Source organism: Gorilla gorilla, chromosome 14 (genome assembly GCF_029281585.2).
Source record: "Gorilla gorilla gorilla isolate KB3781 chromosome 14, NHGRI_mGorGor1-v2.1_pri, whole genome shotgun sequence".
NCBI lineage: Eukaryota > Metazoa > Chordata > Mammalia > Primates > Hominidae > Gorilla > Gorilla gorilla.
The window spans coordinates 29,959,334-30,031,422 of NC_073238.2; the positions used below are offsets into that span (position 1 = coordinate 29,959,334).

General features: G+C 39.8%; 2 protein-coding genes and 1 non-coding gene across 3 annotated transcripts in view; all 3 read left to right on the forward strand.

Annotated features, from left to right (window-relative positions):
• The first annotated feature begins 3,604 nt into the window (after nt 1-3,604).
• On the forward strand, nt 3,605-34,823 carry LOC101140864 (POTE ankyrin domain family member B). Its single transcript, XM_055360616.2, is given in 12 exon segments — nt 3,605-4,440; nt 8,817-8,931; nt 9,091-9,264; nt 12,074-12,180; nt 13,514-13,651; nt 16,159-16,229; nt 21,724-21,794; nt 23,199-23,243; nt 24,285-24,451; nt 32,905-33,028; nt 34,679-34,752; nt 34,754-34,823. Coding segments are annotated over 12 exon segments (1,509 nt in total). The 5' UTR covers nt 3,605-4,030; the 3' UTR covers nt 34,767-34,823.
• LOC129526511 (U6 spliceosomal RNA) lies at nt 14,930-15,036 on the forward strand. Its single transcript, XR_008671171.2, has one exon. It is a non-coding gene; the product is annotated as a U6 spliceosomal RNA (small nuclear RNA).
• A 22,525-nt stretch (nt 34,824-57,348) lies between the features above and the next one.
• The window catches only part of LOC129527232 (coxsackievirus and adenovirus receptor-like), a 16,778-nt gene continuing 2,037 nt past the window's right edge, over nt 57,349-72,089 (forward strand). The window contains 4 exon segments of the mRNA XM_063697140.1: nt 57,349-57,808; nt 70,947-71,665; nt 71,668-71,709; nt 71,712-72,089. The exon segment at nt 71,712-72,089 is cut by the window's right edge and continues 2,037 nt beyond it. Of these exon segments, the coding sequence (XP_063553210.1) occupies nt 71,074-71,665; nt 71,668-71,709; nt 71,712-72,089 (1,012 nt within the window). The 5' untranslated portion in view covers nt 57,349-57,808; nt 70,947-71,073.

Sequence of the window (72,089 nt, forward strand, 5' to 3'; positions counted from 1 at the left end):
ATCTAAATACAGACAAGCCTACCCAGTGTTTGATTATATTCAATGATGTTTAAAAGTAATGGCCTCTCTTTTGTTCTTACTGGGAAAATTATCATTAGCATAGTGCTTCATGCAGGCTCTTATTACTTCTATCTCCCATTGTTATGATTGGCAAAGCACAAAGCCATGCTCAAATTGGAATGCTTGGGCACATTGCAGTATTTATCACAGGGTGGACTGGATACTGAGTTTCTTAATTTATAAATATTTCTTTCCAATGCAAAATTCATGAAGGCTTAATGTTGGGAAATGTCTGAATGGCTATAAATTCCCTTCCTAATTCCCTCCCCTCAATGCATACCCATTTTTTTTGGCTCATTCTTAGAACTGTAGCTGTTCTTGAATCTTTGATGGGTTGAAGCTAATCCACATTCGGATTTTACAATGTCATATAATTGCCAAAATTCTACCCTTCAAAACACTTCTTTCTTTCTTTTTTTTCTCTTACATTTCCTCAAAGAAAATTAGTGAAAAAACAATTTTTTATTTGGTCTGAAACTTTATGGTGGAAATCTGAGGACAGGAAGAAATTTAGGGACTTGTTCATGCACTATTGATTTGGCGAATGCCTGGAATATATTTTTTTCTCTCTGCACAATGCAAAGTAGTTGCACTCACAAAGTATCAATTAGAAAAAGAAATTCTTTCCACATTTCATCAGAGTTTTAAGTGGTTACACTACAATAATCCCCAGCTATTTGGGAAATGGTAAAAAAAAAAAAAAAACTTTGAAGATCAAGCCATCATTATTATTTTCACTACAACCTAAAAATTCAGCCACAATATGTCAAACCAGTTGGGACAGGACTTCCTTCCACTAATTTAGTTTTTACTGCTGGATACCTGATGGGCTACTTACTATATCAGGTGTCTCATAGGGCAAATTGTACCTGGAGATAAAAAAAAGAAGAAAAAAACAGGCTCCACCCCCTAGCAGCAGAATACAGCAGAACATTTAGGTACCCACAGAACATAAACCAAAATGGACTGTATCCTGGATTTTAACAAACATTAAGAATTTTTTAAAAACTGAAAGCCTGTAGAATGTATCCTCCAGCCAAAATGGCATCAAATTAAAAATAAAAAAGTAAAATAACAGCAGAATCTTAAATACTTGAAAAATAAACAGCATACTTTTTTAGTTCTTTTTTTTACATTTTTATTTATTTTAAGTTCTGGGGTAGGTGTGAAGGATGTGCAGGTTTGTTACATAGGTAAATTTGTGCCATGGTGGTTTTCCCTACCTATCAACCCATCACCTCGGTTTAAGCCCAGCATGCATTAGAGATTTTTCCCAATGCTCTCCCTCTCCCTCCCCCATCCATAGGCCCCAGTGTGTGTTGCTTACTTCCGTGTGTCCATGTGTTCTCATTGTTCAGCTCCTACTTATAAGTGAGGACATTAGATGTTTGGCTTTCTGTTTCTGCATCAGTTTCCTGAGGATAATGGCTTCCTATTCCATCCATGTCCCTGCAATGGACATGATCTCCTTCATTTTTATGGCTGCATAGTATTCCATGTTGTATGGGTACTGCATTTTCTTCATCCAGTCTATTACCGATGGGCATTTAGGTTGATTCCATGTCTTTGCTATTGTGAATAGTGCTAAACAGCAGGCACACTTCTAAGGGGAACGTCTCAAGGGAAACAATTAAATATATTAAACTGAATAAAAATAAAAATACAACATATCAAACTTGATTTAACACAGTTGACGTCAGTGCTGAGAGGAAAACGTATTTCACTAAATATATATAATAGAAAAGTAGAAATCTCTCAAATAAAAATTCAAGCTATCACATCAAGAAAGTAGAAAATAGTAGCAAAATAAAATCAAAACAAATATAAGAAAGAATATAATAAGGATAAGAGCAGAAATAAATGAAACAGCCAAAAGAAAACAACAAAGAAAAGCAAAGAAATAAAGCTGGTTCTTTGAAAATATCTATAAAATTGACAAACCTTAACTAATAATGATAAAGAAAAAAGGGATGTCATAAATTACCAATTTCATGAATGAAATGGGCTAACATTAGCAGTAGAACTCAGCAGTGTACACGAAGAATTACACAGCATGTCCCAGTGACGTTTACTCCAGTGACTGCACACCTAGACATTCATCCCACTGAAATAAAAACTTTTTTTCTGCACTTGTAATTGGCTTCCCCTCTGCTTTTGTTGGCAAGAGCAGGTCGGTGTCCCAGGCTTAGAATCCATTTTTCTCTCTCTCCGTCTGTCTCTCTGTCTCCGTCTCTGTCTTTGTCTCTGTCTCTCTCTCTCTCTCTCTCTCTCTCTTTTTTTGACAGAGTCTTGCTTTGTCGCCCAGGTTGCAGTGATGCGATCTCGGCTCACTGCAAGCTCCACCTCCCGGGTTCACGCCATTCTCCTGCCTCCCGAGCAGCTGGGACTACAGGCGCCCACCACCATGCCCGCTAGTATTTTGTATTTTTAGTAGAGATGAGGTTTCACCGTGTTAGCCAGGATGGCCTTTATCTCCTGATCTTATGATCCGCCCGCCTCAGCCTCCCAAAGTGCTGGGATTACAGGCGTGAGCCACAGTGCCTGGCCAGAATGCATTTTTCCTCCCACACCAAAGCACCTGCAGTATGGGTGAAGCAGCCTGGAACCTGGCTGCATAAGCCTGCACAGCAGGAGGGTCCCAGCAGGAGGGTCGAGGTGCCACTGCCTGGGTCCAGCTCACAGGCTGCCAGGGAGGCTCCGATCTGGCTCCCTGGTGCTGGCAGTGTCCTGTTCCCAGGATCTGCACGTGGGGGTGCCTTCCTGCATCTCCCCATCAGTGGTAGGTGCTCCTCCCAGCCCCGTCTTGCAGGCCTGGAGACAGCGGCCTGCACCTCAACCCTACTGCATGCCAGTGAAGCGAAGCACCCCGGGCCAGAAGCCCCACAGCTGTTGGCCCTGGTTTGGACACCAGGCAGGGGGCACCACAGCAGGAGCTAGCAGCCCAGCCCTGATTCTGTGGCCCCGAGTGCCCCGTTCCTGATGGCCCTGTGTTCTGGGTGCGGACCCCCAGGAGGAGCAGGTGTGGAAGGCGCCTCAGGCAGGCCCTGGGCTCCGTGGGCGTCTTGTGCTCGGAGATTTTGAGGCCATTTGCATCCAGCTCCGCCAACCAGAGCTCTAAGCTGCAGCGGCTGCCACCCGCAACAGCGCCACCACTAGTGTCTTGGGGGCTTTCTTCAGAGGAGGCTGTCAGCATCCTCGAGTTCCAGGCGCTCTAGCCCCAGTCCTGCTTCAAGAGGCTTTTTCCCACCACAGGCTTCTCCTCAGTGGCCAGAAAGCTGGGCCAACTCCCATGAACTTTGCCAGTAACGCAAGGCTGTCACTGACATTTGTGGCGCCAAGACTTGCGCACGCGGATTGCACACATCGGTCACTTCCTGCACCACGTGCAATGACACGCGCACGCCTCACGCGCACGCCGCATAACGTCTGAGGCGCGCGCCCCGCACGCGCGCCCCGCACGCGCGCCCCGCACGCGCGCCCCGCACGCGCGCCCCGCACGCGCGCCCCGCACGCGCATAACGGCTTGGCTTACCTGTAACGGGTACGCTTGGCTTCGCGTTCCTCGCTTGGCCTTGCGTTCCTAGCTTGGCTTGGCTGTTAGTCGCTTTGCCTGGTGTTTCTTGCTTGGATTGGCGTTTCCTCCCTCGCATTCCTTTGCTGGGCTTGACCTTTTCTCTGCTGGGTTTGGCATTCCCTTGACTGGGCTGGGTGTTTCCTTGGGAGGGGGGGCTTGGCCTTTCCTGGGGTGGGCGTGGGGTCCCCCTGGTGGGCGTGGGCTTTCCCCGGGTGGGTGTGGGTTTTCCCTGGGTGGGGTGGGCTGGGCTCCCTTGCTGGGGTTGGCAAGTTTTGGCTGGGATTGACCTTTCTCTTCAAACAGATTGGAAACCCGGGGTTTCCTGCTAGTTGGTGAAACTGGTTGGTAGACGCGATCTGTTCGCTACTACCGGCCTCCCCTGGCTGTTAAAAGCAGATGGTGGCTGAGGTTTGTTCAATGCCCACTGCCTCTGCTGTGAAGAAGCCATTTGATCTCAGGAGCAAGATGGGCAAGAGGTGCCACCACCGCTTCCCCTGCTGCAGGGGGAGCGGCAAGAGCAACATGGGCACTTCTGGAGACCACGACGACTCCTTTATGAAGATGCTCAGGAGCAAGATGGGCAAGTGGTGCTGTCACTGCTTCCCCTGCTGCAGGGGGAGCGGCAAGAGCAACGTGGGCACTTGGGGAGACTACGACGACAGCGCCTTCATGGAGCCAAGGTACCACGTCCGTCGAGAAGATCTGGACAAGCTCCACAGAGCTGCCTGGTGGGGTAAAGTCCCCAGAAAGGATCTCATCGTCATGCTCAGGGACACTGACATGAACAAGAGGGACAAGCAAAAGAGGTAACTGGGCCTGGGATGGGAGGAGGCGGGACATGGGGGGATGATGGGGACATACCCTCCTGGCGCAGGGAGGGAGGAGCCAGGCTTTCTCTTCCTCCGCAGGCCCCACACCACCCTGGGTGTGGAAACCTCAGAGAGGTCAGGGCCCAGGTCCCTTTATAAACAGCAACACAAAAACAAAACTTTAGCTGATTTCCAATCCAATTATAATTTCCCTTATAGAACACTAATAGACTGTTTTAAAGTGATTTAACTTAACTCGCAAAATTAAGTCGATGCAGCAGATTATAATGTACACATTTTAAAACAATGTTCTATACATTATAGAAAGGTGTATATTGAGAACTAAGTCCCATAATATATCAACTTCTGGGCTAAATATTTTTCAAATAAAATCCAATATGGATTTTATATCGATGTACCCTATGTAAATACGTTCTTTACTGAGTAACCTTAAAAGGAAACTGAAATGGGAAGTATGGTTCGTATCTTTGAATAGGAAGGTTTGTTTTTCTTAAGATGTGAGCTTTTTCTGTGTTTATCACTTTTACATAAGCCAAATAAAAATAGCAAAGTCTTAGTGTCTTTAAATTGCACATGATGTATTTTATCATTGTGATAAATTGATTTTTTGTAACAGAATGGAAAAAGACTTGCTTTTCCAGATATCAAAATGTGCGTGTGTTATTTCCACAAATTGTTTACTAACAGCTGAGAAGACATAAATGAACAGAACAGAATAGGAAATCCAGAAATACCCAAATATATGTAAGAATTTAGCACTTGATAATGGTGATGTTTCATATTGGTAAAACAAGGTGAATTATTCATAAATTAAATGCATGCTGTTTGGAGAAAACTACCTAGATTTTTATGTCACAAAAATAAGTTCCTGGAGTATAGATTAAAAATTTTAAAGATACAAAAGGAGAAAAGTACCAGAAGAAAACACAAATGCTTATTTATATGTGCAAATATTTATTTTTCTGAGACAGACTCTCACTCCATAGCCCAGGCTGGAGTGCAGTGGTGCAATATCAGCTCACTACAACCTCTGGTTCCTGGTTCAAGTAATTCTCTGCCTCAGCCTACCAAGTAGCTGGGATTACAGGCACCCACCACCATGCCTGGCTAATTTTTTGTGTTCTTAATCAAGACGGGATTTCACCATCTTTGCCAGGCTGGTCTTGAACTCCTGTCCTTGTGATCCACTCACCTCAGCCTCCCAAAGTGCTGAGATTACAGTCATGAGCCACTGAAACCGGCATATATATGCAGATATAATAAAATAAGCTCAATTTAAAATTGGGCAAGGTACTTTTTTGCATGTCTACCAGTGACCTGTGCACATAGGAAAACATAGCATTCCTGCTAAGAGAAGGAATTTAAGTTAGAAGAGGAATGAAAGACTATTTTCTGTTTAAGTTAGAAGAGGAATGAAAGGCCCAGCCATGGTGGCTCATGCCTGTAATCCCAGCACTTTGGGAGGCCAAGACAGGTGGATCATGAGGTCAGGAGTTTGATACTAGCCTGGCCAGCATGGTGAAACCCGTTTCTACTAAAAATACAAAGAATTAGCTGGGCATGGTGGCATGCACCTGTAATCCTAGCTACTCAGGAGGCTGAGGCAGGAGAATTGCTTGAACCAGGGAGACGGAGGTTACAGTGAGCTGAGATTGCACCACTACACTCCAGCCTGCGTGATGGAGTGAGACTCCATCTCAAAAAAAATAAATAAATAAAAATAAATAAATAAATATAAAGGAATGAAATACTGTTTTCTGTCCACAAAGTTTGTGAGGGTGAAGAACAGTGGTACTTATATACTTGCTGAAAGTTTAAGTTGCTGCGACTTTTCAAATAGACACTTTGATGGTAAGAACCACATTTTTAAAATGTGTATGCCTTTTACCCATCTATTCCATTATACTGAAATATCTATATGAAACAGACACAGCTGTTTTTCTTAGTATTGCTTAAAATAGCCATGTATTGAGAAGAACTCATAAAGATTTTATGAACAAATTTCAGTGCATCCATAGGATGGAATAATACGTAACCATTGAAGGTGTCAGTAGATACAGAGATATGTCGGCATGCAAAGATGTACTTTGCTATATCAAGTGAGAAAAAATCAGTTTGTTATACATATACACAAACAGAATCTGCTCTTGTGTTAGCTGGAAATATGTGGAAAATATAATCAAACTTATTTCTGGGGATTTGTAAGTGAAGTTTTTCCCTTTCTCTTATCTGTGATTTCTGCAATGAACATCTGAAAAGTTTTAGTTAAGTTTCATTAGTAATGAAATAATCCTTGGGAAGAGAAGGAATATGCTACTTGCATAGATACAAATAATTTCTCACATTCTATTATTTATTTTTATACCTGTGGATGGCTATCTTCTGTGAACTTTTACCCTCTTCAGAAGTAGAGGGCTTCTGTTTACCTCTTCTGGTAGATTTTATTGTATATACATTTTATTATATATAGATTAACGTGTAAATAGTATGGATTAATTATTTTAGTTTATTTATATATTTATGAAAACTAAAATAGCAAATATAAATGATCGTTACTATCGCAAATGTATTGCTCTACTCAACAGGAGTTTTCTTTTAAAAATATTGAACTTCCAACCCATGTTTATCCATTCTTTCAATCCGTTTAGTCATCAAACATAAGCCAGACACCTATTATATGGCAGGCATATTCTGCTATCTCTCAGGATCCTTCCACCTTTGAAAACTTCATGTTTACCTGCTGCGCCTGAGCAAGCTGAGAGAATCAAAATTGGGGCATTAGGACTTAATCTCAATTGAAGCTTTTCCTCCCTCCTTTCAAACAAAAGCACTTCTGAAGGTGGAAAATAGTAAAAGATAACCCTTAACTGCCCTTTTGAAAATTTATAAGACTTGGGTAAAGACTGTTTTAGCTGTTTTAAGAACTTAAATGTGGTACATAAACAGCATGGAATACTATGTAGCCATAAAAGAAAGAACAAGAGCCTGTCCTTTGCAGGGACATGGATGGTGTTGAAGGCCATTATCCTTAGCAAACTAACATAGGAAGAGAAAACCAAATACTGCATGGTCTCACTTATAGGTGGGAGCTAAATGAGGAGAACACACAGACACCTAGAGGGAAGCAACACACACTGGGGCCTATCAGAGGGTGGAGGGTGGGAGGAAGGAAAGAAGCAGGAAATAGAACTAACGGGTACTAGGCTTAACACCTCGGTAATGAAATAATCTGTACAACCAACCCCCTTGGCACACGTTTACCTATGTTAACCAACCTGCACATCCTGCACCTGTATCCCCGAATGTAAAAGTTGAAAAAAGCTCCACAAATAGTTTCATAAATCCATTTTAAAAAGAGAAAATTTATAACAGTCTTAAATCCTAATATGAATGATTGGAAATATCTGATGTACGTACATTGTATAAATCTAAGTATTGAAAAAAATGAGCCCATGCTATTCATTTGAATTTCAAGTTTTCTTTCGCTTAAAGTTTTTGAAAACCAAAGTAAGAAATAGATTATTTTAGAAAATTGTTTTTGTTTTCACCTCAGCCCTCTTATTCCATAGTTCTTTTAAGAACTAAAATTTATCTAAATGCTAGTCATCTGACTGGAACTGCTCCAGACCTGTTATATTATAACATATTCTACTTAATGTAAGGCACCAGGGATTGTATGATGCCCCATTATGTTATGTCTCACTAAGAAAATTATTTAAATGCTGCCAATTATAATTATAGTAAATCATGAATTATAAGTGGTATTTCAGGGTAAGAAATGTTAAAACGTGCAGACAATGATCATCTTAGACTCAGTAAAATACAGTACAACGCTACCTGTAATCTTTAAAATGTACCTGAAAGTGTAGGTATAATTGTATCGTTTCACTTAATTCAAATGTTGTCTTTAGTGGTATTAGTAAAAATTATAATATCTTACAATTTTTGAGCTGTTATTTGTGTTAGGAACTATTCTATATTTTGTGTAGAGTCTTGTTTAAGCATTACAGTGGTTTCCTCTGAGAAACTGACTATTTTCATTCCCATTTTATTGATGAGGAAATTGAGACACAAAAAGGCTAAGCAACAGCTAGGAAGCGACAGAGCTTCAAGTAGGATTCCAGCCCAAGTTGAATGTCATCCAAGAGCTATGCTGTTTCTATTCAAATAGGCTGCTCTTTCATTAATACAGTGAATAATGAGAGGTGATAAGTAGTGTGCTTTCTTCAAAGGAAAATTGAGTTTGTTTTGAAGGCAGAGTAATAGGCTATTCAGTGTTTGCAACTACATGAATCATTAATGTGGCATTAGCTAGTGCACTACAATTTCCTGAAGTCTTCTCACTCTCATAGGACTGCTCTACATTTGGCCTGTGCCAATGGAAATTCAGAAGTAGTACAACTCCTGCTGGACAGACGATGTCAACTTAATATCCTTGACAAGAAAAAAAGGACAGCTCTGATAAAGGTATGCAGTAGTCAACTATATCAGCGTGAGATGGGTTTGATTTCAATAGATAGCATAAAAATGAGTTTTCTCATTTAAATATAACTAGTTGGTGAAAGCTGTGGAATGTTATTTTGAATTCCTAGGACTTATAATTTGTTTTTGGTCTAATACTGACAGGCCGTACAATGCCAGGAAGATGAATGTGTGTTAATGTTGCTGGAACTTGGCGCTGATCGAAATATTCAAGATGAGTATGGAAATACCGCTCTACACTATGCTGTCTACAATGAAGATAAATTAATGGCCAAAGCACTGCTCTTATATGGTGCTGATATTGAATCAAGAAACAAGGTATAGATCTACCAATTTTATCTTCAAAATACTGAAATGCATTCGTGTTAACATTGACCTGTGTAAGGGCCAGTTTTCCGTATTTGGAAGCCCAAGCATAACCTGAATGAAAATATTTTGAAATGACTTAATTATCTAAGACTTTATTTTAAATATTGTTACTTTTAAAGAAGCATTAGAGGGTACAGTTTTTTCAGTGCACTTGTGGTTAATGCTTTTTTTTAAAAAAACACTGAATTTGTAAAAGGTAATACTTTTTTTTTTCAATTTTTCCATGCCAAGTTTTTTTTTCCCTAACAAATGTAAAATGACAAAATTTGCCCTGGAAATAGGTTTTACATTAAAACTCCAAGAAAACTTAAACATGTTTCAGTGAATAGTAATCCTGCTACTTTGGCAAATTCCTAAAAAAACACTAATAGATATGAGGTGATGTATCTCTCAGTGGCAAGGCTTAAGATATTTCTGATTGCTCATGAGGCAGAAGTGGAAAGGGAAAAATGCAGCAATCAGAAATATCAAGGCCAACTTGGAAATTAGGTAATGGGGGAAAAGACCATGAAGAGGTTTTTTTTTGTTTTTGTTTTTGTGTGTGTGTGTGTGTGTGTGTGTGTGTGTGTGTGTTGTTATTGAGGTTCATTCATTTGTTTCCTTTATATGGTGAGACAGGGTTCTTTTCCACTTTAGAGAATGACAGTTTTCAGTTTGGGAGAGGGAGTTAGTGGGTTGTATACTGCCCAGAGATCAATTTTAGGAGGCCTCTGAGGAACCAGATTGGCAGTGAATATGTGGTAATGTAGTGGGAAACCCTTGAGTAGAAGGAATAACAAGTAATTAACCAACTTAGTATCCTATTCTGGTAGAAATGGCCAATTAGAGTCTCAACTCTGCTTTCAATTCTAGAATGTCTTGATGGGAAGGTGGGAGATAAGGGGCTTATAAGTAACAAGATCAGGTTGGATTTTGAGTTTACTAGACCTTGTTCTACTCTTACCGGGGAAAATTTTGTGTTTTCAGCAAATGAGTCTCTCTCCTACTCTTTCCTCTTTTTGGCCAAATCCTCAAATGATAAAGGGAATTGTTTATGTGATGAGAGATGAGACTGAAATAATTGTCTATTGCACTAGCTTCCAGCTAGAGTTGTGCATTCCAGTTACCTCAGGAAAATTCTTAAATAATCTTCAAGTCTAGGTTTTCCCCTGAAGATTTTGATAGAGTAAGTCTAATAAAGCCTGGATATGTATGTTTAAAAATGTTTCCTTGAAGCCAGGCATGGTGGTGCATGGCTGTAGTCCCAGCTGCTAGGGAGGCTGAGGTGGGAGGATTGCTTGAGCTTAGGAGTTCTAGTCTAGCCTGGTCAACGTAATGAGACCCTGTCTCTAACAACAACAACAACAAATTTCTCAAAATCCGGATACACTCCTGCTTAACCACTGAATACATAAGTGTAATATGTAAATTCTTATATCTCGGAAACTTCAGATATTTCTAGAAGAGTTGGAGTTGGATATGTGCTAATTCCTTTAAATCTTTCCTTTCCAATGACATTAATCTAAATTTTTGTTTGTTTGTTTTTGAGATGGGGTCTCACTCTGTTCTCCAGGCTGGAGTGCAGTGGTGCGGTCACAGATCACCACAGCCTTGACGTCCCTAAGCTCTGGTGGTCCTCCAATCTGTTTTTGTATTTTTTTTTTTTTTTTTTAGTAGAGATGAGGTTTTTGCCATGTTTCTCAGGCTGATCTTGAACTGCTGGGCTCAAGTGAATCACCCACCTCAGGCTCCCAAAATGCTAAGATTACAGGTGTGAGCCACCATTCCTGGCCTAGTCTGACTTATCTCTGTCATTGGGACATTAAAATGAATATTATTGGCACTATCTATCAGCTTACAGAATAATACCTTTTCCTTTCTACCATCAGTTATTCACTGCCATTCAGAAGGTCTTTAGAAATTTGCAGTGAGTAGTCTTCCAATAAGTAGAGGATGGCTCTCTCAGGATTTTGTGTCCCTTTGTTAAATCATTCAAGTGCTTAGGTCAGTAAGTCGTTTTTAAGAGCAGAGTTTTCTCAGAGTTGTAGCAAATTCTAAACCTTTTTTGTCAATTGAAGCTGTACTATGGGCTATCCAGTATGTCTCTTAAGTTTGTAGAGTTTTGGCTTAATCAGGATGGCAGGTTTAAACACTAAAAACCATGGAGTTATTAAGAATACAGATAGGAAATCTCTTAGTTTCAGTAATCCTATGAACTGATTATCTATCTAGTTAACAATCTGGAAAAATTAAATACAAATAGATTTTAAATGAATAAATGTTGGAAAAATTCTTGAAATGGGTAGTGTGAGTATTAATAGCAATATTTATTGCACGTTGGAGCTTGAACTTTGGTAAAACATGTGAAACTAAAGAAATATTTTACATTCAAATTCTTGCTTTATAGACAACAATTTTGTCTTAGGGTTGGATAATATAGAGATAAAAGATACAGCCCCTGCCCTCAAGAAGCTTTTTGTTTAAATGAAAAAAAAAATCATCCAAAAGTGCCATGCCAAATGCTCATTTAGAAACAAAGAGTCTTGGAAACAGTAAATGTTTAAAGTGAGTTTTTGAGATGATCAGATTTAATGTGGTGAGGCAGAGAAGGGATGTTTCCAAGGGAAGGAGTGGCATGTGGGAAAGTACAGAAGAGTGAGAAGGAAGCGACCAAATTTTATTTACTTTCTGTGAGTGTAAGTCCATAAGCTTCCAGTTCAGTTGAGAGATACATAATTTTTTGAATTACATATTGTTTTTGTTTTATATTGTTTTACAGTGTGGCCTCACACCACTTTTGCTTGGCGTACATGAACAAAAACAGCAAGTGGTGAAATTTTTAATCAAGAAAAAAGCTAATTTAAATGCACGTGATAGATATGGAAGGTATGGTTATTTCTTTTAATCTGTGTGTTGTTCTAGATTGATAGCAGTCACTCAAGTCATAAATAATGAATTAATAAGATTAAATTATACTTATTGGGACATAGTGATCAGTCTCAACACAAATCAGTTAGGTAGAAAAGCAGTTATTTGGACTGGGCAACATAAAGAACTGTTTTAGTAGGATTCATCTTCTCTTATTATATTGACTGATGTTATTTGTTGTATGATGTTTTTGGTTACATGATCTTATGTTAGCTAAAGGGATTTCATATTTTATGAAGTTTGAACTTTAACTTTCAGTTTACTTTATGACTCAGTATTGAACTTCTTAACCCTTTCTAGTAGGTTTTAACCTCTGTATCTTATATGCTTTTCCACTAAATATGCTGTATTAAACATAAATAGGAGTTGAAAATCCTTTTATCTTTTCAATGACTCTGCTTTAAGTTGCTTTCTTTGAAGAATATTAATGTTAGCTTATCCCTACATGACAATTAATCGCTATTCCCACATACTGTGGGTTCAACAGCTTTTTTCCTTTTTTATTTCCAGTGTATTTTGATGTTTTTATTTTTAGTTGGTATGGAGAGAGGGAGTGAAGATAGTTTTAAGTGGATACACTTTTCCTTTAATGAAGGCAAGCTGTAGGTGGGTGATAAAGAGAAAAGAGCTAGGCTTTGGATTCACACAAGACTGGGTTTAATTCCTAACTTTCTTACTTGCTACATGTGTGACATTGGGAACGTTATTTACCACCCAATATGTTGTCATATGTGAAAAGTAGGAGAATATATCCTTCAAAGTTGGCTGTGCATAAGCAAGAAAGATGTATGTGGCATTTAATTCAGTGCGTAGCACATGCTTATTGGCATCATTAACTGAAACTCCTGTGACTACTATTCTTACCATTATTATTAATATTACTGCTTTCAGCATGCAGAGAGCTCTTATTTATCTTAGCCCCTAGCTAATTTTCTATTACAGCATATCAGTCTAGGGAAGCTGTGACAAAATCTTCACTTAAATCTTTGTCCACTTCAGATAAGTGGCCCTAGCATTGTTTCTTGCCCATCGAAGGACTTTAAATTAGTAGCTTCTGCTATGCAATACCCCACTGAGATAAGAGGTTTCCTTTTTGTCCCTTCCTTTTAACCTTGGTGGTATTTTACAAAGATGAACTCTTGAGCACCCAAGATGCTTATGTCTTTTAGCGCATGTAAATGTTTGATTCTGCATGGACAGGCAAGATGTTAAATTGGTAAAGTATATCAAATTAGCTTTTAAAATAACTTTATTACAGTTCCTAAAGGAGAAATTATCTCTGTAATTTTAGAACTGCCCTCATACTTGCTGTGTGTTGTGGATCAGCAAGTATAGTCAATCTTCTACTTGAGCAAAATGTTGATGTATCTTCTCAAGATCTATCTGGACAGACGGCCAGAGAGTATGCTGTTTCTAGTCATCATCATGTGTAAGTGTTTACATGAAAAGGCTAGTTAATGCTAAATTGAGGTTTAAAATAATTATAACAATTGCATCTTACATATCAGGTGATATGTCATAGTTTGGTTCAGGTAGTTTTAGAGTGGCAGTGAGTTAGTCCCCTGCATCAGCCAGAAATCAGACAAAAAGCAAGACAAGTTAGAAGTACCAATGGGTGCAGGATTCTTTACCTCAGGACTTTTAAGACCTTTATCCTTAGAGATCCCAATATTTTTCATTTCATCCAAGTATAACACCTATGCATGGGATAAAAAAGAGTATCACATCTTTGATTTTTCTGATTAGTTATTTGGGTCTTGAAATGTCCAGTTTAGCAGAAAGTCTTGTACTGTCTCCTGGGGACTATCTCCTACATACTCCTTGAATTTTTCAAGAACCAAAGGGGTTCACTAAATCAAAGGAAGACAGTCCCTTTTATCAAGTCAGAAGGAGGAGAAAAAAAAGGGCATTCCAATCATTCTGTTGTTTCCATTGTTTCTGTTGCTGCGTTGTTGCCACTCAAACTGGTTCTGCTGCCTGGTAATTGTTGACCTTTGACACCAAGATGCCCTTACTGATTCAGATCCCTCAAGTCTTCATGGGGATTCATACAGTGACTTTGAAGTTACAACATTTTTTAGTTCCCTTACCTATGCTTATATGCTCAGCCATTGTTCCCAAAGCACCAGCACCCTGCTCTGGCCGCTGGGCATCCTGACTTTATCCGCACACAAAGGGAGCAAATTGACCCTTCCTGCTGTATTCAGAACCTAATGTGGAACCCACATCTTAGCCAAGAATTAGCTGAGACCTTCATGGTAAGAGATCCTTTCAGGCCGTTGTTGGTCTTTTCTCTAGCAGATATTAGGTGGGCTTGTTATAAAGGGTCAGAGGGGTTCAAATAATGTGGCAGAAAGAGATCAGTGTTTGTTTTTTCTTCTTTGCTACCAGATCTACACTGTGAGGCACTTTTATATCCTGTGTAGAACCTTAGGCAGTAGAAAGTCCCATATGAGCCTTCCGCAAGCAGTGGCTCCCAGCTGTGGTTGGCCCCTTGAGTGATCTGATTTACATGATAATGAAAATCGTTCAAGCTACTTCCATCTCTAGCTCAAGATTTTAAAATATTTTCAAATTGTACCTCACAGGAAGCCATTGAAGATAATTCTCAGAATCTCAAGTAGGTTAAGTAAGTAGTGATGAGTCATGGACAAGAGCCAAGCCTTGTCCATGACTCATCACAAATCATGTGTAAAAGTAGGGCTTTGTGCCGGCTTTGGCGGCACATATCCTAAAATTGGAACAATACAGAGAAAGTTAGCATGGCTTCTGCATAAGGAGGCAGCACAACTCTTTGAAGCATTCCATATTTTGTGCAGTCACTGGAAGATCATTTCACTATTTGCTGACTAGCTCTAAGGAAACAGTGTAAATCAAAGCAAAATGGGTGCCACCAAAATATCGAAATGTGATTTGTGCTGCAAAAATAGTCATGGAAGATGGTCTGTGAGATGATTTAGAGCTGAATAATGTGTTCAGTGCAAAATATATTATAAGTATGTACGTCAAAAATTAGAGAATGTCAATTTGCAGCTTCTTCATGAAAACTGAAAAAAAATAAAAGTAGAGTTTTGGTCTCCCATGTCAGCTGGAATTGAACATCAATATAAAGCATTATCCTAACAAACATCTGCTGGCTCAGAGTTTGAGTCTGTAGAGAAGGATCATTGCTCCAAGCCAGGTCTTAACATCCATTAGTTTTTCTGCCCTTAGCACAACAAATTGGTCAACTCCGTAATAGTGGACAATCACATTATCTACTTTAATGAGAGATTTATGAAAAAATTTAGTTACAAACTATGACACAGTTGAGATGCCCTGAATTATAAGCCATAAGGAGTAGGACAACTAAGAAGCAAAATTAGGACTTAATAACATTTTCTGAAAACTACAGCATTTGCATATTAGAACCTATGAACAAAATACACATGGGGTTTTATCTGGGATTCCAAGATAATTTTAGTCATAAAGTTTAGGAACAGATTATTCCATTGCTTTACTATTTCTCTGAGCATTTAAAAAATGTTACCTTGTTAAATCTTTATAACAACCTAGTGAAATAAGGCAGCAAAGTCCTCACTTTGTAGAAGAAGACATTGAGCCTAAGAGAAGAAAGTTGTCCAAGAACAAATAGCTGTTCATTATGGAGCTAGGACTTATGCAGAGTTGGGACACTTTCTATTATGTCATGCTAATGCATGCTGATTTACTGGGTCACAGTGCCCTTGATTTATGAGCATTTCACCTAATCTTTTTTCTTCTTTAATTAGAAGCTTAAAGAAAAGTTTGTAGAATGTACTCATAAGTGTATGGGATAATACTGTTAAATTCTGATATTATGATATTGTTTGAAATACTCTAAGAATTTTACATTTGGTAAGTATTTTTATATCAGTATTAAAATAGTAATTTGGTTTCTTACATTTTTATACATAGAATTTGTGAATTACTTTCTGACTATGAAGAAAAACAGATGCTAAAAATCTCTTCTGAAAACAGCAATCCAGGTAAGACTTGTGATAATGAATTACTTTAGGTCAGTTGTCCACAATGTTTTTGGCAGCAGGGACTGGTTTTGTGGAAGACAGTCTTTCCATGGGCTGGGGGAAGGTGGGGATGGTTTCAGGATTATTCAGCCATGTTTCATTTATTGTGCTACTTTATATTATTATTACATTGTAATATATAATGAAATAATTATACAACTTACCATAATGTAGAATCCGTGGAAACTCTGAGCTTATTTTTCTGCAACTAGATGGTCTCATCTGGGGTCAAAGTGAGACAGTGACAGATCATCAGGCATTAGATTCTCATATGAAGCACACAACCTAGATCCCTCAGATGAGCAGTTCACAATAGGGTTCATGCTCCAATGAGTATCTAGTGCTATCACTGATCTGACTGGAGGCAGAGTTCAGGCAGTAATATGAGCCATGGGGTGTGGCTGTAAGTACAGGTGAAGCTTCCCTGGTTTGCCTGCTGCTCACCTCCTCCTGTGTGGTGTGGTTCATAATAGTCCATGGACTGGTACCAGTCTGTGACCTGGGAGTTGTGGACCCCTGCTCTGGGTGGTCCTACCGTAGATAAAAAAATAAAAGTAAGGAATTTTTGATCACAAAAGAACGCCAAAGCACAAGTCATGTTACATATCCTTGTCCCAACAAGGTCTCACTCTTACTGACTTCATTCCTCCTCATTTGAAGTTGGAAGGAGATACATTTACTTTGTTGGAACAAGATGTATTCTCTACCTGATGGTCAATTGTCTTGATAACAGTAATTTTGTTAGAACAAGATTCTCTGCTACCATTTACCAAAAGATTGTCATAATAAATATACAAATTGCCCAACTCTAGGCTCAGCAGATTATAATAAAAGTAGAAAAATGTTTCACATTACCAAAAATACTAGTATGCCACCTGGTTGTGGACACCTAATACATTGTATAATCCAAACTGGATGAGGACACCTTTAATTTAGCCATCTATTTATCAAAAAGCTTCTGTAAGTTAGGTTTTATAAGTTGCAGAAGACAAAAATGGAATAGATGTAGTTTTGATCTTTAAGGTGCTCATAATAGAGGTGTCTCTATTTCATTTCTGTGCTTTTTCAACAGAATTTACAAAGAAAACATTTCTATGTTTTCACTTGTCCACTTAACAAATAACTATCAAATGTCTTTTAGATACTAATCATTTTTCTAATGCTACAGAACACACACAATTAAAAATACAGACAGGAGCTTGTTATTATCATTGTCATTTTTATTATTTTACTACTTTATTCAGTGCTTACTGTGTGCTAGATGCCAACTGGAAGCTTATAATTATGATTTATTATGTATTATGTGCCAGACATACGTGATGAGGAATGAAAGTTTTGAAAAAAAGTAGGTATGATTCAAAGTAAGCATGCAGAGTGAGAAGAATTTTTCTAGGTAAAGAAGCAGAAGAATAATTTTTGGCAGAAGGAACATGCAACAAGTTTGTGTGTTTGCCAGAAGAACATCTAATGAGATTGCCTGTTTGGCAGGAAGAGCAACAAGTGCAAAAGACAAGATGCCGAGTGAACTTTGCAGGGTTTCTGAGCAGTTCACTTTTGCTAGTACCAAAAGTGAGAGACACCAGAGGTTGGGAATGAGGTGAATACTTAGCTAAGGCAAGTTTATGATAGACTTTTTTAATACTATAGAAATGAGTAGGTCTTACCCTGTGGGCCATGGGAAATTTACCAGGTAGAATGCTTTGGACTGTAAATACTAGATGAGCAGTGGCTAAAACAGTAGGAACCAGAGTTGTTTTGGTTGTTCAGTGATATCCTAGGATCCCACTTGTCCCTCTTTCAGCTGTGCTGTTGGCAGTGTTTTCTTCATGTCTCCTTTCATGGTTGGCTAATCCGCAGCAGCTCCAAACATCTTGTTCTCACAACACAACATTTCAAGGGCTGCTTTTCTTCACATGTGTCTTTTAAACAGGGAGAAAACTTAGAAGCATGCAAGGGGCTTCCTGTAACATTTCATTGGCTGGGTCACACCACATGCTCATTCCCAAACCAGGCAATGGGATGGCAAATACGTGATTAGCTTAGAATAAACATTTCTCTTTCTGAGGCTGAGGAGGGGGATTGGGATAATAAATATCCCAATAGACTTGTGTTTCTTCTGCAAGAAAGAATAAGGAATGGCTATTGATAGGAGCCAACAATGTGTGCTGCAGGGGCTCATTGGAGAAATTTGAGCAGGGGAGTTACAAGATTAAATTTGAATATTAAGGCATATTCTGCTTATGGTGTAAAATGGGTTAGCAAGCTTTTTCTGTAAAGGACCAGGTGGGAAATATTTTAGACTATGTGGTCTCTGTCATATCTACTTAACCAGGCTGTTGTCTGTTGTTGTAGTGTGAAAGCCACCATGATTATATGTAAGCAAACAGGCATGACTGAGCTCCTATAAAACTTTATTTACAAAGCCAAAAGGCAGATTGGATTTGGCCTGTGGCCTATAGTTTGCTGGGATTGATGGAAGATAACCATGTAAAGAAACCAGGAGACAAAGGAAGCTTTTGCAGTAGTCAGCTATAGTTTCCATGTCACACATCCTTGGACTAGTATCAATGTATTCTAAGGTTTTCACCTGCCCGTGGCAAAATAAAGTTTGGAATCTCAGTTACTCATTTTAATGTGTTGGCCTTTTTTTGGTGTTATGCTTTTTTCATTTGTTTTGCTTAATTTTTTTCATGTAAGAAATAACATTAGTAGTTGGAAGGGTTGTTTGTAATAAAAGCCATTTTGTAAATGTTTATGTTCTCAGTGGCAGTGGTAATATAAAGCAGAGGAAGAAGAGAGGTATAGTCAATATGATTTAGTGATAATTGAATGAGAAAGGTTTGGGGGACAGAGAGAAATGTCAGATAATTTACAGGTTTCCACGTTGTACACTAGTATTTAACCTGGACATGAGGAAGGAGTAGGAAATTTTCTCCGTGACCTGTGTGAGTCACAGCTTCCAGAAAAGAAAGAGAGCAAGGAGCATATTAAGGAAGCACAGCAAAGTCAGTCCTAGAGTGCCCTGCTTGACTTCATGTCATAGTTCTGACTTCTAAAAAATCATTTTCTGCAAAATGTGCTTTGTGTTTTTCCCCTCTTGCAGCCTGCAGCCAAACAGAATCCCTTTAGCAGGGCATTTTTGTGTTTTTCCTTTAAACAAAGCAACATATAACTAACAAAAAAGAAGAGAAAGAGTGTTTTTTGTATAGGCTAGCATTTAACTTAAACTTGAGAGCGAGTACTAGGATTATACTTAGAATTTATGGACTGGGTAGGAAGACTAGATAGAAATCTAAAGATTGCTGACTCAAACACAGTGTGATTTTTTTTGCTTTATTGTCACAGCTCTGAATTCACAACTATTAGTTATATTCATATACACTATAACTTTATAAAGCACCTTCCCAAATATTAAGTGATTTATTATAATTTCTATGACTTATTATAGAATTGACTTTCCAAGCGTTCATTAGAATTATTGAGAATTTGCTACATAGTATCATCTCAGCTGTGTCCACATGAGCTAGCTGTCACCTTGTCTTAATGAATAATGACTCACTAGGAATATTGGTTTTGGCATTAAAATGATCTACATCTAAATACAGATAGGACCAGGACCATTCTTGAACGTTAATGTCTAAGCATCTTAAAAGTACACATAAGGCTTTCATAATCTGACTTCTGCCCTACTCTACATCTTTAGCCCTTTTCCCTGTGTGCCCTTTCTCTGGCATTACTGAGTGGCTCTTCATGCCCTACTCACTCCTCCTTCTATTGCAGTCAAATAGTTTCACTCTTTCAGGCCTCGCTCCTGCTCTTGCTGCTGTGTGGCATGCTGTCACCCTTTCTTGCCCTCTACCACTTTTAATCTAGCTAGCCTCAATATTTAAGTCTCTGCTTGGGCAGGTGTTCTAGAAAAGCCATCCCTGACAGGCTTTATTTTCATTCTTTTTAAACCCTAACACCTAGCATGTATGTAGCAGGACTCAATAAGAAATTTCTGAGTAAAATAAAGACTGTTTTTACAAAGATGATGTGCAAGACTGTCCTCTGCAGTCTTGGAGTAGAGGGGACAGACCTGTGGAGGAATAATGTACAGTTCAGGTGGTAAAGATGCAGTAGAAAAATCAGTGAGGTCCTAAGGCTACCTCAAGGAAGGAGTTACCTGTTTATCTGGGGAAAGATCTGCAGAATCAAGGAAGACTTCCCATAGCATTGTTTTAAAAGATGAAAATAAGGCTGGGTGTGGTGGCTCACACCTGTAATTGCAGCATTTTGGGAGGCTGGAGCAGGTGGATCACAAGGTCAAAAGATCAGGACCATCCTGGCCAATGGTGAAACCCCATATCTACTAAAAATACAAAAATTAGCTGGGCATGATGGTGTGTGCCTGTAATCCCAGCTTCTCAGGAGAATGAGACAGGAGAATCATTTGAACCAGGGAGTCAGAGGTTGCAGTGAGGTGAGATTGTGCCACCGCACTCCAGCCTGGTGACAGAGCAAGACTCTGGCTCAAACAAAAAAACAAAAAAAAAAAGAAAAATGAATATAAATTTGTCATAATAGTGGATGGAAACATTTTAGATGTTAAGAAGACATTGTACACTAACAAAGGTGTCAGTAGTAATTTTGTAAATCATTTGTAAGGTACTATTTTTGCAGAAAACAGGAGGCAGGAGAGACCCAGTGGGTCAAACAAGAGGATTTTATTTAGGTGCACACCAGCTCAGAGGATTTGCATCAAAAACCTGAGCCCTGAACAAAGACAGGGCTTGGCTTATATAGGCAAACTTACAGAAGCAGAACAAAGGCAGTTAATCATATAGTGACAGTTTTGCAACCACTGCATAGCTTGTGACCTTGCAGCTGCATTGAAGGAAAACAAGAATTTGCAAAATATATGCATTTGTAAAAATAGCTATGAATAAATGCTGAGGGGGAGGGGGGAGATGGTAAAGGAATTTGTTTTCTTAACTTTTCTCTGGGATGTCTGGAGCCCATACCTGTGGGCTCTGGCTTCTCAGACAGGGTCACCACAACCTTTCCTGGGCCCTGCCTGATACTGTCCTTACAGTCAGAGTAGCTAAGTGCAGGAAAACTTGTTTCTCTTTAAAACTAAATTTTCTTTTCTTTACATTTACTGCTTCACTATTAGGAAGTGAACAACATACTGAGTTACCTTATATGTTTCTACTGTATTTTAAAGTTGTGTTTCTAGTGGTTTTGTTCATTTATGTGGGGTGGATGAATTTGTGAGTGAATCACATCAGGTGTCTCCACAAGTGGTTTGTTGAAGTTTTGGAGAATTATTTCCTAAGTAACTATTTCATGAAAGACTAAACACTCAATTTATGAAATAAAATAAAATGTTGTCTTCAATCTATTTTTATAAAGGCAATAGTTTTTAACTGTTCTAAGTGGTTCATCTTAACTGAATATATGGATTTCTCAACAGAACAAGACTTAAAGCTGACATCAGAGGAAGAGTCACAAAGGCTTAAAGTCAGTGAAAATAGCCAGCCAGAGGCATGGAAAATTTTAAATTTAAATTTTTGATTTAATGTTGTTTTCTTTGCTTTAACAATATTAGATAGTCCAAATGAAATTACCTTTCAGACTAGGTTTTAAGAATCAATAGATTCTTTTTTTAAGAATTTTTTAATAAGATTCTTAAAATTTATTTTAATAAATTCAGCAATCTCATTAAAAGAAGAATCAATAAATTCTAATTTAACATTTGATATTTAGCTTAAAAACATAACCACTATAAAATTTAAAATACTCTTATTTTACAGTATTCTTATTTAAAATATTCTTATCTGCCTTTTTGATTAGCTTATAGCTAATCTTTCCTTTTGGAATAGAGGCAAAAACATATTCCAGACCTTTGTTTGTTCTTTTATTTTTACAACACCCTAACATGATAAAGTAACATCAATTATTCGATTATATTATTAAGCAATAGAACTATGAACAATGTAACACTGAAGGTCCCTGAGCTGGATTCATGGTTAAAGAATAATCACGGCCAGTGATTGAAAATCTGCAGTTTTATATTGTCAGTCACTGATACCAAGGTTAAAGACATATTCTGCCTTGTGGTCTCTCACTGACTTCAGCATTTCTGTTCAGGGAGGGAACCAGGTCATAAAAGAAACCCAACTGCCTATTACAAGAATCATATCTTGCAGAATGGGACATTTGGTGTTAGTGCACAAACACAATAACCTTCTACCTTATTTTAGTTGCAGAAAATCAGTACAGATTATTAAAAAATTTTATCCATTGTAATTAGTACACCTTACAATATATTAGAACTGGAATTAAGCAGATCATCTAGATACATAACACTATCATATTACAGCATATAATTTCAATTAAAATTTAAGAATTTGCATTTCTTTCTGTTTGGTGTTGATTTCAGCTCCTAAAAGTTTGAAGCATGCCTACAATCCAATTAGGAATCTTTTAAAAAAGCACTTCAGTGCACTATAGGGGCTCACTAGTTAGGGTTTCATGAGATATACTCTTTTCAAGTGAGGAAGCCTTTGGAACACTACAAATCATCTGCTAATTCATTTTTGGTAGATTTAACACATAACAAATTAAGTTTAGTTCAAACAAATGGTAACAAAGTTAAGTTTGCTGGTTCATGTTTTTATTCTCCCTTTGTCTGAGGTGAATTATTTTTCACATGTTACTCAGAAGCCAATGATGTGGCAGTAGCTAAACATAGATTAAAAAGTTAATTCTTAATTTTAATTATTTATTTATTTAATTATTTTAACAGTTAAATTTTATTTTATTTTCTAATTTTTCATGTCCATACTTCATTACTTAAGAATAAAATTATTTTAACATGCATTCCAAAAGAGGAGACATACATGGAAATACAACAAGCAAATTAACCTTCTATTTTTGCATCTGCAGAAAATGTCTCAAGAACCAGAAATAAATAAGGACTGTGATAGAGAGGTATACCTTTATGTTCAAATGTTTCTGTTGAATTAGATTTTTATGTTATGCTGTTTAACAAAGTGTAGTAAGTGTAGGCATACATGATCCTATCATGTAAGTAGCATAAATCACCAGTGAAAAATTTAATATTTAACTCAGAAAGAATTCTGTACATTTGAGTTTTCAAGAGATACAAACCCTAGAGAGATTCTTTCATCATTATGGAACAATCCTGAGTGGTGCCATAAAATGCTAGGTAATGCCACCTTAGGAGCTTTGGACCAATCATTTTATCTTTCTTGGTTTTAGTCTGATTATCACTAGATAATGTGGCTAAAGAAGATAATTACTTATTCTTTGTAACTTCCAGCTGGAAAATTGTATAGCTATTGAATGTGAAATTTGGGGAGCATTTAATTTTCTGGAATTCCACGCTTGCACCTCAGCAGTTTCACTCTGCTCCTTGTGTTGTGGCAAACTTTGGTTTTCATGTTTCAGTGAGCACCATCATGTTTTTGATATCCAGGAACCAAACGAAAAAAGAACGATCAAAGGCAGTGGGGGAGGAGAATATCTTAGTGCAGAAAAGGGCCATCTTCCTTTCTATTCCTGAAGCCCCACAGTGTATCATCCTCTACATCTGAGTGTTTAATGTAAAATCTAGGTGGTAAAGACAGAAGACACATTTTGTGTCTATGTCGTTTTATTTTTGTGTTCCCACGAGTCAAATGGGGTAAATTCATATATAAGATTCTGAAGAGTTTTTGGGAATAAAAGCACAAAATGAAGGAGGGCCCTTTTTTAATTTTGGAAAATTGTTTTATTCAGTCAAACAGCAATCAAGCAAACTTTACAAAAATTTCAATGATATACTAATGACATGATAATTACATCTTAAAATTATACGGTAATAGTTCTGTATATATGATCAAATTTAAGTGTGAGATATTTTTAATGACTAAAATAATGGCAAACTGAGTCAATTGATAAAATCAATTAAAAAGGTTCTTTTTATTCGATAAAGTGATAACCATCCTTAATATCAAACTTCCACTCAAGGTTGAAGAAGAAATAAAGAAGCATGGAAGTAATCCTGTGGGATTACCAGAAAACCTGACTAATGGTGCCAGTGCTGGCAATGGTGATGATGGATTAATTCCACAAAGGAAGAGCAGAACACCTGAAAATCAGCAATTTCCTGACACTGAAAATGAAGAGTATCACAGGTAAGCCTATGACAGCATTTAATAGGAGATAACTATATGCTGTCAAACAAATCCTAATTTGGGCTAATATTCATCATGAACAAATTTTATACTTTTACTAGAATATTCAGCCTTGCCTGTTAATCAGAAAAATGAAAATCAGTAAACAATGAGTTACCATTTTTTGCAGTCATTAATTTATTTGAAAAATAACCAGCATTGGCAAATGTGAGGGAAAAGGCATTTTTTCTTTTCTTTTTAATGAACTTTTATTTTAGCTTCAGAAGTTCATGTGCAGGTTTATTATATAGGTAAACTGTATCATGGAGGTTTGGAAGATTATTTCATCAGCCACATAATAAGCAAAATACTCGAGAGGTAGTTTTTTGGTCGTCTCCCTTCTGCCACACTCCACCCTCAAGTAGACCCTGGTGTCTGTTATTCTCCTCTTTGTGTCCATGAGTTCTCATTGTTTAGTTCCCAGTAATGAGTAAGAATATGTGGCATTTGATTTTCTGTTCCTGCATTAGTTTGCTTAGGATAATGGCCTCCAGCTCCATGTGTGTTGCTGCAAAGGAAATGGTCTCATTGAAAAAGACATTTCATACACTGTTGGTAAATACATTTTGAACATTAATTTAGTAGCATATTCACACACACATATATATAAGATAGTAAGGATATATAGGTATGTTAAGGATATTTGTATAGATTTGTCACATATATACTTATGTGTAAGGAAATTTCTTACAGCATTATTATATCAAAAAGATGGATCCTTATCAATAGGAATTTATCATTATCAAAAGTAAATCCTTACCAATAGGAAATAGCTCAATTTTCATACCCAGAAAATAATACAGTATGCAACCATTTTTTACAAATGAGGTTAGATCTAGAGTATACTGATTATTTTGCAATTAAAATGTATTTAAAGCATTTAGTTTGGTAACACATCTTAAGATAATTTTGTTAGAATTCTTGTAATATCTGCTGTGTTGCAAATGGAAGCTACACGCTACATTGACACTGTACCTTGTTAGCAACAAGATTGCTAGTTATTAAATTTTTGTTGTCAGTGCCTGAGTGCCGAAATATTGGACCTTCAATCTGAATATTGCCAAGGGATTGTACATGGGGATCTATATTTAATATAAACATATATTTAATATAAACATTTGAGTATATTGGGTAAAACTTTTATTAAAATATATCAAAGTATCTTTCATCTGCTAAACCAGGAGCTGGCCAGCTTTTTCTGCAAAGAGCCATTTAGTAAATATTTTAGGCTTTGTGGACTATATATATTTATTTTTTTTTGAGACAGGGTCTCTGTTGCCCAGGCTGGAGTGCAATTGTGTGATCACAGCTCACTGCAGCCTTGACTTTCTGGGCTCTAGTAATCCTCCCACCTCAGCCTTTCTACTGGCTGGGACCCCAAGTGTGCAACATCACACCCAGCTAATTGACTCTATGGACTGTAAAGTGAATAAGCATGGCTGTGTTCCAAGATTCTTTACTTACAAAAACAGGCAGTGGGCTGGATTTGGCCCACAGGTGCTAATTTGCTGACCGGTGTGCTAAAAGGAAGGTGCTGCTAATGCAGTAACACTTATTTGTAAAAGTGCCCTGCATGTGTGATATTATCTTTCCTTTGAGAAAAGGATATATTTCAGTATTCACCTCACCATATTTTTCCACAGTGATGTCATACAATTTTTAAAATTTGATTTGTAAAATAAGATTATTTTCTGCATTTCTGCCACTTTATTCCTGTTAATAGAATTCAGTATTTTATGGTGATAATTACTTTGTATATTTGATGAGTATCAACTGTTCTAGAATTGGCTGATTTTTATCAAGCAAGAAATACTCTCCTTGAAGCTTTTAGTTTTTCTTGGTCTTTATGTATAAGCATGAACAAAATAATAATCAGCTTCTGTAATCTAGAAATGGTCAAGGCAACTTTTAGTTCTATAGTTTTAAGAATTGAACACCTTGGTCTGGCATTTTTAATGCCAAATGTGTATAATTTTTATAAGCTTTAAAATATGTAATTGTTATATAAAATTTGAAAACTACACCTGTTATGTAAAATTTGAAACTATTTGTCTATTACTTTTCCATGACTGTGGAAGAAAATTACAACATTCTCAGCCATGACTCCTAAGTATGATGTCCTTAAAAGAACTGTCTACACTCATGAACTCAAATTTTCTTTTCCTTCACTCTTGATCTCATGCCAGTAAGTCTTCAATCTCAGCAGTCCTCCAACGTTTTTCCTCAAGATTATCACTAATTGTTTTCTGTGATAAATCTAGGCACTTTTCTTCCACCTCATTTTATTTAATCTGTCAGCAATATTTGAGGCAATGGAGGGCATCTCGTCCCTAACGGCGTCTTCACTTGGCTTTCAGGACCTCACTGCCTCAGGCTTTTCCTCCTGCCTTTCTAGTCCATTCATCATGTTCTGTTTTGCTTGCTCCTCCTCATCTTTCTCCTTTTGGACATTGTTGTTTCCCAGGGCTCACTCCTCAATCTTCTTTCTTGTGACTTTTTCTTTTTCTTTTTTGGAGACAGAGTTTCGCTCTGTCACCCAGGCTGGAGTTCAGTGGTGTGATCTCGGTTCACTACAGCCTCTGCCTCCTGGGTTCAAGCAATTCTCCTGCTTCAGCCTCCTGAGTAGCTGGCATTACAGGTGCATGCCACCATGCCCAGCTGATTTTTGTATTTTTAGTAGACACAGCGTTTCCCCATGTTGGCCAGCCTGGTCTCAAACTCCTGACCTCAGGTGATCTGTCTGCCTTGGCCTCACAAAGTGTTGGGATTACAGGTGTGAGCCACTGCACCTGGCCCCTCATGACTTTTTCTACTGTGTATATGCTAGTGATTTCCAAATGTATGTCTCCAGCTCAAATCTCTCTCCTTAATTCCAGATTTCTATATCAGCCTGCCTACTTGACATCTCTCTTTGGTTAGTTATTGGGTATCACACACTTGTCAGATCCAAAATTGGGCTACTGATGTCCTTCCTGAAATCTACACCTCATATAGTCTTTCCTACTTTGGTTAAGGGCAACTCTTCCTGTTGCTCTGCCAAAAATCTCGGTGTCATTCTTGACTCATCTCTCTCTCTCTCTCTGACACCTCACATCTAATCTCTCAGTAAATCTTGTCAGGTCTACCTGAAGAATATGTCCAGAAGCCAGTCATATCTCATACATCTGAGCCACCCTCATCTGCAGTCTAGATGAGTGTCATAGACTGGGAATTGATAGTCCTGGTTTTTAAAAACTTCCCTTTTCATCAATTCTTAACTCAGTGGATGTATTTAAAACATAAGTCAAATTGTGTCATTCCTCTGCCCCAGCCCTTCTTATTATCTCCATTTCACTCGGAGTACGTGTCAAAGTTCCTCCTAATTATCTCCCTTGCTCTGCTTCAGCCACACTGAATTCTTGCCATGCCTTATCTACCCCTAGTGCTTAAAGATGCCAGGCACACCTCTGTGATTCGCAGTTCCCTGTGTCTGGAATGCTTTCTCCCCAGATATCCTCCTAGCTTTCTCTTTCCATTCCTTCAGTTCTTTATTTAAAACCCCCTTTCTAAGAAGAAGAGGAAAAAGGGTAAAAAGAAACACATTAAGGAACAACCACTTTCTGAGGAAGAACGGTGTGCTACCCAGACGCGTCATGCTTAAGGTTCAATTGGGTGCCTACCAGGGATGCTCTCTAACGTAACGAAGGGAAGGTTCAGTGAAACAAAGTGATTTATCATCTCTAACTTCAAACCCATTTGTATCTTGACATCAACGCTGTTAACCTTATGTCATCATTTCATAGAGACTTTGATATACAAATAAAAGGATTTTTGTATTAGAAAAAAAAAATCCCCTTTCTCAGCAGGGACTTTTCTGACCATCCCAACTTTCCCACCACCCTCCCCATCAAACACATAAACATTTCATTTTCCTGCTTTAGTTTTTCTCCTGTAACATCCTGTATATTTGGCCTTATCTGTCTGTTGTTATTGTGTGTTTTTCTCACTCTCATGAATAGGGTTTTTATTTTTCACTACCATATCCTCACTGCCTAGAAAAAGGCCTAGCATTTTGGATGAAGCTACCTAATAAATACTTATTAAATGAGTGAATGGAGTTTATCCTGCATATATTGTTTGATTAATTCTCACTTTAAAAATGTTTGACATGGTTCATTCTAACAGCTTTGCCCGGTAACTACGTGCATTTTTAAAATTGTTTTGGCTTTTTATAATAAGCTACATTCTTTATATTAATTTTTTTATTTAGAGAGAAAAGCCCAATATTGTGGTTATTCACTATTTATTCTTTTACTAGTAATCATAATTGTAGTTATGGCAAACTGAGTCAGAGGAATTGCAAAGTTTACTGGTATTTTATTTTATTTTGAGATGGAGTCTCGCTGTATCCCCCAGGCTGGAGTTCAGTGGTATGATCTCAGTTCACTGCAACCTCCACCTTCTGGTTCATGCACTTCTCCTCCCTCAGCCTCCCAAGGAGCTGGGATTACGGGGGCATGCCACCACGCCCGGCTAATATTTGTATTTTTAATAAAGATGGGGTTTCATCCCGTTGGTCAGGCTGGTCTCGAACTCTGTACCTCAGGTGATCCACCCACTTCAGCCTTTCAAAGTGCTGGGATTACAGGCATGAGCCACTGCGCCTGGCCACTAGTATTTTATTTAAAAAAAAATTACGGTGGCACATTTAATGGACTTACAAATTCTTTTCAAGGGATTATGAACCTTTGGTATTTGAAATAAAGAGACAGAGTTGGAATTTTTTGCTTCCTATTGTAAGAGGAATACTGGTCAGGCACTGTCTATTCTGATGGAGCAGGTGCTGCTGCGTGGCTGTATTTCAGAAGCAAGCTGCTCACATTGATATTGGTTGGTGAACAAGAGCAGTGGTCATTGATTGACTAGATTTCAAACTGGCTTTGGGTGGCTTCTTGTTACCATTGGTACAAGTCATTTCTTTCATAAGTTAGAGTCAACTTTAACCGAAAATTTTCTGTATAAAAGTTGCCTTCAATTAACTATGTTCAAAATGAAACTATTTTATATTCCAGAATTGTAGACTTCATTTTAAAATTTTGGTCAAGATGAATTGGTTAATAATAGCTCTCAGGAATATCTGTTTTCTTTTTTTAAAAATACATATTTCTCTGTATAATTTATTCCTTAAAATTAATTATTTTCTTTCTGTTTTTGGTATTTTTAGAAGCTTTTGCTCAAGTCCTAACATAATCTCCAGTAGGAGATTTTAGTCTCTTTGTCAGTTCATGTATGTATATGGTAGTGATACTCTACTCTCTTTTTAAATTCCTTTTCTTGTTCACTTTCTTCTCAGTACAATAACGGTGATATTCTCACACATCTTTACCTCATTTAAAAGTAATTACAGTTTGCTGCTGGCAAATTCAGCTTTTTATATTTTGACTAAATACTAGGCTAAAAGTGAAGAAAATTTACCATGTCATTTTATTTTCAAACAAAATCATTACTAATAAAAATTGCTATTTTTGAAATATAAATAATGACATTTTGATATTTTAAAAGTAAGGATACACCCCCCCCTCAATAGTTTGGCTTTGTGTTTCCACCCAAATCTCATGTCAAATTGTAATTCCCAGGTGTTGAGAGAAAGACCAGCTGGGAGGTAGTGGATCATGGGGTCGGTTTCCTCCATGCTGTTCTCGTGATAGTGAGTTCTCACAAGAGCAGATAATTCTATAATGGGCTCTTTCCCTTTCACTTCTCTCTCTCCTGCCACCTTTTGAAGAAGTTGCCTGCTTCCCCTTTACCTTCTGCCATGATTGTAAGTTTCCTGAGGCCTTCCCAGCCACGTGTAACTGTGAATCAATTAAGCCTCTTTCCTTTATGAATTACCCAGTCTCAGGTATACATACATACATACATATATATATATATAATTTTCTTTATTCCACTCATCAGTTGGTGGACACTGGCTGATAACATATCTTTGCATATGTGAATTGTGCTGTAGTAAATGTATGTATATAGGTGTCTTTTTGAGAGTATGATTTCTTTTATTTTGGGTAGGTATCCAGAAATGAAAATGCTGGATAGAATGGTAAGATCTACTTTAACAGAACTCTCCATAATGTTTTCCATAGATTTGTACTAATTGCTATCCCCACCAGCAGTGTATAACTCTTCTTTTTTCACCACATCCACACCAGCATCTGCTGTTTTTTTTATTTTAGTAGTGACCATTCTGGCTGAAGTGAGGTGATATCTCACTGTTGTTTTATTGTACATTTCCCTGATGATTAGTAATATTTAGCATGTTTTTATATTCTTGTTCACCATTTGTACATCTTCTTTTGAGAAATGTCTATTCATGTCATGTGCCCACTTTTTAATGGAATTATTTGTATTTTTCCTGCTGATTTGTTTGAGTTTCTGGTAGGTTATGGACATTAACCCTTTGTTAGATTCATAATTTGCCCATATTTTCCCCATTGTATAGGTTGTTGGCTCACTTTGATGATTATTTCTTTTGCTGTGCTGAAGCTTTTTAGTTTAATTAGGTCTTTATTTATTTATTTATTTATTTTTATTTTTGTCGCTTTTGCTTTCAGGGTCCTCATCATAAATTATTTGCCTAGGCTAATGTCTTCAGGTCTTAGGTTTAGGCCATTAATCCATCTTGAATTAATTTTTTTACATGGTGAGAGATAGAGATCCAATTTTATTCTTCTATATGTGACTATCTTTTTTTCCCAGCACCATTTGTTGAATAACGTGTACTTTCTCCAGTGTATGTTTTTGTATCCTTTCTCAGAGATCATTTGGTTGTAAGTGGCCTTTTTTCTGAGTTGTCTATTCTGTTCCATTGATGTGTGTGTCTACTTTTATACCACTACCATGATGTTTGTTACTGTGGCCTTAGAGTATCATTTGAAGTCAGGTAATGTGATGCCAACATGTTTGTTCCTTTTGCTTGGTATATCTGTTGCTATTCAGGCTCTTTTGTGGTTCTACATGAATGACAGCTTTTTAAAATAACTCTGTGAAGAATGACATTGGTACTTTGGTAGAAACTGTATTGACTCTGTAGACTACTTTGGGCACTATGGCATTTTCACAATATCAATGCTTTCAGTCCAGGAACATAGAATGTATGTTCATTTATTTGTATCATCTGTGATTTTCTTCAGTGGCGTTTTCCAGTTATCCTCTGATAGATCACTCACCTCCTTCATTAAGTATATTCCTAGGTATTTTACTATTTTGCAGCCATTGTAAAAAGGATTGGATTCTTGATATGACTCTCAGCTTGGTTGTAGTTGGTGTATAGTGGTACTATTCATTGGTATTTGTATATTTTGTAACCTCTGAGACTTTACTAAATTCACTTATCAAATCTAGGAGTGTTTTGTAGGAGTCTGTAGGGTTTTCTAGGCATAAGATCATATCATTGGTGAAGAGAGAGTTTGACTTTCTCTTTTCCAATTTGGATGCCCTTTATTTCTCTTGCCCAATTGCTCTGCCTAGGGCTTCCCAGTTTTCTTCTTAATATGCATGAAATAAAAGTAAAATTGAAAGCAATTAATGATCAGTTTATTTCACATCTCTCTCTCATACACAGATAAAATTAATTCAAAGTTCTATGTTAAAAACACAATATTAGACCCTGTCTTGTTCCAAAGGGAATTTCTAAGTCGTCTATAAATTACAGAGGAATCAAGAATATAAGTGGAAACTGTTTCCAAAAAATAAACATAAAAAGTTTGGGTTAACACAGGGGTTTCCAATCCCCAGGCCACAGACCAGTACCAGTCCCTGGCCTGTTAGGACCTGGGCCACACAGCAAGAGGTTAGTGGTAGGTGAGCAAGTGAAGCTTCATCTGTTTACAGCCACTCTCTGTCACGTTACCACCTGAGCTCCTCCTCCTGTCAGATCAGCGGTGACATTAGATTGTCATAAGAGTGTGACTTGAACCCTATTGCAAGCTGCTCATGCATGGGATCTAGGTTGTTCACTCCTTATGAGAATCTAATGCTTTATGATCTGTCACCATCTCCTGTGACCCCTAGATGAGACCATCTAGTTGCAGGAAAATAAGCTGAGGGCTCCCACTGATTCTGCATGATGGTGAGTTATATAATTATTTCATTATATATTAGTAATAATAGAAATGAAGTGCACAATGTATGTAATGTGCTTGAATCATCCTGGAACCATCCCCCACCTCAGGTCCATGGAAAAATTATCTTCCACAAAACTAGTCCCTGGTGCCAACATGACTGGGAGAGCAGGGTTAACAGATGTGAGACCCCTTTGCCTTGTCTTGGATTAATGTGCAGATATACATTGTGTGAATGACATCTGATGGTGCCATCTTGCCCTGTAGATCATTTTAGGGACACCTCCAGTATTTCATGAAAATTAAAATTTCTTCTAGTGACGAACAAAATGATACCCAGAAACAACTTTCTGAAGAACAGAACACTGGAATATCACAAGATGAGATTCTGACTAATAAACAAAAGCAGATAGAAGTGGCTGAAAAGGAAATGAATTCTGAGGTATTTTCTTTAGTCATTATCAAATGTTTTCATATGTGTATATATTTTTAAAAAGCTTTATTTTGGAAGGTATAAAGGATTTTTAAATCATATACACACACACACACACACACACACACACACCCTGTATATCCTTGGTCATATATCTATATATGTACACATAGGGTAAAGCCATGTTCTTAATTCAACTGCATTTGCCTGCAACAGTCGAGTAGTGACCTTCACAATGGCCTCAATCCAAAGGAAAAGCATTTGATATTTTTCATAAGAATTGATTATCTTTCCAATATCAAAAATAAGTTTTGCTACTAACAACAGATTTGCTAGTTTTGGGACATTAGTTCTTTTTAAAATATTAATAGAGAAGTCAGTTTGTTATTTTCACTAATAGGAAGGTAGGAAATGTACAGCTGGGTCAGAGGCCACATTGTGGATGTCATTATCCTTGCTTTTGAGGAGAGGAACAGTTTGCTCCAAGTAGTTTCTCATTTCAATGCAAAGAGCTTTGAAAACAATGACATGCCATGATACACATTTAGTGATAATTTATTGATAAGTATTTTGTTCCCAGATGAATAGTTCAGTATGTTTCCCATATTTCACACTTACTACTATAATGTTTCAAACATTATGAAGAGGAAAGAAAAGTTATTGCAATGGCAAATAATCTCATGATTTCTAAGAAAAGCCTTGTAAGTTATATCTTATTTACCATTTGTATTTTGAAATAAAAGGCTTCTTTTGTATTTATATATTTACACCACAGAAGCAACTGATTTTGTGGAGGATCACTAGCAGTAGCATCAGAAGACCTGGCAAAAATCTTGCACGTTGCATATATACGTGTGTGTGTGTGTGTGTGTGTGTGTATTCTAGATGGAGTCTTGCACTGTCACCCACGCTGGAGTGCAATGGCACAAACTCAGTTCACTGCAACCTCTGCCTCCCAGGCTCACACGATTCTCCTGCCTCAGCCTCCTGAAGTGCTGGGATTACAGGTGTGAGCCACCGGTCCTGGCTGCATATATTTTTTGACCTCTCCTTTTAAGAATCGTGATCTTAAATGAGTTGAGTGTTGTATGTAGAAGTGCAATGCTTAGATGCCGGTGTGTACATTGTAGAAGGGTACAATGCTTAGATTTAACAGTTATGAATAAATGTAATTCTTATAACTGACTGTAAAAATATTAGGAAAGCAGTATATTGATAAAACATTCCTCAGAAAAAGGAACTTAAAGAACTTTGAGGAATTGCTTCTGTCCTAATATATGCATAGCTAAGGCTCTTATGATGGTGTGGTTTGTAGGTTAGATATCAGAGTGTAAACCCAATTTAAAAAATGTAGCCAAATGTATTAATCTTCTATTTTATGCCTCTGGGTTTTTTGTAATTCAGAGAAAGGCTTTTCCAATTCTGAAATTCTTAAAAATCCTCTAGTGATTTATTTTTCATGGTCTTTAGATAAATATTTCAACTTTTTGGAATTTACACTCTTTTAGATTTGAAGTTTTGTCCAACTTTTTTCCAGTTAAATATCCACTATGGGAATTATTTCATTATACAAATATAAATGTCATTCTTCAATTTTAGAAGAAATCATGATATGTCATTCTATTGAGTGGTAACTAAAAGTTCCCTTTGTTTACTTAGCTTTCTCTTAGTCATAAGAAAGAAGAAGATCTCTTGCGTGAAAACAGCATGTTGCGGGAAGAAATTGCCATGCTAAGACTGGAACTAGATGAAACAAAACATCAGAACCAGCTAAGGGAAAATAAAATTTTGGAGGAAATTGAAAGTGTAAAAGAAAAGATTGATACACTTCTTCTTTTTATTTTTTTTATTTTTTTATTTTTTATTTTTTTTTGAGACGGAGTCTCGCTCTGTCGCCCAGGCTGGAGTGCAGTGGCGCGATCTCGGCTCACTGCAAGCTCCGCCTCCTGGGTTCGCGCCATTCTCCTGCCTCAGCCTCCTGGGTAGCTGGGACTACAGGCGCCCGCCACCACGCCCGGCTAATTTTTAGTATTTTTAGTAGAGACGGGGTTTCACTGTGTTAGCCAGGATGGTCTCGATCTCCTGACCTCGTGATCCACCCGCCTCGGCCTCCCAAAGTGCTGGGATTACAGGCGTGAGCCACCGCGCCCGGCCAGATTGATAAACTTCTAAAGGCTATACAACTGAATGAAGAAGCATTAACGAAAACCAGTATTTAAGTACAGTGGACAGCTTAGGATTTTGACAACTGAGAATGCTCAGTTCTGAACTGGAGAATGTAAGACACAGCTAGGAAACACTGGAAATGGAAATTCAATCATGTCATTGTAGACTGACTACTGCTCTACATGATTGTGATCAAAGTCAGATAGCTGAAAGGGACTTCTTTCCAGAGAACAAACATCAACAGGTTTATTTACAGGAGAAAATGAATTCTCATATATCTCACCTAAAAGATAACAGTGAGATTCTTTCTGAACAACTCTAACGCTGACAGTAAAATTAACAACCTAAAAATTAAGCTCCATCACACAGGATAAATTCTGAGAGAAAAGATGAGGCAGGCCACCATCTTTCCTGTTTGGGCAACTTAGTCATTCCAGTATGCGGGCTTTGGAGAGTACAAACTCACCAGGGGCAGAAGAGATCCTGTGGCATAGCACAGCTGCTTTACCAAATCATGGCCAGAATGCTTCTGTAAGCAGGCCCCTGATCCTGTTCCTCATCACTGGACAGGATCTCCCACCTGAGGTGTCCAGCTACACCCACCAGTGTTCCCTGGCCAATGGAGATTTGAAACCTTCCTGGGACAGAGTTCCCAGAGAGAGGGGTGGGCCATGACCTTTGTTGTTTGGGCAACTAACCCTTCTGGCCTGTGGGCTTTGGAGAGCCCAAGCTGACCAGGGGTGGAAGTGGTTCCTCAGCACAGAACAGCCACCCTGCGAAAACGTGGCCAGACTCTTGTTTAAGCCAGTCCCCAACCACATTTCTAATCACTGGGTGGGGCCTTTCAACCAGGGTCTCCAGCCACCTTCACTGCTGTTCTCTGGCTGACAGAGGTTTCTGGCCTCCCTGAGTCAGAGCTCCCAGGGGGAGGACCAGACTGTCATCTTTGCTGTTTGGATGACTCAGCCAGTTCAGTCTTAGAGTTTCAGAGTGTCTGAGGAGACCAGGGGCTGAAGTGAACCCCCAGCACAGCATAGCCACTCTACAAAAACATGGCCAGACTTCTTTTTTAAACAAGTCCCTATTCCTGTTCCCTCCTTACTAGGCAAGACTTCTCAACTTGCTTCCAGTCACATCCTACAGGTGTGTTCAGATTGGCAACAGGTTCATACCTCAGAGGTACAGAGCTTCCAGAGGAAAGGGCAGGCTATCGTCTTTGCTTTTTCACAGGCTTCACTGCTGATATCTTCAGCCACTGGAAAATACGAGGCAATTGGCGACTGGAGTGGACCCCCAGCATACCACGGCAGCCCCACAGAAAAGTGGCCAGACTGTTATGTAGGTGCCCATTTCCATATCTCCTTGATGGGCAGGTCTTCCTGGCCTGGGTCTCCAGCCAGCCCCCCACTTGAGCTTTCAAGCCAGTAGCAACTAGCAACTCCCTGGACAGAGCTTTCAGGAGCAACAGAAATACTCTCTGCCACTGCCTCTGCAGTGGAACTGCCCTTGCTACCCTCAGAATATCAAGGGAGCAAAGACCCTAAGTGCCATATTGACACCTCCAACAAGCTGCAGTTGACACAAGGAACAAGTCAGTCCATCTTCCACGGGTACAACACACCCCTTACTGCTCATCACCAGACAAGGAACCCTGGCTTGGGCCCGCAGCACAGACCCTCCATCCTGGGGTGATTACATTAAGTAACTGCTGACTTACACCTCTCTGGGGTGGAGCCCCCAGGAGACAAGGAAAGTGGTGGAGCAGCAAGTCAGCTGATGTGGAGCCCGGAGGGCAGGGACATCTATGTCTCGAGGCTCCACTTGGTCTTATGAGACACTTTATCCCAGCACTTAAGGAGTGCTGAGGTCAGACCAGCCCCATCTCACGTGCAAGATTGCCCAGCACAGATCAGGTCTAAGAGTTCTCTTCCTAAAAAAGGGGACTTGCTTAAAAAAGAAGTCTGGCCACGTTTGTATAGAGCAGTTGTGCTGTGCTGAGGATTCACTTTTGAGAGAGTTCTCCTCTGAGACCTGATCTCTGCTGGGCAGTCTTGCACATGAGATGGGGCTGGTCTGACCTCAGCACCCCTTAGTCTGCTTGCCTCTCCCAGGACCCCAGCCAGGCCACACCTGCTTAGAGGGCACTTTCGGGTGCCCACAGCATAGCTTCTGTACAAGCGGACCGTGGCTGATCAGTGGAGAGCTGCAGCAAGGTGACCTCTACAGCCACGTACTAGCCTGCACATTACCTCTCCATACTGCAGCCCTTTATATGGAAACTTCCTACATCGCTTTGCTGTGTGTGTTTACACAGGTGGATTTTGTTGTACTTGCCCTAACAGCATATGGGAATGCAGCACACACCCCAACCCACACCAACTGCCACTGAAGATGAAGCCATGGTGCGCACAGAACCAAAAACCCCACCCCTGCTAGCATCTCACCCTTGAGGTAATGCTGTGCAGAGGAAAAGGGACCTTCTTATACCCTGAGTGACCACTGTTGCTTGGGGGGGATCAGAGAAGGCACCTTCACTGGCCAGCCACCCACCCCAAACCAGCACTACCTCCAGTGCAACAGCACACACAGTCAGCAGGGGCCCCCTGGCCCACACCCCAGCTGTTTTGCCTCCACCACTAGGTGAATGCCCACAGGGAGGCAGGGACTTTTGCATCTGCTAGCATTCTGCCACACCTGCCGCACTTTGGTCCCCTCAGTGCGGTGGACTCCAAACCTCGAGGAGCCAGAGAACAAAGTTGTGGCCCAATACAAGTTCCCCGGAGTTAAAGCACACAGTCCAAGAATTGGGAGCTGCATGTTGGCCCCTTAAAATCCTCCAAAAACAAAACCTGTTGGCTGAATCTACCTTACACCACAATCAAATCCTCAAGGTCATCAGATATAATAAAGGAAAAATATCCTGTCCAAAGGTCAGCAACCTCAAAGATTGAAGGTGGATAAGCCCATAAAGATGAGAAAAAGACTCTGTGCAAGAACACTGAAAACTCAAAAATTCAGCATGCTTTCTTTTCTCCAAATGACTGCATCAACTCTCCAGCAAGTGTTCAGAACTGGGCTGAGGCTGAGATGTCTGAAATGATACAAGCGGAGTTCAGGATATGGGTAGGAACAAAGTTCCCTGAGTGAAAGAAGTATGTTGTAATCCAATACAAGGAAGCTAAAAATCATTGTAAAACATTGCAGGAACTAACAGACAAAATAGCGAGTATGAAGACCTGACAGAGCTGTAAATCACACTAGAAGAATTTTCATAATGCAGTCACATGGTGATTGTGTGTGATTGCATTATGAAAATTATTGTAGTATGTGTGGGCACCTGAGAGTGCCCTGTAAGCAGGTGTGGCCAGGCTGGGGTCCTGGGAGAGGCAAGCAGACTAGGGAGGGCTGAGGTCAGACCAGCCCCATCTCATGTGCAAGACCATCTAACAGAATAGACCAAGAAGAGGAAAGAATCCCAGAGCTTGAAAACTGGCTTTCTGAAATAAAACAGGCAAACAAGAATGGGGGAAAAAAGAATGAAAGGGAATGAACAAAACATCTGAGAAATATGGGATTATATAAACGACCAAATCTATGACTGATTAATGTACCTGAAAGAGATGAGGAGAATGGAACCAACTTGGAAAACACATTTCAGAGTATCATTCATGAGAATGTCCCCAACCTAGACAGACAGGCCAACATTCAACTTCAGGAAATCCAGAGAACCTCAGTAAGATATGCCATGAGAAGATCATCCCCAAGACACATAATCATCAGATTCTCTGAGGTCAAAATAAAAGAAAAAATGTTAAAGGCAGCTAGGGAGAAAGGCAACATCACCTGCAAAGGGAATTCCATCAGACTTAGCAGACCTCTCAACTGAAACTGTACAAGCCAGAAAAGATATTCAACATCTTAAAGAAAAGAAATTTCAACCCAGAATTTCATGTCCAGCAAAATTAAGCATCATAAGTGAAGGAGAAACAAGATCCTTTTCAGATAAGCAAATGCTGAGGGAATTCATTATCACCAGACCTACCTTACAAGAGCTCCTGAAGGAAGCACTAAATATGGAAAGAAAAGACCACCACCAACCACTACAAAAACACACTGAAGTACACAGACAAGTGATGCTAAAAACCAACCACATACATAAGTCTGCAAAAAAGCCAGCTGACAGCATGACGACAGGATCAAATCCACACATACCATTACTAACCTTAAATGGAAATGGGCTAAATGCTCCAATTGAAAGACACGGGGCAAGCTGGATAAAGAACCAAGACCCATTGGAGTATGCCGTCTTCAAGAAACCCATCTCATATGCAGTGCCCTACATAGGCTCAAAATAAAGGAATGGAGAAAAATATTTCAAGGAAATGGAAAATAGAAAAAAGCAGGTGTTGCACTCCTAGTTTCTGACAAAACAGACTATACCAATAAAGATTGAAAAAAAAAAAAGACAGAGGGCTGGGCGCGGTGGTTCACGCCTGTAATCCCAGCACTTTCGGAGGCTGAGACGGATGGATCACAAGGTCAGGAGATCGAGACCATCCTGGCTAACACGGTGAAACACCGTCTCTACGAAAAATACAAAAAATTAGCTGGGCATGGTGGCGGGTGCCTGTAGTCCCAGCTACTTGGGAGGCTGAGGCAGGAGAATGGTGTGAACCTGGGAAGTGGAGCTTGCAGTGAGCCAAGATCGTGCCGCTGCGCTGCAGCCCAGGCAAGACAGTGAGACTCCGTCTCAGAAAAAAAAAAGAGAAGGAGATTGCAAAGGTGGTCCTGACCTTTGATAAATCTCATTATTGCTTGATACTAACCTGGGCTATCTTTATTGCCCAAACCAATAGGATAATGTGCTGAGGTTAGGGAGCTTCTACCCTGCAGAGAATCCCTGATCTCCGAAAATTTGGTTGAGATCTAAGGTTGATTTTGCTATACAACTCCTTTTCTGAAGTTTTACTTATTTCCAACAAGGCAAGTTTTCCTGCTTCCATGATGATGGAGAGCAGGCACCTCCTTTCTTGAGTTTCAGCTTGCTTCTGACAGGGAAGGTGAGTGTAAGTTTTTTCCAGCTTCTAAGATAGCAGAGAACAATCACCAGCCTGAGACTTATTTCCAGGTAAGTAGCTGAATTAGAGTTTTGTCTTAAAATTTTTCCTTAATGACTAAAATTTAAGATTACTCACCAGCTGCTTTTAATTTCTCGTTACCATTAGAACACTCAGTAATCATATGAATTGTGCATTTGTTTGTTTGCTTAACTCTTTTTGTTTGTTTATGTTTGGGGTTTTGTTGTTGTTGTTTCACTTTTCTCCCATCTCTTCCTGACTTGGTGAAATCCAAAGAATGCTCCAAATTGTGGGGAACAAGGCTTCTGAATTGGCTAAAACTCATGTGGCTGCAAAAAAAAAAAAAAAAAAAAAAAAAAAAAAAATTCCAGTTAGCAGAAATGACTTTTTTTAACTTTTTTTTTTTTTATTTTTTACATAAGTGGTTGCATCTTTTGCTAGCCAAGGCCAAACTGAGGGAGTAGTGGTGGTGACCCAAAGTTAAGATTCTGCCCTGTTCACTACAGAAACCTGAGTTTGGTTCCTAAGTCTAGTTCTTTCTGTTTGATATTTGTGTTACTTTTAAAATATCAGCAGTTTGTCCCAGCTATGATGTGGTAGTAAAAGATTCAGAAGTATTTTCTTTACAAGTTCTATGTTGAAAAGCTTAATTAAAAGCAAATTTCTTTTTTTTAAATTATACTTTAAGTTCTGGGGTACATGTGCAGAACATGCACGTTTGTTACATACGTATACACATGCTATGGTGGCTTGCTGCATGCACCAACCCATGATCTAATGCCATCCCTTTTCTAGCCTCCCACCCTGACAGGCCCTTGTGTGTGATGTTTCCCTTCCTGTGTCCATGTGTTCTCATTGTTCAGGTCCTACTTATGAGTGAGATCATGTGGTGTTTGGTTTTCTGTTCTTGTGTTAGTTTGCTGAGAATGACAGTTTCCAGCTTCATCCATGTCCCTGCAAAGGATATGAACTCATCCTTTTTTATGACTGCATAGTATTCCATGGTGTATATATGCCACATTTTCTTTATCCAGTCTATCGTTGGTGGGCATTTGGGTTGGTTCCAAATCTTTCCTGTTGTGAACACTGCCGCAATAAGCATACGTGTGCATGTGTCTTTATATTGGAATGATTTATATTTTTTTGAGTATATACACTGTAATGGGATTGCTGGGTCAAATGGTATTTCTAGTTGTAGATCCTTGAGGAATCATCACACTGTCTTCCACGATGGTTGAACTGATTTATATAGTCCCACCAACAGTGTAAAAGCATTCCTATTTCTCCACATCCTCTCCAGCTTCTGTTGTTTCCTGATTTTTTAATGATGGCCATTCCAAGTGGCGTAAGATTGTATCTCATTATGGTTTTGAATTCCATTTCTCTAATGACCAGTGCTTTGCTTCACATGTTCATTGGCTGCATAAATGTCTCCTTTGGGAAGTGTCTGTTCATATCCTTTGCCCACTTTTTGATGGGGTTGTTTGTTTTTTTCTTGTAAATTTGTTTAAATTTTTATAGATTCTGCATATTAGCGCTTTGTCAGATGAATAGATTGCAACAATTTTCTCCCATTCTGAGGGTTGCCTGTTCACTCTGATGATAGTTTCTTTTGCTGTGCAGACACTCTTTAGTTTAATTAGATCCCATTTGTCAATTTTGGCTTTTGTTGCCATCACTTTTGGTGTTCTAGTGATGAAGTCTTCGCCTATGCCTATGTCCTGAATGGTATTGCCTAACACAAGGACATTTCTGTGCCTGAATGCCATATCTCCCAAAGTAATTTATAGAATCAGTGCTATCTCCATCAAGCTACCACTGATTTTCTTCCCACAATTAGAAACACTACTTTAAATTTCATATGGAGCCAAAAAAGAGCTCACGTAGCCAAGACAATCTAAGCAAAAAGAACAAAGCTGGAGGCATCACAGTACCTGACTTCAAACTATTCTACAAGGCTACAGTAACCAAAACAGCATGGTACTGGTACCAAACCAGCTATATAGACAAATGGAACAGAACAGAGGCCTCAGAAATGACACCACACATCTAAAACCATCTGATCTTTGACAAACCTGACAAAAACAAGCAATGGGGAAAGGATTCCTTATTCAATAAATGGTGTTAGGAAAACTGGCTAGCCATATGCAGAAAACTGAAACTGGGCCACTTCCTTAAACTTTATACAAAAATTAACTTATGATGGATTGAAGAGTTAAACTTAAGACCTAAAACCATAAAAAACCTAGAAGAAAACCTAGGCCACCGAACTCAGGAGAAAAGTACTTGTAGTGAAATGCATGGTACAAACACACATTCCCTGCTTCCTTAAGTGGGTGAGGTTGGTGGCTGGTCCACCTGCTCCAGGTGGATCCTTGCAGAGGTGGCTGCTTGCTCTTTGAGCCAGCTTGGCCTTGCTTGGCATTCACAAGCCTCAGTGCAACAACTGTGCTACAAATGGAGCCACACAGAAAATGACCAGCAGGCTCAGGAGCAGGGTGTACACTGCCTTTGGGGCTCCAGTCCATGCCTCAGGGCTCATATGGCACTGTGGGCTTCTTGGTTGCCAAGAGGCAGATCACAGGCCATCTTGTGGAGGACTTTATGTTCAAGTGCAGAAAGCAGCCAGGATTACAACCTAGGGGACTCAGCCTTTTGTGACCCTGGCCAGACTTAGAATTTGGCCCCAGGCATGACACGCTCACTCAGAGTAGTGTGTCAGTACCTGGGGCCTGTGCATGCCAGGCAAAGCCAAGCTGGCTCAAAGAGCAACCAGCCACCTCTGCAAGGGTGTGCCTAGAGCAGTTGGACCAGCCATCAATCTCACCCCCTCAACGAAGCTGGGATGGCCAGGTTCCCACAGCCTGAGTGGCTGCCACCTGATGGCTGATGGAGCAGAGGCCTGAGGAAAAGCAGATGGCACTGGGGCCCTACCTTTAGGGTAGAAGAACTGAGGTACCATGTCCGGCAGCAAGTGATGTTGGTGGCTGGTCCACCGGCTCCTGGCACATGCTTGCAGAGGTGGCTGGTTGCTCTTTGAGCCAGCTTGGCCTTGCCTGGCATACACAAGCCTCAGTGCAACATCTGTGCTAGGTATGGAGTCACAGAGAGGAAATGAGCAGCAGGCTCAGGAGCAGGGTGTGTGCTGCCTTTGGGGCTCCAGTCCATGCCTCAGGGCTCGTGTGGCACTGCGGGCTTCTTCGTTGCCAAGAGGCAGACCACAGGCCATCCTGAGGAGGACTTGATATTCAAGTGCAGAAAGCAGGCAGGATTACCACCCAGGGAACTCTGCCCTGGACAGAGATAAAATTTGGGCCAAAGCAGAAAAGCTCACTCAGAGCAGCATGTCAGTAGCTGGGGCCTGTGTATGCCGGGCAAGGCCAAGCTGGCTCAAAGAGCAACCAGCCACCTCTGCAAGGGTGCACCTGGAGCAGGTGGAGCAGCCACCAACCTCACCCACTCAAGGAAGAAGGTATGGCCAGGTTCCCACAGCCTGCATGGCTGCATCCTGATGGCGGATAGAGCAGAGGCCTGAGGAAAAGCAGATGGCACTGGGGCTCTACCTGTTGGGTAGAAGAAGTGATGTACACCGACCGGCTGTGAGTGAGGTTGGTGGCTGGTCCACCTGCTCCTGGCACACCCTTGCAGAGGTGGCTGGTTGCTCTTTGAGCCAGCTTGGCCTTACCCAGCATGCACAAGCCTCAGTGCAACAGCTGTGCTACAAATGGAGCCACACAGAGAAAACAGAGCAGCAGGCTCAGGAGCAGGATGTGTGCTGCGTTTGGGGCTCCAGTCAATGCCTCAGGGCTAGTATGGCTCTGTGGGCTTCTTGGTTGCAAAGAGGCAGACCACAGGCCATCTTGAGGAGGACTTTATGTTCAAGTGCAGAAAGCAGCCGGGATTACCACCCAGGGGACTCTGCCTTCTGTGGCCCTGACCGGACTTAGAATTTGGCCTAACTCAGGACAAGCACACTCAGAGCAGCGTGTCAGTAGCTGAAGCTTGTGCATGAAAGGCGTGGCCAAGCTGTCTCAAAGAGCAACCAGCCACCTCTGCAAGGGTGCTCCAGGAGCAGGTGGAGCAGCCAGCAACCTCAGCTACTTGAGGGAAGCAGGGATGGCCAGATTCCCACAGCCTAAGTGGCTGCCTCCTGATGGCTGATGGAGTAGAGGCCTGAGGAAAAGCAGATGGCACTGGGGCTCTACCTCTAGGGTAGAAGAACTGATGTACCCCGACTGGCTGCGAGTGAGGTTGGTGGCTGGTCCACCTGCTCCTGGCACACCCTTGCAGAGGTGGCTGGTTGCTCTTTGAGCCAGCTTGGCCTTGCCCAGCATGCACAAGCCTCAGTACAACAATGGTCCCACAAATGGAGCCATATAGAGGAAATGAGCAACAGGCTCAGGAGCAGGGTGTGCACTGCCTTTGGGGCTCCAGTCCATGCCTCAGGGCTCATTTGGCACTGTGGGCTTCTTGATTGCAAAGAGGCAAACCACAGGACATCTTCAGGAGGATTTTATGTTCAAGCGCAGAAAACAGCCAGGATTATCACCCAGGGGACTCTGCCTTCTGTGGCCCTGACCGGATTTAGAATTTCGCCTAACGCAGGACAAGCTCACTCGGAGCAGCATGTCAGTAGCTGGAGGTTGTGCATGAAAGACAAGGCCAAGCTGGCTCAAAGAGCAAGCAGCCACCTCTGCAAGGGTGTGCCTGTAGCAGGTGGAGCAGCCACCAACATCACCCACTCAAGGAAGCAGGGATGGCCAGATTCCAACAACCTGAGTGGCTGCCTCCTGATGGCTGATGGAGCAGAGGCCTGAGGAAGAGCAGATGGCACTGGGACCCTACATCTAGGGTAGAAGAAGTGATGTACTCTGGCAGCGAGTGAGGTTGGTGGCTGGTCCACTTGCTCCTGGCACACCCTTGCAGAGGTGGCTGGTTACTCTTTGAGCCAGCTTGGCCTTGCCCGGCATGCACAAGCCTCAGTGCGACAACTGTGCTACATATGGAGCCACATAGAGGAAATGAGCAGCAGGCTCAGGAGCAGGGTGTGCGCTGCCTTTGGGGCTCCAGTCCATGCCTCAGGGCTCGTGTGGCACTGCGGGGTTCTTCGTTGCCAAGATGCAGACCACAGGCCATCTTGAGGAGGACTTTATGTTCAAATGCAGAAAGCAGCCAGTATTACCACCCAGGGGCTCTGCCTTCTGTGGCCCTGGCCAGACCTAGAATTTGGCCCCAGGCACGACAAGCTCACTCGGAGCAGTGTGTCAGTAGCTGGGGCCTGTGCATGCCAGGCAAGGCCAAGCTGGCTCAAAGAGCAACCAGCCACCTCTGCAAGGGTGCACCTGGAGCAGGTGGAGCAGCCACCAACCTCACCCACTCAAGGAAGAAGGTATGGCCAGGTTCCCACAGCCTGCATGGCTGCATCCTGATGGCGGATGGAGCAGAGGCCTGAGGAAAAGCAGATGGCACTGGGGCTCTACCTGTTGGGTAGAAGAAGTGATGTACACCGACCGGCTGTGAGTGAGGTTGGTGGCTGGTCCACCTGCTCCTGGCACACCCTTGCAGAGGTGGCTGGTTGCTCTTTGAGCCAGCTTGGCCTTACCCAGCATGCACAAGCCTCAGTACAACAGCTGTGCTACAAATGGAGCCACACAGAGAAAACAGAGCAGCAGGCTCAGGAGCAGGGTGTGTGCTGCGTTTCGGGCTCCAGTCAATGCCTCAGGGCTAGTATGGCTCTGTGGGCTTCTTGGTTGCAAAGAGGCAGACCACAGGCCATCTTGAGGAGGACTTTATGTTCAAGTGCAGAAAGCAGCCAGGATTACCACCCAGGGGACTCTGCCTTCTGTGGCCCTGACCGGACTTAGAATTTGGCCTAATGCAGGACAAGCTCACTCAGAGCAGCGTATCAGTAGCTGGAGCCTGTGCATGCCAGGCAAGGCCAAGCTGTCTCAAAGAGCAACCAGCCACCTCTGCAGGGGTGTGCCTGGAGCAGATGTAGCAGCCATCAAACTGACCCACACAAGGAAGCACAGATGGCCAGGTTCCAACAGTCTGAGTGGCTGCCACCTGGAGACTGATGGAGCAGAGGCCTGAGGAAAAGAAGATGGCACTGGGGCCTAACCTCTATGGAAGAAGAACTGATGTGCCCCAACCGGCAGCGAGTGAGTTTAGTGTCTGCTCCACCGGCTCCTGGCACACCCTTGCGGAGGTGGCTGGTTCCTCTTTGAGCCAGCTTGGCTTTGTTCGGCATGCACAAGCCTCAGTGCAACAACTGTGCTACAAATGGAGCCACAGAGAGGAAATGAGCAGCAGGATCAGGAGCACGGTGTGCACTGCCCTTGGGGCTCCAGTCCATGCCTCAGGGCTCATAGGGCACTGCGGGCTTCTTCATTGCCAAGAGGCAGACCACAGGTCATCTTGAGGAGGGCTTTGTGTTCAAATGCAGAAAGCAGCCAGCATTACCACCCAGGGGACTCTGCCTTCTGTGGACCTGACCAGACTTAGAATTTGGGCCAAGGCAGGACAAGCTCACTCAGAGGAGCATGTCAGTAGCTGGGGCCTGTGCATGCCAGGCAAGGCCAAGCTGGCTCAAAGAGCAACCAGCCACCTTTGCAGGGGTGCACCGAGAGCAGGTGGAGCAGCCACCAACCTCGGCTACTCAAGGAAGCAAGGATAGGCAGGTTCCCACAGCCTGTGTGGCTGTCTCCTCATGGCTGATGGAGCAGAGGCCTCAGGAAAAGCAGATGGCACTGGGGCCCTACCTCTAGGGTAGAAGAACTGATGTGCCGTGTCTGGCAGGCAGCGAGTGAGGTTGGTGGCTGGTCTACTTGCTCCTGGCACACCCTTGCAGAAGTGGCTGGTTGCTCTTTGAGCCAGCTTGTCCTTGCCCAGCATACACAAGCCTCAGTACAACAACTGTGCTACAAATGGAGCCACACAGAGGAAATGAGCAGGAGGCTCAGGAGCAGGGTGTTCACTGCCTTTGGGGCTCTAGTCCATGCCTCTGAGCTTATATGGCACTGCAGGCTTGTTGGTTGCAAAGAGGCAGACCACAGGCCGTCTTGAGGAGGACTTTATGTTCAAGTGCAGAAAAAAGGATTACCACCCAGGGGACTCACCCTTCTGTGGCCTTGGCCAGACTTAGAATTTGGCCCCAGGCAGGACAAGCTCACTCAGAGCAGCATGTCAGTAGCTGGGGCCTGTGCATGCCAGGCAAGGCCAAGCTGGCTCAAAGAGCAAGCAGCCACCTCTGCAAGCATGCTCCTGATGCAGTTGGACCAGCCTTTAACCTCACCCACTCAGAAGCATGGATGGCCAGGTTCCAACAGCCTGAATGGCTACCACCTGATGGCTGATGGAGCAGAGTCCTGAGGAAAAGCAGATGGCACTGCTTTGTAATGCCCTTCTTTGTCTCTTTTGATCTTTTCCATTTAAAGTCTGTTTTATCAGAGACTAGGATTGCAACCCCTGCTTTTTTTTTTTTTTTTTTTTTTGCTTTTCATTTGCTTGGTAAATATTCCTCTATCCCTTTATTTTGAGCCTGTGTGTGTCTTTGCATGTGAGATGGGTCTCCTGAACACAGCACACCAATGGGTCTTGAGTCTTTTTCCAACTTGCCAGTCTGTGTCTTTTTACTGGGGCATTTAGCCCAGTTACATTTAAGGTTAATATTGTTACATGTGAAATTTATCTTGTCATGATGTTGTTAGCTGTTTATTTTTTCCATTAGTTAATGCAGTTTCTTTATAGTGTCGATGGTCGTTACAATTTGGTATGTTTTTGCAGTGGCTCATACTGTTTGTCCCTTTCCATGTTTAGTGCTTCCTTCAGGAGCTCTTGAAAGGCAAGAATGTGGATTTATTTCTTGTAAGGCAAATACGTGGATTTATATCTGGGTGCTGTATTCTATGGCCTCTACCCCAAGAGTCATTACTTTTAAAAATGCAATTCAAATTAGCATAAAACATTTACAGCCTAGGGAAAGGCTTATGACATTAGAATCCTTATTTATAGGATTATTTTGTGTTTCTTTGAGATATGGTCTCTGTCTGTCATCCAGGCAGAAGTGGAGTGGCTTGGTCATAATTCACTGCAGCCCTGAACTCTGAGTCCAAGCCATCCTTGTGCCTTAGTCTCCCAACTAGTTGGATCTACAAGCATAAGTCACCATGCCTGGCTAATTAAAAAAAAAAAAAATTTTTGTCGAGATTATGTTATCACTATGTTGCTCTGGCTGGTTTCAAATTCCTGGCCTCAAGTAATCTTTCTGCCACAGCCTCCTATAGTGCTGGGATTACAGGCATGAGCCACCATGCCTAGCATAGAGTATTACATTATTTTCAAAGTCTTATTCTAAGAGCCATTTATTGACTTTGGCCTAAATAACTCAATATTATATCTCTGAAACATTTTTTGACAAATTTTGGGGCATGATGATGAGAGAAAGGAGTTTGAAACTTTCTAATAAGAGTTAACGTAGAGCCATTTAAGGAGGAACAGACACAAATTATCAGAAAAATAAAAGAAAGATCAAGTGCAAAAGTTCTGTGGCAAAGATGATGATAGTAAAGAATATATCTGACTTATGGTGGCTTTTACTTTGTTCTTGAATTTCTGAGTAATTTAAGGGTTAACATTTAAAGAATCTACATTATAGATAACATTTTATTGCAAGTAAATGTATTTCAAAATTTGTTATTGGTTTTGTATGAGATTATTCTCAGCCTACTTCATTTTCAAGCTATATTATTTTATTAATGTAGTTTAATGATCTTACAGCAGAGCTGGAAGCTGTATCTTCAAAACATGTCTGTTTGACTCAAAACAATCAAGGTATTCAACAGGAGTTGTTATGTATGAAAAATACAACAGGGATGTAAAAAACTAGAGGAGGCTAAAAAGATGTTGGAAGAAGTAATATTAAATCTTAAAAAACGTATGGAAAGTACACATTGGTGAAGACACATTGGTGAAGTACAAAAATATAAATTGGATCTAGAAGAAAGGGCAATGCAGGCAATGGAAAAATTAGTACAAATCCCTTTACAGGTTAGTTTGTAAAATCAGGTAAGTTTATTTATAATGTGCTTTCATTTATTTCACTGCAAATTATATTTTGGAGATATATATATATATGGATATATATATATAAATATATATATATCGTGTTTCCTCTGCCTCTCTTATAGTAATTTGCCTTGTAGAGTTCTAGCAAAGAGGTGGCATCTGTTTTTACTTTTATATGTTTAAATTTCCATCATTATAACAAAATCGATTTTTTACAGTAATGATTCTCAGTGTGGAGTCATTTAATTATTAAGACCCATTGACATGAGATTACATCCTCTGCCTATAAAAATCCTGGAAGAAAACCTAGGAAATATTCATCTGGACATTGCACTTGGCAATGAATTTATGGGTAAGTCCTCAAAAGCAATTGCCAGAAAAATGAAAATTGACAAGTATGATTTAATTAAACTAAAGAGCTTCTTCTGCACAGCATGAGAAACTCTCAAGGGATTGAACAGACAGCCTACAGAATGGAAGAAAATATTCACACACTATGCATACAGCAAAGGCCTATTATCCAGAAGCCATAAGAGACTTACGCACATCAATGAGCAAAAAATAAATAACCCCATTAAAAAATGGGCAAAGAACGTGAACAGACAGTTTTCAGAAGAACACATATGTGGCCAGCAAGCATATTAACACATGCATACCATCACTAATCATCAGAGAAATGCAAAGCAAAACATCAGTGAAATACCATCTCACACCAGTTAGAATGACTTCTGTTAAAAAGGAAAAATTATAAAAATATTTAAACATTTAATACTAAAATGTCATTTAGATTGAGATAAATTAATTTGTCATTATCATTAATTCTCAAAACATGGATATTTAAGAATAACCTTACTTCACATGTAATAACACAACAACTACCTTAAAAACTAAAAGCTGGGGCCTGGCACGGTGTCTCAAGTCTGTAATCCCAGCACTTTGGGAAGCTGAGGTGGGCCGATCATGAGGCCAGGAGTTTGAGACAAGCCTGGCCAACATGGTGAAACCCCGTCTCTACTAAAAATACAAAAATTAGCTGGGCATGGTGGTGGGCTCCTGTAATCCCAGCTACTCAGGAGGCTGAGGCAGGAGAATCATTGGAACCTGGGAGGCGGAGGTGGTTGCAGTGAGCTGAGATCACACCATTGCACTGCAGCCTGGGCAACAGGGCAAGACTCCATCTCAAAAAAAAAAAAAATAAATAAAATTAAATGAATAAAAACAAAAGCTGGAAGTTCTATGAAAACATTAATGCACATACCATTTTAAAAAAATGTTCATGGTTTCTCTAGAGATTTCAATACCTATTCTAGCTTATTACAGTAACCTATAATTTGTACTATACCAACTATGGTATAAAAACCTTAAAATGTATATTTCTGTTTCCTCTCTCCTTTATACTATTTATGTCATGCATTATAGTCTCAAATATTATGAATTCCATAATATAAAGTTACTCTTTTTTAAAAAAATTAGACAATCAATTATCTTTAGAGCAATGTAAAATAATTGGGTTATATATCCTTATATGTTCTCTGGCATTATTTATTTATTTGTTGTAGTTTCAACTTTCACCTGCTTCCGTATTCCTTTTGCCTCAAGAAATGATTTTGACATTTATTTTAGTGCATACCTGTTAGCAAGGGACTCTTCCAGTGTTAATCTGCAAATGTCATTTAATTGTTATTTTTGCTGTATTACAGTTAATGGATATAAGATTGGGGGTTGACTTTTCTTCAGTTATTTAAGAATTTTGTATCATTTGTTTCTGACTTGTAGAGTTACTGACAAGCAGTTCATTATAATGTTTGTTTCTGTTTATCTCTCTACACAGTGTTCCTATTTTTTCTGTGACTGAATTCAAGATTTATGCTAATCATTGGTTTTCAGCAGTTTGACTAGTGTGATTATTCTAGCGTTCTTTAAATTTTGTATTAATCTTTCTTGGATATTTTGAGGTTATTTGGTCGCCTTAGTCATCTTTTTCAAATTTGTCTTCTCTCACATTCTGTTTTTACTCTCCTTCTGTAATTCCAATTAATTGTATTTTAGTTAATTTCATATTACCAGAGAATTCTTGGATTGACTGGAGTATTTTATTTGCTTGGTTTATTGGTTTATTTGGTTTTTCTCTTTCCTCCCTTTGTGCTACCATTCAAATGATTTGTATTGACCTAGTATAAAATTTACTGCTTCTTTCTTTAACTCTGATGACCAGTCTGCTAATCAGCTTGCTGATGTAATTCTTCATCTCTGTTCTCATGCTTTCACTTATTTCTAGATTTTGCCTTATACTGTTCCCATCTTTGCTGAAATTCCTCATTTTTCCATACATGTTGTCTTTTTTAACTAGATCCTTTAACATTTTGATCATTATTATTTTAAATTACTTGCATTTAGTTCCAACATCTGAATTATCTCTGAATTTGATTCTGTTGACTTTTTATCCTTTGAAAATATTATAACTCGTAACTCAAATTTCTAACTTGCTTTTATGTGTCTCCCAATTTCTAAAAAATGCAAATCATCTGATGTAGAAAAACAGTAGATCATGAGATAATTATTTATGTCGAGATTGTTTTATATTTCTGTTTCATTTTTATGTCATGCTATTAGCGTGGGCAGGAACAAAGGTTGCTTTTTGCTGCGGTGTCTGAAACATTCAGTGACCAATGTAACTCAGATTTCTCCAGCAGTAGGCTGCTATATGATGTGCCTTGTGTGGGGCCTTAGACTCTGGAGAGCATATGCCAATGATCCTGTTCCACAGTTAGCTTTCGGTAGTCCTTACAACCTATGTTATAGAGAGGGTCTCTCTCCACTTTCTTGTTCCTCTCTAACTGTAGAACATCATTTTGCGTGTGTGTGTGTGTGTGTGTGTGTGTGTGTGTGTGTGACTAGGCAAAAAATTCAGGTTGGGGACAGAGGGATGATTCATGTTATTTTTGAGCCAGTTTCATCATTGGACACTCAGAGGAGGGGTATTTTTAGCACTTCTTGACTCTTATTCTAGTGGGAGTCAAACTGTCACTTACCTGTGTTGTTTTTTGCAGAAGAAATAATACCTTACCCTCCTCCCACCTCAGCAGTAGAAAACCTCTGATTTATATCATTGCAAGTTTTCAACCCCACAATAAGAACAAACTCTTTTATTTCTCCTTCCATAGGAACAATGTACCTTTGTCTGTGGTCACTGGATGGAGACTTTCCAAACCTTAACCACAGTAGCACTACTCTGCATTAGTGCAAAATCCTGGGCCCCAAAACAATCCTTGTTCCTCTCCTGATGGAGGAGTATTTTTCTTGCATCCCTCTCCCAGAAGCAGTGATCCTTTGCCTGGTGTCAGGTGGGGTAGGGTAGGGTATGAGAGGTTTCTTAACCTTCTCTGAAAGCTGATGTGTTTTGCTTCTTCTTATCTCCCAGAAACAGTAGACTTTTGCATGGTTTCATGGACCCAGATGCTTTTTTGCCACAGCAAATTAAGGGTTTTGATTCTTAGGAGAGAAGCAAATGTTCATGTAGTCAATTTTTTTCTTATTTATTTTTTGCTTTGTTTTCTTATTTCAGTAATGGTGAATTCAATATGGTCATTATTTTCCACTTACACTGCTTGCAACTCTAATATTTTGTTTTTGTTAGTCCCCCTTTGACAGTTCAGCACTAAATCAAATGCAGATAATCATCAGTTGTGTGAATAAAGTGTTTCTAATTGAGAACAAAATTGTTGATATAGACACAAATTTGGATATTATTCTACTTAGCACAATATGTCGCTGGTTCAAAATGTAAAAACCTCTTTAGGCTGAACAAAGAATGGTTCTTGGAACTATTGTCCCTTTTTGACAAATAAAATAAAACCCAATGCTTTTTATCTCATGGATAGATTATTAAAATAACTACATACCTGATCTTCATTTTATGTTGTCTCTCTTCAAGATATTCCTTCCAAACTACTTTGACTGATTAGTCTCTTGAATTATGTTAGACTCTGTATTTTCTCCACAAGCTCATCAGGGTAAATCCTGCCTTTACATTTTTTATAAAAATTCTCTTTTTTTTTCAAATCTTAGTTGAGCTGAAAGATTTCCACCAAATGTCTCCTATGCCACAAAGCCTTATTTTACTTATCTCCCCTGTCCTCCTTGCTCAAGCTCATTTAGGAATATTTTAATTAAAACATTCATGCAATACTGTTTTTTAAAAAATCTGAACATATAGTATTTTCAATCTGAATACAAAATAGTGCTTTAATTTGAAAACAAGTTTTAGAAACAAATGTTTCTAGAAGGAGAATCAACAGTGTCATAAATATCATAATCCAATTTTCCTGTTTGTACTAAAACATTAGCAAATTTTTATTGGGAAATTGCCATCTGCCTGAAAGTATAATGCTTTTGATGCACATTATATCATAAAAACTAGGTATTATTATTAGTAGTATCTTAAGAGTATAAATACCGAGTCTTAGATAAGTTAAGCAATGTGCCCAAATAGCATAGGGAAAGCTGGAATTCTGAAATTCTGACTATGCTCTGTGTAGGTTAGGAGAATCAAGGCTTGTCAAATGTAACTGTTAAGTCATTGTGGGGATACGGAGGCCTCTGATTGCTAGGGTCAATACACTTAAGCAGATCATGTCACTACTTAGTTAAATCTATTTCATTAAAGCAAAATTCCATAAAGATTATTGGCAGCAAAACTATTAATTTTCCTTCCTTCCTTTCTTTTTCTTTCTTTCTTTCTTTCTTTCTTTCTTTCTTTCTTTCTTTCTTTCTTTCTTTCTCTTTCTTTCTTTCCTTCCTTTCTTTCTTTCTTTCTCTTTCTTTCTTTCTTATCTGTCTTTCTTTCTTTCTTTCTTTGAGACAGGGTCTCATTCTGTTGCCCAAGCTGGAGTGCAGTGGCACAATCATGGCTCACTGCAGCCCCAGCTTCCCCAGCCTCCGGTGATCCTCCCACCTCATCCTCCTGAGTAGCTGGGACTACAGGCAGGCAAGCCACTACGCCTGGCTAAATTTTTTTTTTTTTTTGGAAAGATTGGGTTTCACCATGTTGCCGAGCCTGGTCTGCAACTACTGAGCTCAAGCAATCCACCTGCCTTTGCCTCCCAAAGTATTGGGATTCTAGGTGTAAGCCACATGCCTGGCCAAAAATATTATTTAACAAGTTCAATTTAACTGTTAGATTTTGGACAATGAGGGATAGAATTTTCTACATCATAAATCATCTTGTGTTCTTTATTTAAAGTAATATGTAAGGATTTCAATTCAATTCAAATATATTTATTAGGAAATTAAATGTGTTTTTCAGGATTCCAAACTTTTGTTGAAGACATAAATGTTAAATGATGTCACTAATTTTAATTAGATTAACAGAAAGGTATTCTGGTGTTTAATAACAGTGACAGAATGGGCTATTAATTTTATTTTCTTTCCCTTTCTCCCTTTCCCCTTTTTAAAATATTTTACTTTTTAGGCTCTTTGGAATCCTGTAGATAGAGTTTTGGAGAATTAGACAAAACACTCACAGAAACTGCCAACCCTTGGATGAAATATGTTGTTACTGTGCTTTGGGATTAAAATAAGTAACTACAGTTTATAGAACTTCTATACTGATACACAGACACTAAAAAGGGAAAGGGTTTGGATGAGAAGCTCTGCTATGCAACCAGGAATCTCAGCCACTCATTTCTGTCTGAGCTGCAGGAGTTCCCTGTAAAGACAGGTTATGGAGTCTGTAGCTTCAGGAAAGATACTTAAAACCCCTCAGAGTTTCTCCATTTTTCCCAGAGTTTCCCCAAAAAAGTTATGACATTTTATAAGAATGCTTCACTTGTGAAAAACTAATATCAAAGTTTTCTTGTAATTTATATTTAAGGATAAATCTTTATTCCATGTTTAATTTATTTAGCTTACCCTGTAGCTAATATTTCATGCTGAACACACTTTAAATGCTGTAAATGTAGGTAATATAATTTATGGATCATTAATGCCTCTTTAGTAGTTTAGAGAAAATGTCAAAAGAAATGGCCGCAGAATAAGCTGCGTGATTTGTAAAATTCTATGTCATTGACTCAAGTTTGTATGTCATCTCAAAATATATAGACATCTCAGAAAATATATTTGAAATAGCAAATTCCTGTTAGAAAAGAATAGTACTTAACTAGATAAGAATAACAAGTCACCATTATTTGAATTGTCTCCTATTAATTTTTGTTGTGTTGTGTTACTCATGTTTTACTTATGGGGGATATACATAACTCCTGCTGTTTTCAGAATTATTGTATGCCATCAGTATGAGAATGCAATTTAAGTTTCCTTGATGCTTTCTCACACCTCTATTACTAGAAATAAGAATACGGTAATATTGGCAAAGAAAATTGACCAGTTCAATAAAATTTTTTAGTAAATCTGATTGAAAATAAACATTGCTAATGGTTTTCTTACATCAATATTGTTATGTCTTAGACTACCTTATCTGAAATTAAGGCTTTGAAATTCTAATTATGTGCAAATGTGTAAAATATCATCACCTAACGCTACATAATATATTCTATTTCTATACTGTGGTGGCAGGTTTATAATTCTGGAAAGATATACACAACATAAAATTTACCTTTTTAATCACTTTAAGTGCACAGTTTTGTGGCATTAAGTATATTTGCACTATTGTGCAACAGTCACCACCATAGACCTCCAAAACTTGTCTTCTTCTCCAACTAAAATGCTTTACTCATTGAACACCAACTTCCCATTCCTCTCCCTCTCCTTCCCCCCAGCAATCACCATTCTACTTTCTGTCTCTACAACTTTCACTAAGTAACTCATAGAAGGGGCATGATAGAGTGTTTGAATTTTTCTGACTGGCTTATTTCACTTAGCATGTCTTCAAGTTTCATCTACTTTGTAGCATGTGTGAGAATATATTTTAAGGCTGAATATTATTATGTTGCCGTATATACCACATTTTGTTTAACCACTCATCCATCAATATTCACATGGGCTGCTCCCTCCCTTTGATTATTGTGAATAATATTGCCAATGGACATGCTGCACAAACATCTGTTTGGTCCCTCCGCTCATTTATTTTGGATATGGAATTGTATTTTAATACAGAGGAGAAATTACACAGCTTTTTAAAAGTGTCCAGATAAAAAGGAGCACAACATCAGTAAAATATTAGAAAGTAGATTAGGGGGAAAAACAGGGAAGGAATTGAACCAAAAGTCAATAAGCTGCATAAGAGAGTTTCAAGAGGAGGAAAAAATTGACAATATTAACATAGAATTAAAGAGCGATAGGTCGATATTTAGAAAATTGTCGCATGTACTCATGTCGCCTGTGAACTGATATTTACATGATTTTATTATTCCAGGTTTCCAAAAGTAAGTGCAATAGGAGAGTTTCATGATGCTAAATAAACTGAAACATGCTATATATTTTGATATATTGTCCTTGAGAGGAGGCTGAGTGGTAATTAGTGCAATTTTAAATTATGATATGATAATGCAATCTGCCAAACTGACAAACAGTATATATACAATATGTATACATTTCTCGCAAAATTCAGTTTTATCATACAATTAAATTATGATTTAAAACTACCTGCCAATTAATGGAGGAAAAAATAAAACATTTGCATTAATATGACCATAATTTTGATACTATTGTAAATATCAAAATATGTACTTAGAGATAAACCAGCAAAAAAGAGAAACATTTGAAAACTACAAAACTACAAAATATTGCTAAAATGAGACCTAAATAAATAGAATTTATGAGTCATAAATCTCAATATTGTGAAGATGTCTACTCTTCCCACATTGATCTATAACAATTCCAATCAAATCACAGCTGGATTTCTTATTTTAGAAATTGAGAAACTAAAATTCTGAAATGTACATTGATGGGTAGAGGACCTAGAATGGCAAATTACTTTGAAAGGAAACAGTTACTTTGAAACCAGGTGCTGCTGGAGAATCAACAGCACCTGGATTCAGGACTTATAACGTTACAGTAATACTTAATGTAGTACAAATATAGATATACACATGTATATCAGCTATCAGCTAATTTTTGATAAAGTTCTTAGACCATTCATGGACATAACATTTTCAACAAATGCTTCTGAAACAATTAGATATCCCAGTATAGATTTGTGTGTATGTGTGAAGCTCAATACTTCACACCAGAGAGGTATGAGTGTGCATTACAAAAGAGAACTGGGAAGCTTTGAGAGTATTGGATATGCTCATTGTCCCCTTCATGGTGATTGTTTAATGGGCACATGTACATATCAAATTCATCTCATTTACACTTTAAATATTGGAAGTGTGTTTTATGTTCGTTAGACATGAATAAAGCTGCAAAATGTTATCAAAATATTCACTTACTATGCTTTTATTCATTTTCCTCTCTCTATAAACCTTCAGATAGAAAATGCAGTTGAAAGATATTTCATAAAGGAAGAAAAGTATGAATACAGGTGAGAGATATTACTGAGATTTTTTTTCAGTGCAATCCTGGTCTTTTCTGACTAGCAATATTTTTATGTGCAGAAGTAGTAGAAAAGATAAATATTTTGTACAGTAGAAAAACACATTATTTCTGTGCCATGGAAGAGAGAACTGACAAAGATGACAGCTTCTGGCTATGTTGGATACTAACCAGTACTGTAAGTACCCAGCGATCTGGCATTAACATTGGCTGTAAAGCTCCTTTAATGTTCCTTGCAAGGATTTGAACCTATTTACTGGAACCCTCATCGCTTATTGAGTTGAAAAACATTGTTGATATGTGTTTATCTTATATTTGCAGTAGAGTCATAATTTTACTTTTTAGAAAATTATACATTAAACAAAAAAAGACACATGAAATTGTATATTGTTTAATGTTTCAACTGTGATATCACTCCATATGCATATTTAAATTCCTATTTGATAAAGGATAGGAAATACAGAAAGAATTCTTGTGATAATAGAGAACACAGAATTGTTGAAAGGTGTTGAAGCTGAGCTGGAGAGAGTCACCAAGGCTGGCGCCAAAGCTGGCAAGGTCGGAGGGTTTCCTGCCTGGGCGACACAGCTTGAGCTCGCCCTGCGTCACGAGTGGTGGAAACTGCAGACCCAGATGGGCCCCAAGGCCTCTGCCTCAGCCTTCCGCCCGCTAGGAGCTGCGCTGAGGTCCCAGATAGGCGACCCTGGCGGGGCGCCCCTGAGCGAAGGCGGCCCATGTGCGGGATAGCAGCAGAAGACCAGGGTCCAGGGACCCACCTCCCACCGCGGGAACCTTGAGCCTCCCCTGGCACCCCTAGCTTGCTCCGCCTGGCCTGCTCCGCTGGCCTCCGGAGCCTGGCGTGTATCCTGGTCATGGGGACGCCCACCAGGTGCCCGGGAGTCCCCATCGGCCACAGCCTGCGGCTCCGCCGGCCCTCAAGCCCGGTGCGGGGACTCCAGCCCCGCCGCCTCTGCTCCCGCCAGGCCAGGACCTGTCCTCCTTCTGGGCGCCCGGCAGTAGGGGTGATACACATGGCCCGCTTCCCTGCACAGCCTTTCGCCGCACATCCCCTCTCGCCCCTCCACCCCGGGCCAGGACCTTCCTGGCCACACAGAACCCACCTTCCTTCCCGCTGCAGAGCTGCTCCGCTTCCCCCACCCACAGGGAAAAACGGCCGATCTCCAACCGAACAGAAATGTGTGTGTGACTCCTCTGGTTGGATACTGCCAGTCCCCACATTTTCTTCCGGGAGTTTTCTTGGCAGATTGTGCCCAATGTTTGATGTTTCACCAGCGATGAGGCTGAAAAGTGACAGCAATAGAGAAACACATCAGGCTTTCCGCGACAAAGATGATCTTCCCTTCTTCAAAACTCAGCAATCTCCACGGCACACAAAGGACTTAGGACAAGATGACCGAGCTGGAGTGCTCACCCCAAAATGCAGGCCCGGAGTGGGTCACCTCCTTAGGGCAGGCCCAGGCTTGTTCTGGCTGCCCGGGCGCCTTTCTCCTCACTCCCACCCAATGCAGGGGACCCCACAAACTCGGCTGTTGGGGCTCCCTGCGCCTCCCTCCACAGAAGCCACCTCCTGCCCTCCAAGCTGGGGGTCTCCTGGGGCGTCCTGGGTTGAGAGGGAAAGACGCCAGCTCCGCAAGCCGGGAAGGGAACACCGCCACATTGTTACACGGACACACCACCACACTCTCACATGTACAGACACACGGAGACATTACCACACGGACACACCTTCACATGGACACACTGGCACATTCACATGGACGGACACACAGACATACGGAGAAATCACCACACGGACACACCACCACACTATCACAGGGACACACAGACACGGAGACATCACCACATGGACACACCACCACACTATCACAGGGACACACAGACACACGGAGACATCACCACATGGACACACCACCACACTATCACAGGGACACACACAAAAGACATCACTACACTCACATGGACACACCATCACACGAACACACAAACCCACTGCCACATGGACACTGCCACACACAGACACACCGCCACACTGTCACATGGACACACCTCCACACTGTCAGACACCACCACACAGACACTGCCATGTGGACACAAGGACACACAGACACTGTCACATGGATACACAAACTGTCACACGGAGACATCACCATGCAGATACATGAACACACCACCACATGGACATAGCACCACACAGACACTCTGCCACACGGACACCACCACACAGACACACCACCACGCTGCCACACAGAGACACCACCACATCGTTGCCACACTTTCATGTGTCAGCTGGCGGTGTGGGCCCCACAACTCTTGGCTCTAATAGAGAAATTAGTTACGCATATAGTGAAGGCAAATTTTTTTTTTTCTGAGGCGTAGTCTCGCTCTGTCCCCCAGGCTTGACTGCAGTGGTGCAATCTCGGCTCACTGTAAGCTCCGCCTGCCGGGTTCACGCCACTCTCCCGCCTCAGCCTCCCGAGTAGCTGGGACTACAGGAGCCCGCCACCAAGCCCGGCCACCTTTTGGGTGTTTTTAGTACAGACGGGGTTTCACCTTGCTAGCCAGGATGGTCTCGATCTCCTGACCTCGTGATCTGCCCGCCTTGGCCTCCCAAAGTGCGGGGACTACAGGCGTGAGCCACCGCGCCTGGCCAAGAATTTCTTTCCATCTACTGTGTCATTGCTTTGGCAGTGGAAATGCGCGTGGCCTCTACAGTGGGTCCCAAGGTCAGGAAGGCCTGTAAGGTGGAGGGCAAGGTCTCTCTTTCCAGGCTGGAATGGAGGAAGATGCGGTGACCAAGGGGCTGCATGTCCTTCTCGCAGCAGGACCTTTATCCTCCTGAGCCGCGAAATGTCCCTCAGGGGTGTCTAAAGCGCTGGGTTGGGCCCTTATAGGCCTTAGGAGCTTTGGCCCATTAGTGGTCAGTAAAACGCAGAGGTGAACACCATAGAACCACAGGTTCAGGAGAATTTTGTAAAAGCCCTGAGGATGCCCTTTTTTGTTCTCCCACTGCAAAATTGTTTTAAAAAGGAAAAAATCCAGCAATGTCCGGGGAAAGTCAATACTGAGTGTCAGCGCGGGATGCTGCCGCTGATACGATCCCAGCGTCCTGGCCGAAAGTGGCCTCCTCGGAGACCGCATCTCCGCGCACCATGGCAGCAAACGCCAGCGGTTTGTGGGCGAATGGTGTCCCTGTGGCCATCCCCGCTCCTGAGTGAGGAAGGACAGACAGGAGCGGGGACTTCTAGGTGTTCCTGGTGTCAGCCAGCTTGACGCCGTTGTTCCTCCTGGACGTCTGGGATTTGGAGAAGCACCTGGTTCCTGTTGGAGGCCGTAGGCCTCTTGGTCCACACTTACCAGGCAGCGGCGCCAGCCTAGTTCTCAGCCCCGCCCCCGATGGGCACTGCCTTCCATCAGGCCAAAGACTTTCCTCCAAACTGCCCTTCTTGGGGCGGGGAAGCAGCATCCTGGGCCTCCCCTGGGGCCTGTGGCGCTGGCAGCAGCTCCACGTTGAGGTCGTCTGCAGCCTGCACCGCGGAGCGCTGGAGGTCCCTGAACCCGGCGTGGGGAGGCCAATCCGCAGGTGCCTGGTGCCCGGTGCCAGCCGCAGTCTCAAAAGCGCCTGGAGGTGACATCCAGGAGCACCACCGCGCCACCCGCAGGGAGACCCACAGCGAGGCGCGCCCCCTAAAGCGGCCAAGGAAGAAGCAGAAGGACAGGAAGGCACCCAGAGCTTGGGGTGATCTCACGCCATGCGCCCCAAGTTCCTGGTCTCCGGGAGGTTTTTTTTAAATTTCTTCCATATTATCATTTTTATTATTAACTTCTCAAGATGGATTAAAGACTTAAATGTTAGACCTAAAACCATAAAAACCCTAGAAGAAAACCTAGGCAATACCATTCAGGACATAGGCATGGGCAAGGACTTCATGTCTAAATCACCAAAAACAATGGCAACAAAAGCCAAAATTGACAAAGGGGATCTAACTAAACTAAAGAGCTTCTGCACAGCAAAAGAAACTGCCATCAGAGTGAACAGGCAACTTACAGAACGGCAGAAAAATTTTGCAATCTACCCATCTGACAAAGGGCTAATATCCAGAATCTACAAAGAACTTAAACAAATATACAAGAAAAAATCAAACAATCCCATCAAAAAGTGGGCGAAGGATATGAACAGACACTTCTCAAAAGAAGACATTTATGCAGCCAACAGACACATGAAAAAATATTAATCATCACTGGCCATCAGAGAAATGCAAATCAAAACCACAACCCTGGAGGTCTTGCCAAAGACGATGTGGGCTTTCTGGGCAATGTCCAGCCTGAGCTGGAGCTTCTGGGACGCGGTCAAGTGGTCCTTTGGAGATTCCACGGCTTCGGATCCCTACTGCAGGATGCTCCACTGTGTCTGCCAGCCTCTGGCGTTTTGCTGAGGGGTAACGTCGGAATGTATAGAAATAAGAACACTGGGATGGCCCAGTCGTGCCCCAGGCATTCCTGCACACAGTGGTGGCAAAGGCAGGCACTCAGACAAAGTGCCCAGTCGGCTTGGTGAGAGTATTTTACAAGTTAGTGACAGACTTGGTCCCGTGCTTGTGTCCTCTCATGTTTTCAGTTAACCTGTGGACGCCCAGGGGCTCCTCCATCTCCACCGTGTTCTCCTCGGGCTGAAGCCCAAAGTCCCCCATTTTCTCCTCAAACGGCTCACAGAGCCACATCTGCAGGCAGGAGGACAGCGGTGGGCTCAGTGGCTGACCTGGGAAGCCACATCTGAAAGAACTGCTGGGTGACTATGGCCGTAAGTCAATCAAAGCAGACTTTCCCTGGCTTGCTGCGCTACATTGATTTTGTTTTCATATTTTAAAAGACGCAGAAGGGAGGTCCTAGGAAATTTGCCCAATGCAGATGCTGACAAGAGTGGTGACATGAAAAAGATTACCCAGAAGGAAAACAAGAGCTATTTTCTAAACATCTGAAATCTGTGTAGGCTTTTGGAAAAGTGAAACTAGATGCAAAGCACCATGATATAATTCTGGCAATTTCCACTGACACAGAACTCAGTCAATCTGAATTAATCTAAGGGTTATAAGGAAAATGGCACTCCAAGAAGTACCTATTAACATCACTCAGCTGCTGTGAAATAGGCTTACAGACAACACGGAGTGTCAATTATCCAATGTTTAAAGTCAGTGATACAGATTGGACTACAATCTCTATGGCTCATAAAGTCTTCTTTAAAGGATTGATAGATGATTTATCTCATATGTAGACAATGATTCTCAGCAGTTAGCTAGCACAACTTGCTAATATCAATTGCTTGAGAAAAATCAGATAATTGCTTGAGAAAATTAGGACATTGCTTGAGGATGTTAGGTAATTAAATAAATTACTTTTTTAAAGAATAGTTTAATGTTTTGGCAAGTAGACTTTAAAATAGATTGGTAATATTTTAAAGGCTACTTTTAAAGAAGTAGCAATATAACATGTTTAATTATGAAAAATAATGTTGGAAACAATTCAATTTTCTATCACAGATAATTTCACAAATATGGAAATACCATCTCAATAATTAGAAGAAGTAGCAGCAATTTCTGTCATTTTTATGCAAGTTACTCCTAGTCCATTTATCTGGTCTTAAATAGTGTTTTTAAAATTTGTTTTCAAACAAGGCAAATCATAAATAATAGAATATATTTTACAATAATTGAAGGTAACAAAAAATAAGAGCCATTTAAAAAATTGTATTAGATTGTTTAAAAACGTTGTGGGTACATAGTATGTGTATGTATCTGTGGGGTCCCTGAGATGTTTTGATACAGGCATGCAATGTGAAATAAGCACATCTTGGGGAATGGGGTATCCCTCCCCTCAAGCATTTATCCTTCAAGTTATAAAAAAATTCAATTACAGTCTTAGTTATTTCAAAATGTACAATGAAATTATTATTGGATATAGTCACCCTATGGTGCTATAAAATAGTAGGTCTTATTAACTCTCTATTTTTATACCCATTAACCATCCCCACCTTCCAACAAAATCCCCCCCCAAACTACCTTTCCCAGCCTCTGATAACCATCCTTATACTCTCTATGTCCATGAGTTTGTTTTGATTTTAGATCCCACAAATAAGTAAGAACATGTAACATTTGTCTTTCTGTGCCTGGCTTATTTCACTTAATATAATGATCCATAATGTTCCATCAGTGTTACTGACAATGACTGGATCTTGTTCTTTGTTACAGCTGAATAGTCCTCCATTGTGTATATGTACCACATTTTCTTTATCCATTCATCTGTTGATGGACACTAAGGTTTCTTCCAAATCTTAGTTTTGTAAACAGTGCTGCAAAAAATATGGGAGTGCAGATATGTATTTGACATACTGATTTCCTTTATTTTTGGTATAGACCCAGCAGTAGGATTGCTAGATCATATGGTAGCTCAACTTTTAGTTTATTGAGAAACATCCAAACTGTTCACCTTGGTGGTTTTATTAATTTACATTCCCAGGAGCAATGTACAAGTGTTCCCTTTTCTCTGCATCCCTGCTAGCATTTGTTACTGCCTGTCTTTTGCATACAAGTCTTATAAACTGTGGTGAGATGATATCTCATTGTAGTTTTGATTTGCATTTCTCTGATGATCAGTGATATTGAGCACCTTTTCTTATACCTGTTTGCCATTTGTAGGTCTTCTTTTGAGAAATTTCTATTCAAATCTTTTGCCCCCTTTTTTTTTAACCAGGTTATTAGATTGTTTCTTAAAGAGTTGTTTGAGCTTTTTATATATTCTGATTATTAATCCTTTGTTGGATGAGTAGTTTGCAAATATTTTCTCTCATTCTGTGGATTGTCTCTTAACTTTGTTGATTGTATCATTTTCTGTGCAGAAGCTTTTTAACTTAATGTGATCCATTTGTCCATTTTTGCTTTGGTTGCCTGTGCTTGTGGGGTATTGCTCAAGATATTTTTGCCCAGACCAATATCCTGGAGATTTTCCCCAAAGTTTTTTTGTACTAGTTTTATAGTTTGAGGTCTTAGCTTTACATCTTTAATCAACTTTGATTTTACTTTTGTATTCAGTGATAGATACTAGTCTGTTTTCATTCTTCTGCATATGGATATCCAGTTTTTTCAACACCATTTCCCACCAGTGTATGTTCTTGGCACCTTTGTCAAAAATGAGTTCACTGTAGGTATGTAGATTTGTTACTGGGTTCTCTATTGTGTTTCATTGATCTATGGGTCTCTTTTTATGCCAGTACCCTACTCTTTTGGTTACTGTAATTCTGTAGTATAATATGAAGTTAGATAATATAATTCCTCCAGTTTTATTTATTTATTTTTGCTTAGGATAGTATTATTTCTTATACTGAAAGCATTCTATGTTATTATTAATCTAATTTTGCAGTTTTACAATGCTATCCTCTTTTACAAAGCTGTGATCAACTCAAAGTCCAGATCAGGGTCAACTGTAGCTATTTGCAAAAGTAGCAATATTCTGGCCGGGGGGTGGTGGCTCATGCCTGTAATCCCAGCACTTTGGGAGGCCAAGACAGGCAGGTCACCTGAGGTCAGAGGTTCAAGACCAGCCTGGCCAACATGGTGAAACCCTGTCTCCAATAAAAATACAAAAATTAGCCGGGGATGATGGCAGATGCCTGTAATCCCAGCTACTCAGGAGGCTGAGGCAGGAAAATCACTTGAACCCATGAGGTGGAGGTTACGGTGAGCCCAGAATGCACCATTGCACTTCAGCCTGGGTAACCAAGTGTGACTCCATCTCAAAAAAAAAAAAAAAAAAAAGCACAATACTGTGTAATTATTGAGAGCATAATTCACTATTATGTGGATCAGAGAGCAGAGGATTCTGAATGCATGAACATATCTTTAACATTTCAATACATTACTCATAATTACTAATGAACTAAAGAGAAACCAAGAAATTATGGTGATAGTTATATTGACTTGGTGAAATGTAGACACAAAATAACGGTAAGATGAGAAATGTGTTAACGTAGTCTATAAGGGCATGCAAGAATAAAAATAGGGGAGACAACAGGAGAGGTTTTCAAGAGCTTTCTGGTCATGTAAGTCAATTTGTATCGGTTAATTTTTAAAAGGTTTATTTACATGCAATAAACTGCACATACTTCAATTGTACATTTTGAGAATTCTTGGCATTTGTAGCTCTACAAAACCAACAACATATGAAAATAGCAAACATATCCATTACCTTTACCACCAAAGTTTCCTTGTGCTTTTTCTACTCACTTTTTCCTGCCTATCCCCATTCCATCCACAGGCAACCACTGATCCACTTCTAGTCACTATCCGTGAGTTTTTATTTCCAAATACATAAAATCATAGGGTATGTATACTTTCTGATCACTCAGCATCACTGTTTTTGAGATTTATTCATGTTGCTACATCTATCAATTGTTCTGTTCTTACTAGGGAGTATTATTTCATTATATACAGATACCATAGTAAGTTTGTAAGTCACAAATTCACCTGTCCATGGATATTTGGACTGTTTTCAGGTTTTGGCTGTTGCAAGTAAAGCTGCTATGAAGATTCATGTAAAATCCTTTGAATGGGCATATGCTCTTAGGTTTTCATCTCTACTGGAATAGATAGCTATATGGCTATCATGTCTGTAATATGCAAACACAAAGCCTGACAAAACTGATTTCTAAAGTGGAAATTCCACTGGAGAACCTTGACTCCAACCTGGCTTTTGAGATTATCTCCTATGTCTGGTGCAATGATTGGTCCTGGGGTAGCCACATGACCCAAGGGGGACCATGTTTAAACTTCTGAGTTTTCACCGAGGTTAACATGCATTTGTTGAAAGAGAAACCCCTTTTCCCCTACTCCCCCAGCTGCAAATGCCTTCAGGGATTATATCATGTTGGAACATTTGGTTACAGAGTTTCCTAAATTTTGGGGATAAAAATTGTTCAAGTAGGTAAAAATGGAGCATACACAAAGAAAAAAGGAGTCCAGAAATATCAAATAAAGAAAGGGCCTCCATAAAATCATTTGAACTTATGATTAATTCATTAGTCATTAAAATAAGTTTAGTGTACAAAGAATCATCCCTCCAACCACCCTTTATTCCTTCACCAGGTTTAAGTTACATTTTTAAACTTGCAAACAAAAGATTTGTCATTAACTTAGACATCAAAATCCCTTGTCTCCAAGAGCAATCATTCAAGTCTGTCCCTCTCATTATTACTATAATATGTTCACTTTATTCTACATACACCTGCTCGTTGCCCATGTCTCCCTATTCTATTCTGTTAAAGTTATATCCAGACATTTATTTCATTTTATATCAAAGAGACTGTATACATGTTTTTAATCTTAGAAAAATTTCTGAGTAATCTTTTGTCTGATATTCGATTTTAAGCCACCCAAGAAGCATTATTTTTTCATTTAGCATTTTAACTTTTCTAACCCAGGACTTTTATAGTAGATATTATGTCTTTTTCTAAATGTTCTGCTTCAATTTACATTTTAAATCTAATTTTTAAAAAGTGTATGTTTTGAATATTAGCATCATGCATCTCAGGCCTAAATATCCCTTGATAACTAATATTGTCTTTTTTTCTCTACATTTTTCACATATTTCAATAGGGAGCTATATTGCCTGCCACAATAAAAGTTTTTGTGAATATAGCATAACACATAGGCAAAATATTGTTTCCAAGTGATTGATGATGTGGTGCCTTCAATCTAGTCCCAACCCCTCAATGTAATCATCATCCCTAAATCTAATGAAGTAGGAAATAAATATTTCATTTTGTTTCTAAAATTCAGCAGAAAAATATACAGCCTGTCACATATAGCCTGTAACACCAACATATAAAAATTAAAGCAGTTCCTTCTCCACTCCCACTGCTTCACTTGACTAGCCTTAAATAATAATAATAATAATAATAAAAGCAAAATTGTTCCTTTACTTATCTTTGAAATCTAATGGATATACTATCAGAAAAGCTCTTATATATATGGAGGGCCTCTATAAAATATAAACTGTTAACTAGAAAAGTAGATTTATATGATAGCTAAATTTAAAACACAATTATATATAGTACCTTCCCAAATGCACCAGTACTTATTTCAGAATGCATGATGTAATTGACTAAACCATTTAGGGCTAGACCTCTGAAATAAAAGGCATTCACACTTTGTGATTCCTGGGGAAATATTCAAAATAGAAACTTGCAGAACCTTTACCTGATCATGATAAAAAAAATGTTCCTACTTGTTAATATGCCACAGCTTTTACAAGGTCAGCAAAAAGAGATTATCCCATAGTAAAAGCTGATGGTCAAAATTATCTGCCTTACTTTGGTTACCATAATATCTATTAAGTGTAAATTTCTTCTGAAAGAAAACAGATACATTTTTCTCAGAAATGTCTTTAGATGAAGATCTAGCACATCTGTGTTCCTCACTTTTTAAAATGTTGATTTTATTGGTAAATAAATATATATAGGGTACAATGTGGTACGATACATGTAGATATTGTGAAATGGACTAATTAGGCTAAATAACGTATCCTTCACCTCAGATATTTATTACATTATGGTGAAACATTTAAAATGTACTACTTTAGCACTTTTAAGATATGCACTACATTATGAGTAACTGCAGTCACTTTGCTGTGCACCATATCACCAGAATGTCTTTCTCCTAACTAAAACATTATCCCATTCAATATTTCCCCTTTTTCCACCCCTGCCCCCCACCCTGCTCAGCCTCTGATAAACCACCATTCTATTCTTAACTTCTATGAGTGCACAGTTTTGGATTTCACATATAAGTGATACTATGAGATATTTGTCTTTCTGTGTCTGGCTTATTTTACTTAGCATAATGTCCTCTAAATTCATCCATGTTTTTGCAAATGACAGAATTTCATTCATTTATAAAGATAAGTAGTATTTTTGTAGGCATCCTACATATACTTTTAACTTTCCACAGCTTTATTGAGATATAATTTATACATTGTGTAATTCACTCATTTAAAGTACAAACTTCAAATTCTTTTTGTATATTAACTGGATGGACAAATAAACATCATAATATAATTTTAGAACATTTTATTTTCCTTAAAAGAGACTTGTGCCCATTAGCAATCTTTCCCCATTTTCTCCAGCCTTTTTTAAACCCCTCCTAGTCTAGGCAACCACTCATCTACTTTCTGACTATGAATTTGCCTGTTCTGGACATTTCACATAAATGGAATCATAATAACACATAGTCACTTTTTACTCACATCTTTCACCTAACATATTTTTAATGTTCATCCATTTTGGAGCATGCATTAACAGTTTTTTACTTTTTCTTGCTAAATAAGATTCTGTTTTATGGACACACCACATTTTATTTATCCACTCCTCAGCTGATGAACATTTCTGTTGTTTTCTACTTTGTGTTGCTATAAACATTTGTGTACTACTGTTTGTGTAGCATTTGTTTTATTTTCTTTTTGGTAAACACATAGGAGTGGAATTGCTGGGTCACGTGATAACTCTATGTTTAACCATTTGAAGAACTGCGAGACTGCTTTACATTTTAAAGTCTCACCAGTGGTGTAGAAGGGTTCCAATTTTTCCACATATTTTTATCTATTCTTCAGTTGATAAGCACTTAGGTTGTTTCTAATTCATGGGTATTATGAATAATGCTGCAATGAACATGAAATTGCAGATGTCTGTTTTTGACATACTGATTAAAATTCCTTTGGACACGTATCCAGAAGTGGGATTGATGGAGCATAGGGTAAATATATTTATAATTTCTTGAGGAAGCTTCATACTGTTTTCCAAGATGGCTGTACTAATTTCCATTCTTACCAACAGTGCACAGGGTTTCTTTTTCTCCACATCCGCATCAACACTTATCTTCCATCTTTTTTTATAATAGCCCTAGTAAAATGTGTGAGGTGATATCTCATTGTGGCTTTGATTTGCATTTCTCTGATAATTAGAAATGTTTATGATTTTTTCATGTACCTGTTGGCCTTTTGTATGCCTTATGAAATATCTATTCTGGTTCTTTGCTTATTTTTTTTAATAAGCATAGTTTTATTCTTATTTTTGAGTAGGTTGAGTTACTTATATATTATTATATGAGCCCCTTATCTGATGTATGGTTTAAAAATGTTATCCCATTTGTGGGTTCTCTTCATTCTATTATCACTTCTTTTCCTGTGGAAAAGCTTTTTAGTTTTATGCAATCTCATTCATGTGTTTTTGCTTTTGTTGCCTGTGCTTTTGGAATAATCTACAGAAAATCATAGCTCAGGCCAATGTCATACAGTCTTCTTGTATATTTCCTTGTAGTAGTTTTACATTTAAGTCTTTAATTTTGATTTCATGCTTGTATAAAGAGCAAAAGAAAAGTCAAATTTTATTCTTCTGTATGTGGATAGTCAGTTTTTTCTACACCATTTATTGAAAATAATTTTCTTTCTTCATTGTGTATTTTTTAGTTATTTTATCAAAAAGTCAATTGACCACAGACATACGGATTTATTTACGGGTTGTATATCCCTTTGCACTGTTCTACATGTCTGTTTTTATGCCACTGCTATGTTGTTTTAATTACTATAGCTTTGTAATATAGTTTGTAATCGGGTAGTCTGATGCCTCCAGCTTTATTCTTTTTGTTCAAGATTGCTTTGGTTAGTCAGGGTCTTTTGTGGTTTCATACAAATTTTAGCAGTAATTTTTCTATTTCTGGGAATTTGATAGTGGTTGCATTTAATCTGTAGATTGCTTTGGGTAGCATTGACACTTTTACAATACTAATTTTTGAATCAATCAATAAAGGATGTTTCTCCATTTATTTATGCCATTTTAATTTTTTTATCAATGTGCTATAGTTTTCAGTGTGCAAATCTTTCACATTCTTGATTAAATTTACTCCTAAGTCTTTTATATATTTTTATATCTGTTTTGATTCTATTATAAATTGAATTGCCTTATTAATTTATTTTTCAGGTAATAGTTTGTCATTAATGTATAGAAACAATAATGCTATCTGTATGTTGATTTTGTAACTATTAACTTTATTGAATTTCTTTATCAGCTTTAACCGTTTATTTTGGTGGAGTCTTTAAGACTTTTTCTACCTTGAGTGCGCCAGGCGCGGGAAGCCTAGGACCTGGAACGAGAGCCGCCTACCTGCAGCCGCCGGCCACGGCACGGCAGCCACCATGGCGCTCCTGCTGCGCTTCGTGCTCCTGTGCGGAGTCGCGGATTTCATCAGAGGTTGGAGTATCACTACTCCTGAGCAGATGATTGAAAAAGCCAAAGGGGAAACTGCCTATCTGCCATGCAAATTTACGCTTAGTCCTGAAGACCAGGGACCACTGGACATCGAGTGGCTGATATCACCAGCTGATAATCAGAAGGTGGATCAAGTGATTATTTTATATTCTGGAGACAAAATTTATGATGACTACTATCCAGATCTGAAAGGCCGAGTACATTTTAAGAGTAATGATCTCAAATCTGGTGATGCATCAATAAATGTAACGAATTTTCAGCTGTCAGATATTGGCACAGATCAGTGCAAAGTGAAAAGAGCTCCTGGTGTTGCAAATAGGAAGATTCAGCTGGTAGTTCTTGGTAAGCCTTCAGGTACAAGATGTTACGTTGATGGATCAGAAGAAATTGGAAGTGACTTTAAATTAAAATGTGAACCAAAAGAAGGTTCACTTCCATTACAGTATGAGTGGCAAAAATTGTCTGACTCACAGAAAATGCCCACTTTATGGTTAGCAGAAATGACTTCATCTGTTATATCTGTAAAAATGCTTCTTCTGAGTACTCTGGGACATACAGCTGTACATCAGAAACAGAGTGGGCTCTGATCAGTGCCTGTTGCGTGTAAACGTTGTCCCTCCTTCAAATAAAGCTGGACTAATTGCAGGAGCCATTATAGGAACTTTGCTTGCTCTAGTGCTCATTGGTCTTATCATCTTTTGCTGTCGTAAAAAGCGCAGAGAAGAAAAATATGAAAAGGAAGTTCATCACGATATCAAGGAAGATGTGCCGCCTCCAAAGAGCCGTACGTCCACTGCCAGAAGCTACATAGGCAGTAATCATTCATCCCTGGGATCCATATCTCCTTCCAACATGGAAGGATATTCCAAGACTCAGTATAAACGAGTACCAAGTGAAGACTTTGAACGCACTCCTCAGAGTCCGACTCTCCCACCTGCTAAGG